General features: G+C 30.0%; 7 protein-coding genes across 7 annotated transcripts; 6 read left to right on the top strand and 1 right to left on the bottom strand.

Moving 5' to 3' along the window:
* Window positions 1-16,065: 16,065 nt before the first annotated feature.
* LOC147814880 (uncharacterized) lies at window positions 16,066-21,747 on the top strand. The gene is made up of 2 exons (XM_016056036.5): window positions 16,066-17,785; window positions 21,603-21,747. Exon 1 carries the CDS (start codon window positions 16,067-16,069, stop codon window positions 17,738-17,740), a length of 1,674 nt encoding a protein of 557 aa, XP_015911522.3. The 5' UTR covers window position 16,066; the 3' UTR covers window positions 17,741-17,785; window positions 21,603-21,747.
* Window positions 21,748-26,126: 4,379 nt separating this feature from the next.
* Window positions 26,127-29,795, top strand: LOC107442463 (uncharacterized). The gene is made up of 2 exons (XM_087157078.1): window positions 26,127-27,832; window positions 29,505-29,795. Exon 1 carries the CDS (start codon window positions 26,213-26,215, stop codon window positions 27,785-27,787), a length of 1,575 nt encoding a protein of 524 aa, XP_087013204.1. The 5' UTR covers window positions 26,127-26,212; the 3' UTR covers window positions 27,788-27,832; window positions 29,505-29,795.
* A 4,907-nt stretch (window positions 29,796-34,702) lies between these two features.
* On the top strand, window positions 34,703-37,544 carry LOC139424966 (uncharacterized). Its single transcript, XM_071177320.2, has one exon. It carries the CDS (start codon window positions 34,905-34,907, stop codon window positions 36,564-36,566), a length of 1,662 nt encoding a protein of 553 aa, XP_071033421.1. The 5' UTR covers window positions 34,703-34,904; the 3' UTR covers window positions 36,567-37,544.
* A 3,948-nt stretch (window positions 37,545-41,492) lies between these two features.
* On the top strand, window positions 41,493-43,578 carry LOC139425077 (uncharacterized). Its single transcript, XM_071178113.2, has one exon. The coding sequence runs from the start codon at window positions 41,681-41,683 to the stop codon at window positions 43,181-43,183; it is 1,503 nt and encodes a 500-aa protein (XP_071034214.2). The 5' UTR covers window positions 41,493-41,680; the 3' UTR covers window positions 43,184-43,578.
* A 797-nt stretch (window positions 43,579-44,375) lies between these two features.
* On the top strand, window positions 44,376-49,272 carry LOC147814879 (uncharacterized). The gene is made up of 2 exons (XM_087156525.1): window positions 44,376-44,429; window positions 48,634-49,272. Exons 1-2 carry the CDS (start codon window positions 44,376-44,378, stop codon window positions 49,270-49,272), a joined length of 693 nt encoding a protein of 230 aa, XP_087012651.1.
* Window positions 49,273-53,005: 3,733 nt separating this feature from the next.
* On the top strand, window positions 53,006-65,364 carry LOC147814878 (uncharacterized). The gene is made up of 2 exons (XM_087157076.1): window positions 53,006-54,721; window positions 65,007-65,364. The coding sequence occupies exon 1, from the start codon at window positions 53,225-53,227 to the stop codon at window positions 54,698-54,700; it is 1,476 nt and encodes a 491-aa protein (XP_087013202.1). The 5' UTR covers window positions 53,006-53,224; the 3' UTR covers window positions 54,701-54,721; window positions 65,007-65,364.
* A 2,713-nt stretch (window positions 65,365-68,077) lies between these two features.
* LOC147814877 (uncharacterized) lies at window positions 68,078-69,601 on the bottom strand. Its single transcript, XM_087156524.1, has 2 exons — window positions 69,207-69,601; window positions 68,078-69,161 (listed from the first exon to the last, which is right to left on the bottom strand). Exons 1-2 carry the CDS (start codon window positions 69,599-69,601, stop codon window positions 68,078-68,080), a joined length of 1,479 nt encoding a protein of 492 aa, XP_087012650.1.
* Between the last annotated feature and the right edge of the window lie 2,488 nt (window positions 69,602-72,089).

The following is a 72,089-nucleotide window of genomic DNA, read 5'->3' as shown; positions in this document are numbered from 1 at the left end:
CAGATGAACAGCGACAAATATATCAAGGCGAAGCGTTCTATTTACGTATCGAATATGTTGCCACATTTTTAATACAAAAGTTAAACTTTTCTCCCCTTTGATAAATATAAACTAATGCGAACCTTACAATTAAATTATTAATTCCTTCGTATATTATTAGTTTAAGCTATCGAAAATTAATATTTCTATTGTAAGGTTCGCATTAGCATACATTTATGAGAGATATGCATTTTTTAATAGTTTTTTTAATATGGCTCTTTGAAGACGAAAAAGCATAGATTTTCTTACAAAATGACTGATAACTAAAAAACTAATTCAAATTTTTGAAAAAGAAGAAAAATACTTCTTTATTATGTCAAAACACAATTATGTGCCGAGTTTTGTGCCTGGGCGAGGTTTCTGGGGCGATATATTGTGATTACAGACAGACACACGCACAGCCGCGTTTATTATTATGTATAGATTAGGATGAAGTTAAGCCACAAGCGATGAAGTTGATTGAGTCGAAAAGTGTTTGGACATGGAATATTTACAACACTCATTTTCTCTGAGGGTGGAAAAAAAATCATGGGTTTTTCTTCCCTATTCCTCAAGACTAATTTTACATTTGTGCCTGGCATTTGAATAACATTTCTATCCTCAACTATCAAAAAGGTCAAATTTGGCCTTACTTTGTTCTTTCAGAAGCAAATACTTTTTTTTAATTTTGAATATTACGTGTTTTGAGTAAAATAACTTCTGCAACAGTTGCAACGCAATCAGTTCTACGAAAGATAAGAATAGAGCGAGTTATCCCCTGTTTATATCTTCATGGACATTCTCAAGTAAAATGTGAAAAAAAATATTTTCTTTTAGGATGGTATTTCTACATTTTGCACTGAATAATAATGGTAATGGTAATGATGGTAATTGAATAATAGCAATTTGCCGTACTGCAGTTATTAGTTTTTTTTTTAAAAAATTCAATCCAATTTGTCAATTTAATAACATGCCTTTCTATGATTTACTGAAAGAAGAAAACTTTTTCAGATATTTTTAGTACTAAGACGTGCAGATGCAGGGAAAATTTTTACGTCAGTATTTAACATTCTAAAATGGAAATGATAATTCTGAAATGGAAACGGGATCGAAACGGTGGGGCCAAGGACTGTCCAATCAACATTTTGGTACCTATGAGCCCAAAAATTTCATAATAGAAGTATATATATATTTTAAAAATCTAAAGCGAAACTAATGGCAATCTAAACAATATTCGTTTGATTCACAGTAGAATTTTATAAACGAATTATGGAATTTGCGAAAGGGTTGGCGTAACTGAAATTCGCCAAGGCGCCAACTGTGGAGTGCCCATGATTTAGGATTGCGTCAATTCATTAAAGAGAAAAAAAACGAATCAGAAAAGAGGTGATAAAATATGACGTAACGAAAAGTATAATCATAACAATTCTTAAATGCTATCAGAACTACCTTGAAGGTAGGTAAATATTAGGCAACATAAATATAAAAATAATATCTTCTTAGGGCAAATAAACGAAAGTTATTTTTGTATGTCATTTTATCTGACGTGTTTGTTTTTACTTTTCCATGGTTGAATTGATAAGATAGTATTTACTATATCAGCCATTTAATCTTGGATAGATAAAAACGAAGTTCAAGAATAATTGATAAAACAAGAGGAGGTATTTCCCAAACGTCTGTTGTTTATAAACAAACGGAGTTGCTCACAGACTTAAAGTTTATATTTTTATCTAATCAGACATACAAACAATAATCATAATATAACAGACATGGCATGACCATTATCTTCTGATATCTCTTGAATTACTAAAAATATAATTCATCTTATGACTTATCTTTTCTATTGGGAAGTTTAAGCTGCAATCTGTGATAAAAATTTCTTTTTACCTTTTTTTATTTTTTAAAAATATCTTCTCTATATTAATAAAATGGGAAGTCTGCCCATATTTGTCAAGAAGGATCAATGAGCATTTTCTCACGTATTGTTTCAATATCACCGAGTATTTACAATATTTTTTATTTGTGAGAATTTAATTTGACGCATGGCATATTGAAAGAAAAAACGTGTTTATTAGAGCAAAAAGTACGAAAGCTGAAAAAAAAAAGTTTAAACAAAAATGCAATTTTTAGAGTAAAAAGTATGATGCAACCAATATGTGGCTAAGAACTAGCCAATAATTATCCTAAATCCAGGCTAATTCTTAGAAAGTGCAAAATCAGTCCAATAATATGGGTTATAAATTTTAACTCTTTAATAACGCCTTATAAATTTTTATTTAATTTCAATTAAATTTTAATTTGATAATATAAACTTATAAATAATATAATAAATTTTTTGCGTTATAAATTTTTTGAAAGAGTCGACTGAATCCTAAATTCACAACTTGCAATGACGTAGCCTTATAATTTTGAACCCTACCTAGAAGACTAGGAACTCTGAGCAAAATGGTTATGAATAAGTAATTTTCTAAAATTGTTATATTAAAATTGACATTTTATTAAAATTTTGATTAAAATAATTTAGTCTTACACTGCAAGTTTAAACCACTTCTTACTTAAAAATCAAATTATAAATTGAACTACAGCTGCCATAAAAAAGCGAGAATCTCCATTTTCACGTTATAAACTCATTACTGAATTAAACCTCTGAGCGTTAGTCCCGGTTTATTTTCAAACTTTCTGATATAGGCTTTCCTGCATCAATGAAACCGGTTTTCCTTATGTAATTTACAGTGAAACTGGTGTATGAAAGGTAAATCTCTGTACAATTTTACTCTAGGACACAACTCAAAGTTCCAAAAATATCTTTTTGCTTCTGTTATCAATTGAAGAGTGCGGCTAATTTCTCATAATACGAATAATTATCTTTTCTTTTAGGAGAAATTGATAACAGAAACCAAATTTTTAACTCATCTTTAGCTTACAGAAGTAAAAAAAAAAAAAGCTGTGACCAATATATATATCTCAGAAATGACCAGCAATTAGTCCAAAGGCAGTTTTATTCTTGGTCCTCATTTGAATTAAATTAAACAAATATCAGTTGGGTTACAGCAAAGCGTATGTTTTACTAAATTATATAAATATACGAGCAAAATTAAAGATCTTGGATTAACATATTTATGGAATTTTGGGGAGTTTCTTTTATACATTAATAAAAAATAAACCCATGTGTTACTTTCTTCTTTATTCATTTATTTAACTTTAAATTTTTTTTCACTCCAAATATAGCTAATTCTGGTTTGTGTGAAACAATTTAAATTAAATAAATAAAAAGTTGATTTAAAGATTAAATGAATGTTTTACTAAGTTTTATTTTCGTCCATGCAAAGTTCTTTTAAAGTTTTTTTTTTTTTATCTCGAAGTATTTTTGAAGATATTGAAAGGTTTTTGTATTTTTATCATCATTAATCAGTAGTTTTTCTCATCTCCCTTAAATCTTTTATTCTTAATTTTTTTTTACTTACAAAATAGCAGCATTCTTGCTTTTAAAAGTCATAATTTATTTTTTCATTTCTACATAAAGTAATGATAGCTTAAAGTAAATTATTTTATTATGTATGATGTCTATTATGTATACTGTTGCAACAAAAGAAAAAGAAAATTGACGTTGTTAAATTTGTTTTTTAAGGACAAGTTTGAATATTTTTTCGGGGTTCCCACTTTTATATTTTTAATATGAAATGCTAGCATATTAAAAGCTAATCAATCATCAACTTCAAGTAAAATCCATAATTTTTGATAGTAGATTAAAAATAGAATCCTGTTTTTGTGTCGTGTAATTTGTGAGTAAAATATAAAAAGAAACCATCCTAAAAAATCACGTACTAACGATATTATTTTCTCATTTTCAATTAAGAGCAAATTTGAAGGGGAATTTTTGAAACGTTATCAATTTATTCCCCCCTCTGTTAAGGGGGATCGTTCTTTTTTGTTTATTATACCGATTTTCATTCCTTATAACTTTTTTTTAATGTTTTTGTTTATTGTTCATGTATTTTATTTTGAATACATGATCTTATAGCTATTTTCTTTTTACGCAGCGATTTGTTTCTGTTGATATATTTGAAACTGTAGATTAAACTTCGAGTGACATATTTTGGAAGGAGCGAAATAACACTGTTCTACTTATGTGTATTTTCACACCCATATGAATTTTTTTTCGTCTTAAAAAACTTAATGTTGTTTACTTATGCCACTTGCCAATTACTAAGCCTAATTGAAATCAAGCGAATTTTTAAGGCAGAGGGTGCATTCTTGTTTTTTTCAGTAGCGTCATCTATGGCCAAGAATACTACTTACTAAATTCCTTCATTCACAGATTGCAATTTAGACCTGAGGCAGTGAACGATCATTCGATGATTCAGTACCCTCAGAGGCATTTATTTGTTGTGGGAACTTGGAGAGCTTTGTGACCCCGACAGGTTTGATGTACACCAGTCGCTATTATGTACATAAAAATGTGCTTTTATGTAAATATACTTCTTTTGAGGGATTCAGATTCATGGCCGTCAAAATATGCGACAGTAAACACATGGAGAACATGGTATAGGTAGGTGGACAATCGAAAGTTGGAACCTTTTATTGTTAATTTTACTTTTTGTGTCCTTCGCTATAATTCGAATTTTTTTTAAAAAGATCTAGAAATTTTAATGATTTTTAAAGGTCTGACAGTTTATATTTAACTTAATTTAATGTTATTTTATTTTAATCTGGTTATTCTCTGACTGTAACATTATCCTTATTTATATTTCTGACATGTAGAAATATCCTTATTAGTATTTTCTCAGTTTACATTTGACATATGATTTTTTGTGTATCACTAAATTTTCATATTTGATTTTTCATTGCATTTTCTTGCTTAGTTTATCCATTATGGGGACTCGGGGCACAGCCAGTTTTGGGTTAAAACACTAACTAAATAAAAACTCCACTGTGCAAGCAAGCAAACAGTATGTCCCCTGATGAAGTGTTGTTTAATAATTTTTTTTATAATCCAGATTTTATAAAACGAACCAAAAGATTTTTGCTCAACAATAAAAATTGTATTAAAATTATAATTTTTTTTTTGTGTTTAACATGAGTAGTAACCATGCAAGGTCTAAGATATGCGAATTTAAACTGTTAACAAAAATTGATATCTTAGAAAAAATTGATAACAAATAAAGCATATTGCTATCATAAAATAAGAAACTAACAGTCGCGAGCTCGACTGTAGATTCATGGATAACCGTAGTTTGATTTAAAAAAATGGAGTTTCATTTTGTGTATACTGTATTTTAAAATTAGTGCATATGCATTGAAACTTGTCCTTCAGTTATCATGCTTTTTAACTATGCAATGAAAGAATAAAAATCAATAATTTTGAACTTAAAACAGGACCTTCTTTAACGACATATAAATCTCTGAAAAATTAAAGACAGGTTATTAAGCATATGTTTCAATTCTATTAACATAAATTTTATCAAAACCACAGCAAAGTAATTGTTATTATCAGATATGGAACCAGAAATCGTTATCGTATACGTATAGGTCATGGTTTTTAACTTTTCCATTTTAAAACGAGGAAAAAAAAAGTAAGAGTAAATGAAAAATTATCTAGAATGCCAAGATTTTTTATAAGTATATTCTAGTTTTCAATGTAAATTATAAATTTTTTCTCATGAATCAATTCGGAAAAAAGGGGAAAAGAAAAAATAAAAGAAAAGTACATTCAGAATATTTCTTCAAAACGATTATAGATGGCGCTGCATAATCAGTTTTAAAAACTTATTCCAGAATTTAAGAAATTTGTTGCGATTTTCAGCAAAAATAAGTCTAGAAATATTTAAGAAAGTGAATAACTTTTTAAGGCAATAATAAATAAATAAATGGTCAAATGATTTTCTAAACTTAATAAATGAAAAAAAAAGATACAAAATGCTTGCTTATTTTCTTTGCTGATAAAGTAAAAAAGGCTGACTGCAAAAACTGCCTAATTTGTCGTTAAATTGTAAATGTCCATTATAATAACTAGAGATAAGTAAATTAAATTATATTGCTCTTATTTAATGCATTGATATGTGCTTTAAACATTATTTTTTTGTCAATTATGTTTATAAATATTTTTTATATGCAGTGAAATTCTCAAAACTTTAAAAAAAAAAAAAAAAAAAAAATTACTTATGAATACTTATGGCTACAAGAAGGCATCATACAACACTAATATTTAATGAAATACTAAACTAGTTTAAGCAAAAGTATGATATTATATTAGTTATGTCTTTCCTTTAATGTTCATCCTGCACATATGATAAACGCGTATATTCATCGGCAGATCTCATATTTTTCTTAAGAGTAAAAATGTACATATTTTTTCTTGAATAACATATTTCCTTTATGTAAATCATGGTTTTCTATCAAAAAAGATGCATAAGGCTCTCAGAAAAGATAAACTTTTAAAAAATAAGTAAATGAAAAGTGATACGATGCTAAGGAAGGGTTTTTCAATAGGTAAAGTACTGAAGAAAATTAACCCCTGAATAACTTTTGATCTAACAATTGGATTTTAACGTAGTCGAAAGTTCAATTTTAATAGCTCATGGGCTTAGCCTTAAATTTGTTAATTAATTTGCCCTGGCACTGTATATAGTATTTTGTACATTATATCATGCGCTATTTATGGACCATTCTAGATAGTACATAATTTTCAAATGGATATTTATAAAATCTACATAAATTTCTGCAATAATATGCATTAAATTTTGATCACATATAACTTTGAAACACACTTTTTGCCAACTTTACATCATATGCTTTATTCATTTGAAATACTTTAGTGGCTATATTTCCCTGAATATTTCGGAGGATTGATATAATATGGCAAAGAGTCGTACTTTTCACAAATGTCACATTTATATAGCAAAAAGGGATACAAATGGTACCTTACTTTATGCAGTAATTGATCTGAAATACCCATACCGTACATGACATTTTATGTAAGGTAAAAAAGGGGAAGAGAAAATGTTTATGAGAAAACAAAAGTCCTAGAAGAAAAAAGTGTATGGCAAAAACTACCAAAATATGGTAAAAATTATCATGTTTTTGCAACCAGGAGAACGCCAAAACAATCGGTAATTTAGTAGTGACTTTAGTTAAATTAACAATAAATTGTGATTTTATAATATATGATCAAATTCGGTAAATGCGGTAAAATTAGGTAATTTTATCGTGGTACCTCGTAGCATGGTATAAAAACCATTTTTTCGGTCAAATTTATTGTTCAGTTTTATATTTTTTTACTAAATGTGTGGTAATAAGAATTACGACTTTAAAAATTGGAATTTTTAATATACTATATGAATGGAAAAATTATCCAAATGAATGGTTTAAAACTCGCATATATTGGTTTTTATTAAAACAGTTACGATTTTTTTTCAATGAAATGTCTTTACTATACAATATGGTAATTTTACCAGAACTTTTTCCTCCGTGTATTTTGAATGTAAATAATGTACCCTTCTTATGCGCGTAACATTTATGTTTAGAAGATTTGTTTCTATGCTAACTGTTTTTAAATCTATGACAAAGTGAGAAAAAGCTTGTACATTAGGGGCGATAAATATTGACACCTGAAAAAAAAAATCGTTATCAAAACCTAACAAATACAAAGAAAGGTAAAGCTAAAAATATCGAAACCTATTTTATTGTTAAAAGAAACAAACAAAAGTTGAAAATTGATTGCTGGAAACACCATCATGTATCATCCAATTAAACTGGTTTTAATATTTTTTTCATCTCGCCTTTCCCTCCAGTGATTCAACAAATATTGATGTTTTTGTTCCTGCTTTACATAAATATTGATTTGTTTTTTATAACAAATACGCTTTTCTCACTTTAACTTGTTGTTTTAATTATTGTACTGATATACATTTTAAAAGGAACCATAATATTTACAACTGAACCATAATATTTACTGCAACCTTATGATGGTACTAAATTAAATCATAATTTAGCTTAAACGAAAACATGTTGAAATTTGCTTCAAAACCAATTCGAATTTTTATCCAAACAAAGAAATACTATTGTTTTTAGGAACAACTACTTTTCTTACATTTTTTAGAAACAGAACCATTACAAAAGGATTAATATTATTATCTACTCATTACTATCTTTGAATAAAATTTTCTAATATTATATATTACTAAGTCAACTTTTGAACGATCTAAAAACATTGTATTCAGTTCAGAAATAAAATTATTTTCTTTAAAATTGTTTATTTACTTTATAATTGTTTTCCTACTTAAAATATCATTATTAATGCTATTTTAAATTCTTATCCAAAAGAAGAAATACTATTATCTTTAGGAACAACTACTTTAATTATATTTTTTAGAAACAGAACTATTACTAAAAGGATTAATATTATTATCTACTCATTACTATCCTTGAATAAAATTTTCTAATATTATATATTATTATATCAACTTTTGGAAGATATAAAAAGCATTTTATTCTGTTTAGAAATGAAATTATTTTCTTTGAAATTGTTCATTTACGTCATAATTGTTTCCTTATTTAAAATATCCTTATTAATGATATTTAAAATTTTTGTCCAAGAGAAGAAATACTATTACCTTTAGGAACAACTATTGTACTTTAATTATCGTTTTTAAAAAGAGAACTGTTATTAAAAGGATTAATATCCTTTTCTACTCATTACTATCTTTGAATAAAATTATCTAACATTAAAAAAAATTCTGAAGAGCATAATTTTTTTAATACAAGTTGTTTTTGACGACATTGGTTTATTCACAGGGAAATTCATACTTTCACAGGGGAATTTTCCGATGAATCAAGTTACAAAAAATACACAAAATTAGTTTAATTTCACTACAAAAACATCTCTCGAATGTGTTATTTCGATTTGTGACGGTCAAAATAATAACATATATAAAATTAAGTTGCTCTGAATTTCTAGAATGTTTACCATTTCTAACAACCTACTAATGTAATAAAATTACAAATGTAGTAAACTGTTATTGTATGCCAAGAATTGACAGTATCTTATTTAAAAAATCCTGATTAATTCTTAATTCCAGGCTTCAATTTAAACCTTGCTGTAGGATTTCCAAAACTCATTAAGGAGAAAATTCAGTTCAAAATCCCCCGTTATAATTTCCCCTTGTTTAGTTTCACAATGAAAACGTTTCTGAGAAGAGTTATTTTAGTTTACCGAACAAAATAGTAACTCATCTATAAAATTACGTTACTTTGGATTTCTAGAAAATATCACACTTCTATTTCTTTTTCTCTTCTTTCTAGAAAATTTCACTAACAACCATAAAAAATAAAACTACTAATGTAATAAACTGTAGTGTACACCAAGATTTGACAGCATCTTATTTAAGAAATAGAGATTTCTTAACTCCAGACTTCAATTGCCAGTTCTACCTTCAAACTTCAGCCTTCCTGTAGGATTTTAAAAACTCATTAAGGAGAAAATGAAGTTAAAAATCCCCTCTTTTGAATACAGAGAAGGGACAAGCTGTCTTCCAAATCCCAAAATCATCTATCCAACCCCCTTCTTCTTTGACGGATGTATAAAAATATATTCCGTCATTTCATCTCGCTCATATCTATCCGTCAAAAATATGGCAGGTAATATCAGCACGAATTTGCATGAGAGAGTTGCAGTGATAGAAGATTTCGTGTGGGGGATTCTTATAGGGGTTCATTATGCTTGAGGGACTCAGAAGGGGGAGGGGTTAAAGATGGATGAGAAGGGGAAAGCTTAATTTTGATCTTTTGTCTCTGGAGTAAGGGGTTCTTGAGAGGGAGGAATGATAAAGTGAAGTTGAAGAATTTTAGAATAGGCTAAAAATTAGATATTCTCCCTTGGAAGTGCTGAAATATATTAGCTTCATATATCTTCGAATGTTCACAGTCTTTTTCTTTTTCTAATGCTATGTAGAATGCCTGAATTGAACAAAGATGAATTTGGTTTCTTTTATACTTGGTGACTATATTAATTTAAGACAAAATGAAGTGTGATATTAAAACTTCAAAAAAAATCCTGATTGTATTTTTCTTGTAAAAATATAAAGATAAATTTCATATGCATATAAATATGCATATAAATTTCAAAATTAAATTTATATCTTGAACAAACTTTAAGTTTGATTGCTTTATTATTAAACGAATTGAAGAAATGTAGTTGTATTTTACTCATTGAAATTTTATTAAATTAGAATATTAAAAAAATGTTATTGAAGTAATATTAAGTTTATAATTTTATTTAATTAAAACAAAAATTTTTTTAAAAAAGAAAATAAACTCTTTTATAACAAGTGTGCTAAAAGGAATATAATACATATTTTTAAACAAAATTTTGTATTTATAAAAAGGAATCTGTAGGGAGCTAGTCATTCAAAATTTTTTGCTAGGATATTTTAGAACATAGTATGTGAAGAAAAAATTTCTGAATTTAGAAACTGAATGAGTATACATAATAACCATACATAATATTTATACTTAAGTAACTTATATTTATACTCAAGTTACGGAATTCAGATGACATGGTGATTTTGGGTGAAGTTAACAAATTGATATAAAGGATAATTCATGGTCACCACATATATTTTTAGACTCCTTATAATAGAATTAAAGATATCATGAATCAATCGCACCTCAATATTTATCAATATTTAAATCAGGAAAAAAAAACCAAACCGTTATCGAATTACTGCTTTGAAAGGTAAGAATAAAAGAAACAAAACTAGCTTAGTTGAATGCAAAACAAATTAGAATTTAAAGGTCTTTGTTATAAACATCTCCGAGACTCACCAAACAATCGAACTGCCTTTGATCTTTAGAAACCAATCTTACTTTTTAGTGATTCTTTAGATTTCGATAGCGTTTTGTCTCTTTCTCACTCCAATAATAACTTGCGTTTTTTAATATATATATTTTTTATATTTCATATTATATAAGGATTCCACCAATACACATTAAGAGCGGTGTTTCAGGAACATCCTAAAGTTCATTTAACCTAGTGTAAGACCTAGCACAGTTTCAGGTATAGTGAAACACCAAGAATGTTCTTTTGCACTACTCGGTGTCAAGTAACTGACACCATTTTTAATTTTCCGTAACAATGATATTTGAAATAAAACTAAGATTAAGTTACAGATAAAAATCCGTAAAGTTATTTTAACGAGATATAATAAAATAATAATAAATAATTTAGAACGTATGCACACAGTAAAAAAATTGCCTGCATCCCGACCTTCAAAACACAGTTTTCAATTTAACTGGATAGTATTAAGCCCCACCTTCATTTATGGTCTTCAGGTTTTTATATTTAAACACGATACACACAGTAAAAAATATTTGTGCATCTAAACACCAAAACTGGTGGCAACTACTTTATTAAGTGGTGTAGAATCAATAATTAAAAGAATTTTAGCTTATTTTAACACCAAAAATGGTGGCAACTACTTTATTAAGTGGTGTAGAACCAATAATTTAAAGAATTTTAGCTTATTTTAACACCAAAAATGGTGGCAACTACTTCATTAAGTAGTGTAAAACCAATAGTTTAAGGAATTTTAGCTTATCTTAACACCAAAAATGGTGGCAACTACTTTATTAAGTGGTGTAGAACCAATAGTTTAAAGAATTTTAGCTTATCTTAACACCAAAAATGGTGGCAACTACTTTATTAAGTGGTGTAGAACCAATAATTTAAAGAATTTTAGCTTATTTTAACACCAAAAATGGTGGCAACTACTTCATTAAGTAGTATAAAACCAATAGTTTAAAGAATTTTAGCTTATCTTAACACCAAAAATGGTGGCAACTACTTTATTAAGTGGTGTAGAACCAATAATTTAAAGAATTTTTGCTTATTTTAACACCAAAAATGGTGGCAACTACTTCATTAAGTAGTGTAAAACCAATAGTTTAAAGAACTTTAGCTTATTTTAACACCAAAAATGGTGGCAACTACATTATTAAGTGGTGTAGAACCAATAATTTAAAGAATTTCAGCTTATTTTAACACCAAAAATGGTGGCAACTACTTCATTAAGTGGTGTAGAACCAATAGTTTAAAGAATTTTAGCTTATCATAACACCAAAACTGGTGGCAACTACGTTATTAAGTGGTGTAGAACCAATAATTCAAGGAATTTTAGTTTATCTTAACACCAAAAATGGGGGCAACTACTTTATTAAGTGGTGTAGAACCAATAGTTTAAAGAATTTTAGCTTATCTTAACACCAAAACTGGTGGCAACTACTTTATTATTGGTGTAGAACCAATAGTTTAGAGAATTTTAGCTTATCTTAACACCAAAAATGGTGGCAACTACTTTATTAAGTGGTGTAGAACCAATAATTTAAAGAATTTTAGCTTATTTTAACACCAAAAATGGTGGCAACTACTTCATTAAGTAGTGTGAAACCAATAGTTTAAAGAATTTTAGCTTATCTTAACACCAAAAATGGTGGCAACTACTTTATTAAGTGGTGTATAACCAATAGTTTAAAGAATTTTAGCTTATCTTAACACCAAAAATGGTGGCAACTACTTTATTAAGTGGTGTAGAACCAATAATTTAATGAATTTTAGCTTATTTTAACACCAAAAATGGTGGCAACTACTTCATTAAGTAGTGTAAAACCAATAGTTTAAAGAATTTTAGCTTATCTTAACACCAAAAATGGTGGCAACTACTTTATTAAGTGGTGTAGAACCAATAATTTAAAGAATTTTAGCTTATTTTAACACCAAAAATGGTGGCAACTACTTCATTAAGTAGTATAAAACCAATAGTTTAAAGAATTTTAGCTTATCTTAACACCAAAAATGGTGGCAACTACTTTATTAAGTGGTGTAGAACCAATAATTTAAAGAATTTTTGCTTATTTTAACACCAAAAATGGTGGCAACTACTTCATTAAGTAGTGTAAAACCAATAGTTTAAAGAATTTTAGCTTATTTTAACACCAAAAATGGTGGCAACTACATTATTAAGTGGTGTAGAACCAATAATTTAAAGAATTTCAGCTTATTTTAACACCAAAAATGGTGGCAACTACTTCATTAAGTGGTGTAGAACCAATAGTTTAAAGAATTTTAGCTTATCATAACACCAAAACTGGTGGCAACTACGTTATTAAGTGGTGTAGAACCAATAATTCAAGGAATTTTAGTTTATCTTAACACCAAAAATGGGGGCAACTACTTTATTAAGTGGTGTAGAACCAATAGTTTAAAGAATTTTAGCTTATCTTAACACCAAAACTGGTGGCAACTACTTTATTATTGGTGTAGAACCAATAGTTTAGAGAATTTTAGCTTATCTTAACACCAAAAATGGTGGCAACTACTTTATTAAGTGGTGTAGAACCAATAATTTAAAGAATTTTAGCTTATTTTAACACCAAAAATGGTGGCAACTACTTCATTAAGTAGTGTGAAACCAATAGTTTAAAGAATTTTAGCTTATCTTAACACCAAAAATGGTGGCAACTACTTTATTAAGTGGTGTAGAACCAATAGTTTAAAGAATTTTAGCTTATCTTAACACCAAAAATGGTGGCAACTACTTTATTAAGTGGTGTAGAACCAATAATTTAATGAATTTTAGCTTATTTTAACACCAAAAATGGTGGCAACTACTTCATTAAGTAGTGTAAAACCAATAGTTTAAAGAATTTTAGCTTATCTTAACACCAAAAATGGTGGCAACTACTTTATTAAGTGGTGTAGAACCAATAATTTAAAGAATTTTTGCTTATTTTAACACCAAAAATGGTGGCAACTACTTCATTAAGTAGTGTAAAACCAATAGTTTAAAGAATTTTAGCTTATTTTAACACCAAAAATGGTGGCAACTACATTATTAAGTGGTGTAGAACCAATAATTTAAAGAATTTCAGCTTATTTTAACACCAAAAATGGTGGCAACTACTTCATTAAGTGGTGTAGAACCAATAGTTTAAAGAATTTTAGCTTATCATAACACCAAAACTGGTGGCAACTACGTTATTAAGTGGTGTAGAACCAATAATTCAAGGAATTTTAGTTTATCTTAACACCAAAAATGGGGGAAACTACTTTATTAAGTGGTGTAGAACCAATAATTTAAAGAATTTTTAGCTTATTTTAACACCAAAAATGGTGGCAACTACTTCATTAAGTGGTGTAGAACCAATAGTTTAAAGAATTTTAGCTTATCATAACAACAAAACTGGTGGCAACTACGTTATTAAGTGGTGTAGAACCAATAATTCAAGGAATTTTAGTTTATCTTAACACCAGAAATGGTGGCAACTATTTTATCACAAATTTGTGTAAAACCAAGCACAGTTACCGGGGTAAGGAAATACAAAGAGTGTTATTTTACACTACTGCAGACCGGCTTGTGTAGGGGGCAGGGAACTGTCCTTGCATTAGAAAGGTTCTGGGTTCGAATCCCGGGCAAGGCATGGATGTTTCTTTCTCTCTATTTGTGTTCTATGTCCTTTCTCCTTTGTGTGTGAATGTGACCCGCCCTATAAACGGGTTGTGGTAGTGTGACGTGGGCGACGCTGCTCCACCGCCGTGGCTTCGCCACCGGTGCCCACTGGGTAACGAAAAGAGAGTTAGCAGTTCTGGCACTTTCTGTGGCCAATGGACAATAGTTCCAAGTGCCCGCCATTAAAAAAAATTTACACTACTCGGTGTGAAGTATCTGCTACCATTTTTGGTATTCTGTAACACCAATATTTGCTTCAACGGTAATATAATATACACATAAGAATCAATGAAATTATTTTCAAGAGACATTATGAAGTAAGAATGATTCGTTTGAAATGCTTATGTATAATGCTCCAAAAAATGGACCATTCTAAATAACTTTTAATCTAATGATCGGATCTTCACGTTCTAGGACTCAATTTTAATGGTTTGAGGGGGTGACCTCTACTATGCTACTTGATTAGTGCAGACGATATTTCAAATTACGAAATTAGACACAAAAATGTACTTTCTCTGAATAAACATAATTTTTTTTCAGCGGAATCACATTTTTGGTCTCCAAAATATAAGGGGTAGCCGAAATACAGGAAATATAGTCCCCATATTTTAATTGCGTAAACATAATACATTTTTACATTATTAAATACACAATTGTGAACTTCTGTTTATGTTGGTGCATAGTAACATTGTAAAAAGTAAACAACAAACTCAATCCAACTCGTAATAGACTGCTAATATTCTGCAGACGATATAAAAAGTATGGTAATATTAGTGTTTTCAGAAACTTTAATGTTTGGTGTGAATGCGCATGAGCTTGGCGTAAACTTCTACGTTTTTTAGATTTAAATTACACTCTTCAAATAATGCATGAAGGCTCTAAGTGGCGTTAACTTGAAAAAAAGTGTTCCTTCTTACATTTTTTTAGTCATTCAGAATCAATTTCGGAGAGATAGTCTTTCTAGCCGGATAGAATCAGTTACATACAGAAATATGTATTTTGCTAGGGTTAAATTTTCCATTAAATGCCCCTATGAAGTGAAGTATTACTAATTAATAGAAAAAACAAAGCAAAAATTAATAAAAAAGAAAACAAGGAAACAGGAAAAAGATTATAAATAAATAGGAAATGTATGGATTTATAAAAATCTAAATACGTGTTTTAGAATAAATTATTTCTAAAAGAGTATTATTAAATATTTTCTAAATCTAACAATATTTGAAATTTCAATGAATCCATTTTTTATTGAATCGTAGTTTATTCTTCATATATATTATTCGCATATTTTTATATAGTTTATTCTACATATAATATTTTGCTTGAGTCAAATGTTTATCTGTTGAAAAATGTAATTTTCGTAAGAAAAATATTTATTGAATTAAAATCTTAGATTCCACAGCAGTCATATGGATGCATTCTTTCGCTTGATACTTGCAACCGTTCCCTACCTCTCTGCACAACGCTAGATAGAATCGATTGTTTCCAGGAATTTTAATAATCACAAACATAGATAAAAGAGCAACGTATCATTACTAAGTGTAGTGGTAATGCACTCTTTATCGTCGCAGATGATAATTTGCTTTTTAAAAGCAGAGGTAGCGATTAAATATTTTTTAAGCTACACTCCAAGGAAAATGAACAGTGAAAAGAGAGAGTTTGTTTTTACGTGGAAAATAGAAAATTTTTCTTTTCGAGGAGAAAGACACAAAGAGGAATATATAAAAAGTCCGGAATTCCAAGCGGAATGTCTAGGCCAAACACGGTGGACAATATATTTTTGGCCCAAAGAAAATTCAAACGTGTCTTATTGTAGACTATGTTGCTTAAATACCAAAAGTGAAACATCTAATACTTTAAAGCTATATAATATATCGAAAAACAAAAATGTTGGAAAAGATGTTATAGGTTACCGATTTGAATTGCTTTACAACAATGGTGTGCTTTTTCGTTCCTCTAGAATTAAGACTTTTGAAGATGGAATGAATGAATTTATATATTTCAAAGATTTAGGCGTAGACAGTGATATGGAAGATTTACCAGAAGATATTATAATACTTCGTTGCGTTTTAATGAGAATGAAAGTCGATAGCTCCAGTGAGAACTTCAACAGTTTTCTTGAAAATCAAAGAGCTGACGAAGCGAAGTCTGATTGCGAATGCAACTCTATTTGTGGAGTCGATACTTTTACTTTCATGCTTAAAGATCTACACTTTTTGGAAGGAGAAAAGGTTATACAGTCGTCTCCATGGTTCGGTGGTTATTTCTCGGTGAATAGCGATGGAAGAGTGTATGTTTCATTCTACACAAAAAATGGTCAGGATGTAATTCATGTATCTTGCAAAATATCATTCATTCGTCCAGATGGTGCAGTAGCCTTCGTTTCGAAAGAGATTCCCCGATTAATTTACGTCACATCGAGTAGATATGAAAGGTTCTGTATAGAAAGAGTGGGTGACGGATATTATTTAAAATGTGAGATAAAATCTTCGAATTTTATTCGACTCGATAAACTAAGCTATTCACCTGCTTGCATATCAAATGCAACTGAGAGATCGGCTCATTCCAGCGAAAATAATGAAATTCTAGCCAATGCAGCTGAAGCCCTTATTCCAAAAGGAATTTCAACTTTAACGCAAACTGAAGAAAGCAATGTAGACTTCAAATCGCCAGAATTAATGAAAGCTGTTCATTCGCCGTTGCAAGATGACTTATGCAAAATATTAAAGAATGAAAAATTTACGGATGTGACGTTGAAGTCAGAAAATGTAATTATGCCAGCCCATAAAGTTCTTCTGGCAGCACGATCACCGGTATTTTCCGCCATGTTTGATCAAGATATGCTGGAGAGTCAATCAGGTACTATTTATTTATCAGATGTTGATGTAGAGACACTTAAATTGTTTTTAAATTACATTTACACAGACACCGTTGAAATGAAGGGCCATGAAAATGTCATCAAACTGATGATAATTGCTGACAAGTATCAAGTTATACCGCTTAAAGAAGATTGTTCTGCTTACTTGAAGACCATCTTCTCTGATGAAAACGTATGCGATGTAATTGCCATTGCCGATATGGTTAATCAAGAAGATTTAAAGTTGCGCGCTATGGCGTATATCAAAGCTAATGCTTCGAAAATCCTATCTACTTCAAAGTGGAAAAAATGGTTGAGGCAGAATTTAGAATTGGCTGCTGATATTGTAGCAGAAGTGTCTTCCTGATTAGTAAATACAGATCGTAAAGAGTATATCCAGCTAATCTATTTGGTAAGTTTTGAGTGTTTCTATTTCTCGTTTTTATTTGAAAATGTCGGTGGTAAAAAGTAATGACCCATATCTTTTAAAAATTGTACTTTCGTGTTGTCAACAATTAACAACCAACAATATCTTTTTTTCTGCTCAAATTAGATTAATCATTTTCAAAACAACACTTGTGTACTAATACGTTTAAAATGTCACCAAGCCGATGCAGTTTCTTTTTCGAGCTGCCAACAAAAAAATTAAGTTGTAAATATAAAATCTAGTGAATTGTCATTACCAGGTGAAAGATTATAAGCAGCTAAACAGTATAGGCGAATACATCGTTCAACACTGGTTTAAAAATTGTCTGCCAATCGTCAATTTTTCCACCGAAATCTGATTTTTTTAAAATTTCCTGCTTGTTTTGAAATTTTTAGACATAAACAGAAGACTATTACAGCCATTAAAATTTTTCAATGTGTTTTCCTTCCATGTTGAAAATATATTTTTATATAATTTTAAATTAATGATTTTATTGTCTTTTTTTTCTTTAGAATGTTTTAGTTTCATGGATTTATTCGATTTCTTTTCTGTTTCATGTCAAGTTGCTTTTTACTCATTTTTAATTTTCAACATAATTCTTTTGTTGTTGATGGAATTATAATTTACTTAATTTTACTCTGGTTCAAAATTTCACGAGGAATAAATTGGGTTATCGAAGAATTAATTTGAGTTGGGCTAAATTTCTAGCACTTAGTTAATTTCATTGGGAGTATTTATATTTTACATATTCGACATGCATATATTGTACAGATGTACACACATACATTTGACATGCATAACGTATGTACATACACACATTTGAGATGCATATATTGTACAGATGGTTGTACGTATAGTGTACAGATGTAGATTCATATAACGTACATACGATGTAATAAACATATAATGTACATATGTGTGTGCATATACTGTACATATGTGCTTAAATATATTGGACATAATTCTTTTGTACAAATTTTACAAGTGTACATACATACTACCCCAATCAATACGTATGTGCAATGTATATATGCCCAATGAATGTATCCACACCTGTACAATGCACGTATGTTCCATGTATGCATATCCATATGTACTATAGATGCATGTACAATGCATGAATGTATGTACATACATTGCGCGTATACATGTGTACATTACATTTATGTCTAAATATGTGTACAATGCAATAAATAAAATGCATGTGAGTTAACTTATAATGACTCAAGCTAGTTAAATGACAAAATCAAGCGATATTTAAATTTAGTTTTCAGCTTTGAATGTTCTATATCATTTTAAAATTTTTTGAATAATTATTTTCAGGTATTTTCATGAAATGTTTGACAATACAGATTTTTTTTTGTAACATAATGCATGGTCGATAGAAATTTCTTAAATGGCAAAGGAAAAAACGGTAAATTTTATATGTGGAAATAATATTTAGAAATTTGAAATAAGATTATCGTTTGCTTTCTATAAAATATGAGGTCGAGTTTCATATGTCTTAAAATAAATTTTAAAACAAACTTTGATAACTTTACTTATATAAATTTTTTTCATGCATGCACAATGCATGCGTATATTGTAATTATATATATTTAAATGTACGCATGTATTTATACATTACTTGTAATTATGTACCTGTATACGTTGTATGTACATACGTACATTGTGCATATAACTATTTTTTTGTACATCCATACATTACATGTGCATAAGTATTAACAAAGTATGTAGTTATACAAGTACATACGTAAGTTGTACATAAGTACATACGTTGCGTGTACATACCATATATCTATGTACATATAAATGTACATGCATACATGTATGCATTTTATTTACGCAACTATGTACACGTATTATAACTTTTACCAACATTCTTACATATTAATCGTAATTACTAGTATTTACGATTACATGTAATCATGATTACATGTAATCATGATTACATGCAATCATATATTTTGATTAATTGTAATCATATTTACCCGTAATCGTTTTTTTCATGATTACTTGTAATCGCAATTATTTGGAATCATGATTACAGTTGTAATCAAAATTTTGATTACAGCTGTAATCAAGATCACAAGTAATTGATTAATGTAATCCATATTGTACTCGCGCTGTAATCAAAATTTATGAAGGTTGTAATCACGATTACAATAATCGATTACTGTAATCGACTATGTAATCATGATTACGGCTGTAATCAAAGTTGTAATATCGATTACAAGTAATTGATTATTATAATTGTTTGTTGTAATCACGATTACAGCTGTAATCAAAATTTTGTTAAATTGTAATCATGATTACAAGTAATTGATTACTGTAATCGAAAAATGTAATCGATTACTTTTTTGGCCAACTCTGCAGTCTAGGCAAAAACATCGTTCAACGCTGGTTTAAAAATTGTCTGCCAATCGTCAATTTTTTCACCGAAATTTTATTTTTTTTATTTCTAACTTGTTTTGATATTTTTAGACACAAACAATAGACTATTACAACCATTAAAACGTTTTTAATTTTTCTCCTTTCTATGTTGAAAATAGATTTTTACACAATTTTAAATTAATGATTTTCTAATGATCTATCTTTTTTCCCCTTTGTAACTTTTAAATATATTATTTTCTTTGATTTTTTAAATTTTTTTCTGTTTCATGTCAATTTGCGTTTTAGGCATTTTCAATTTTCACCATAATTCTTTTGTTGTTGATAGATTTGTAATTTACTTGATTTTATTCTGGTTCAAAATTTCACGAGGAATAAATTGGGCTAACAAAGAATTTATTTGAGTCCGTTTAAATTTCTAGCACTAAGTTCACTAAGTTAAATTTGTGGTCTATAATATTTAAAAGCAATCCAATTAATGTGATTTCACTCTAACGATCGCATTGGAAGAACTTAATGGAAGAGGAAAGTGACTTTGAGTAAATGAGCTTTAATGTTTATACGTTACTCGTTTTCTTTACTGTACTCTATCTTTATGTTTTTGGTAAATTTGTGAAGAAGTAACTCATATATTTGGGGGCATATTAATTTGACTTCAGCTCTCTTATGAAGGAGGATTATTAACAATTTTTGTGTGTTGCAACTGCTTATTTTTATGGATGATTTTAATGCTTTTCAAGGAATATAATTTTTGTGTTAAAAACTAAAATAAATGTGTCGATACGTATTTGGGCAATATATATAGTGACAAAATAAACTTAAAAAACTCAATTTGAGAAAAACGTGAATTTGGCATCAAATTTTAATCTTTCGCTTAGGACTGGTAAAACATGGTGTACCGTAAGCAAAGGGTTAACTAGCCTTGTTAATCGGGAAAACCGTCAAAAAATGGTTAAGAGGCAACGTGAGCTTGATATTCGAGGAAGTTATTCGATAAGCTCGATATTCGAGTTTTAACATAATTTATCGCTGATATTGACGACAATTCGGTGATTATTGATTTAAAAAAGTTGCTATTTTGAGTGTCAAATGATGCAGTGTATATGTAAAAAAAAAAAAAAAAAAAAAAAAAAAAAAAAAAAAAAGAAAAAAAGAAGGGGAGAAGAGAGAAAAAGAGGGAATGAGAAAAGGAAAAGAAAAATAATAACTATATAACTGTTGACTTTGTGACTAAATAACTTTGTTTTAAATAGATTATGACACACAAATTTTAAATTTTTTCGTAATTTTAACCCTTTTCCAGTTTAAAGTGTCTTTAATTTTGCTCAAAAAAAAACTTTTTTAAGTTGTAAATTGTGCTAATGTACAACAATTATGCTTTTGAATTTTTATTTTTAATAATTTATTTTAGGTATGAAGAAATAAAACGAGGAAATTTTGCTCCAGCTGATGTGAAAATATGAATGAAGAATTTGTTAGAAATTATGTTTCGCAGAAATTTGTATCCAGTTTCCAAATATAAATTACGTTAAAATTTCATTAAAATATATTAAATGTATTCAAATTTTATTTAAGTCATCACATTTTTAAGTTTCCGGTTTTCAGATCAAGGAAAATATTTTTTATTTTTTATTTTTCAGTATTGATTTAATATTTTTGGTGAAATTGCAACATTGTAACAAATGAGCAACAAACTCAATCTCACTCGTAATAGACTGTAAATATTCTACAGATGATATAAAAAGTATGGTAATATTAGTGTTTTCAGAAGCTTTAATGTTTGGAGTGAATGGCGCAACCTTCTACGTTTTTCAGATTTAAATTACACTCTTTAAGTAATGCATGAAGGCTCTAAGTGGTGTTAACTTGAAAAAAAGTGTTCCTTCGTACATTTTTTTTTAGTCATTCAACATCAATTTCGGAGAGATAGTCTTTCTAGCCGGATAGAATCAGTTACATACAGAAATATGTATTTTTCTAGGTTAAATTTTCTACTAAATGCCCCTATGAAGTAAAGTATTACTAATTAATAGAAAGAGCAATGAAAAGAAATAAAAAAAGAAGCAGAAAAAAGTTTATAATTAAATAGATTTATAAAAATTTAAATACGTGTCTTAGAATAAATTATTTTCAAAAGAGTATTTTTAAATATTTTTCAAATCTAAAAATATAAATTTTAATGAATCCATTTGTTATTGAATCATAATTTATTCTTCGTATTATATTTTGCTGTCATATTATCATATAGTTTATTCTAGTTATAATATTTTGCATGATCCAAGTATTTATCCATTGAAAAATTTAATTTTCATAAAGAAATTATTGAATTAAAATTTTAGATTCCACAGCAGTCATATGGATGCGTTCTTTAGCTTGATACTTGCAACCGTTCTCTACCCCTCTGCACACCCCCAGATAGAATAGATTGTTTCCAGGAGTTTTTATCATCCCAAGCATAGATAAAAGAGCAGCATATCATTACTAAGTGTAGTGGTAATGCATTATTAATTTGCTTTATAAAGCAGAGGTAGAGATTAAATATTTTTTAAGCTATACTCCAAAAAAGAAAAAAAAATGAATAGTGAAAAGAGAGAATTTGTTTTTACGTGGAGAATCGAAAATGTTTCGTTTGGAGAGAGAAGATACATAAGAAGTCCAGAATTCCAGGCAGAATGTCTTGGCCAAACACGGTGGACAGTAGGGTTTTGCCCCTTAGGATATCAGAACGAGTCTTCTTGTAGACTATGTTGCTTAAATGGCAATAGTGAAACATCTAATACTTTGGAGTTATATGGTATATCGAAAAGCAAAAGTGTTGAAAAAGATGTTATAGGTTACCGATTTGAATTACATGATATCAATGGTGTGCTTTTTCGTTCCTCTAGCATTCAGACTTTTATAGATGAATGGTATCATAATGAATATATATGTCTCAAAGATATAGGTTTAGACAGGGATATGGAAGATTTACCAGAAGATATTATAATAGTTCGTTGCGTTTTAATGAGAATGAAAGTCGATAGCTCCAGTGAGAACTTCAACAGTTTTCTTGAAAATCAAAGAGCTGACGAAGCGAAGTCTGATTGCGAATGCAACACTATTTACGGAGTCGATACTTTTACTTGCACCTATAAAGATTTACGCAATTTGGATGGAGAAAAGGTTGTACCGACGCCTACAAGATTCGGTGTTAATTTCTCGGTGAATAAGGATGGAGGAGTGTATGTTTCATTCTACACAAAAAAAGCCCAGGATGTAATTTATGTATCTTTCAAAATATCATTAATTTGTCCGGATGGTACATTAGCAAAAGTTTTACTGGATACTCCCGCACAATATCTCGAATCAGTTGGATTACTCGAATCAGTTGACGGCAAGGGAGCAATAACCCATGATCCGTCTACCACTGAGGATATTTCACGTCAGAACTGTGGTCGGTGCAGGCTGGTTGCGGAATTCGTTTCGAACAGTCATCGCCGGGGTCGAAACCCGGTTCACTTCATTGGATGGCGAACGCTCTATCCCTAGAGGCATCGCGGCTCCCTCAGAGGTATTGATTTGTTATGGGAATTTGAAGAATTTTGTGACCCGTCAGGTTTGATGCGCATCAGTCGCTATTATATGCACGGAGATTCTTCTGTCGGCGAGATTCAAACTCCCGTTCTCACAAACATGAGCCCAACACCCTACCAACCGTGCTATTCTGATACTGAAAAAAACCTTTTTAACAACCTATTATTATTTTACTTCATTCATACATTGGTTGTACTTTTTCTTTAAAAAAAGTGCCACTATACTTTTTAGCTTATTGATTTAAAAATGATATTTTTTTCATAGAACTGTTTGGATAAGCTTCATTCATTATTTCGCATTATAGTAACAAACAAAAATAGAGCAGATGATTTTAAATTTTTCATTACGCTTTTTACAAGCAGCAAGTTCGAGTTAAGAAAAGCACAATGGTACAACTTGTAGTTTTTAAAAGATTGTTGATACTTGGAAATTACTGTTTCTTAAAACATCACATTTTATCCGTAAATTGGCATTATGTTTTAAAAAAATCCTTCCTTCTATTTTCATTGTATTTTTAAAATATTTTCTTTTATAGTATGTTCAATGCGAGGAAAAAAATGAATAAAGAAAGGAATAACCTTTAATCTAATGATTGGATTTTCTACTTGAACTCTATTTTAATGATTTAACCTTAAATATGTTAATTATTTTGAACAGATGATATTTTAAGTTACAAAATCAGGCATAAAGATGTGCTGCGATACTTTTTTGAGGGGTTCAGATTCATGGCCGTCAAAACATGCGGCTGTAAGCGCTGTTTGGAGAACATGGTATAGGCAGGTGGACAGTCAAAAGTTGGGACCTTTTATTGCTAATTTTACTTTTTTACTTTTTTCGAAAAATTTATTAAAAATCTAGCAATTTAATTTAATTTAATTTAATTTAATTTAATTTAATTTAATTTAATTTAATTTAATTTAATTTAATTTAATTTAATTTAATTTAATTTAATTTAATTTAATTTAATTTAATTTTAATTTGGTTATTCTAACTAACTTTATCTTTATTTATATTTCTTATGTGTAGACGAGTCATTATCAGTATTTTCTCAGTGTACATTTGACATGTGCTTTTTGTGTATCATTAAATTTTCATATTTAAATTTTTGATTCCATTTTCTTACTTAGTTTATCCATTATGGGGCCTCGGGGCACGGTCAGTCTTAGATTTAAACACTAACTACAGAAAAGCTCCAGTGTGTTAGCACACAGTGTGTCCCGTGATGAAGTGCTCTTTAATAATTTTTTTCATAATTCAAATTTTAACAAAATCAACCATAAAAATTTTGCACTACATTAGAAATTTTATAAAAATTATATATATATATTTTCTTTTTGTGTTTAAAATGAGTAGTAATCATGCAAAATTTAGGATATGCGAATTAAACTTTTATCAAAAATTGATATCTTAGAAAAAATTGATAACAAACAAAGCATATTGTTATCATAAAATAAGAAACTAACAGTCGTGAGCTCGACTGTAGATTCATGGATAACCATAGATTGATAAAGAAAAGGGAGTTTCATTTTGTGTATATTGTATTTTTAAATTAGTGCATATGTATTTAAACTTGTCCTTCAGTTGCCATGCTTGCTAACTATGCAATAAAAGAATAAAAATCAATAATTTTGAACTTAAAAAGGACCTTCTTCAATGACAAATAAATCTTTGAAGAATTGAAGAGAGGTTATTAAGTATATGTTTCAATTCTATAAAAATCAATTTTATTAAAACCAGTGGAAAATAATCGTTTCTATCAAATATAGAAACAAAAATCGTTATCGTATACGTATAGGTCATTGTTTTTTACTTTCTATTTTAAAATGAGGAACGAAACATTAGCAGTAAATAAAAAATATCTAGAATGTCAATGTTTTTTATAAGTATATTCTATTTTTCAATGTCAATTGTAAATTTTTTCTCGGGAATCAATTCGGAGAAAAAAAAAGGGGTGGGGGAGGTACATTCAGAATATTTCTTCAAGGCGATTATAGATGCATAATCAGTTTTGAAAACTCATTTTAGAATTTAATCGAGAATTTGTAAGAAATTTGTGATTTTCAGTATTCTTATATGAATTCTTTGATGATACAGTAAAAAAAGAGGACTGCTAAACTGCCTAATTTGTCATTAAATTGTAATTGTCCATTATAATCACTAGAGATAATTAAATAAAATTAGATTGCTTTGATTATTTAAATTTTAGAGTCTACAGCAGTCATCTGGATCCCCTCTTTTGCTTGATATCTGCAACCGTTCCCTACCCCTCTGCACACTGCTAGATAGAACCGATTGTTTCCAGTTTTCATCATCGCAAATATAGATAAAGGAGCAGCATATCATTACTAAGTGTAGTGGTAATGCACTCTTTATCATCGCAGATCATAACTAGCTTTTTAAAAGCAAAAGTAGAGATTAAATATTTTTTTAAGCTACACTCCAAAGAAAATGAGCAGTAAAAAGAGAGAGTTTGTTTTTACTTGGAGAATCGAAAATGTTTCGTTTGGAGAACAAAGATATATAAAAAGTCCAGAATTCCAGGTGGAATGTCTAGGCCAAACACGGTGGACAGTAGATTTTTGCACCATAGGATATCTGAACGAGTCTTATTGTAGACTAAGTTGCTTAAATGCCAAAAGTGAAACATCAAATACTTTGGAGCTACATGATATATTGAAAAAAAGTGTTGGGAAACATGTTCTGGGTTACCGATTTGAATTACTTGACATCAATGGTGTGCTTTGTATTTCCTCTAGCATTCAGACTTTTGACGATGGAAAGAATGATTGTATATATTTCAAAGATTTAGGTTTAGACAGGGATATGGAAGATTTACCAGAAGATATTGTAATAATTCGTTGCGTTTTAATGAGAATGAAAGTCGATAGCTCCAGTGAGAATTTCAGCAGTTGTCTTGAAAATCAAAGAGCTGACGAAGCGAAGTCTGATTGCGAATGCAACACTATTTACGGAGTCGATACTTTTACTTTCATGTATAAAGATCTACGCACTTTGAATAGAGAAAAGGTTGTAACGACGCCGTCTACAAGATTCGGCGTCAATTTCTCGGTGAATAGGGATAGAGAAGTGTATCTTTCATTCTGCATAAAAAATGACCAAGATGTTATTCTTGTATCTTGCACAATATCATTTATTAATCCAGATGGTACAGTAGCATTAGTTTTGGAGGAGATTCCCCGATTATATTATGTCAAATCGGGTATAAGGGAAAGGTTCTATATAGGAAGAATGGATGACAAATGTTATTTAAAATGTGAGACAAGATCTTCGAATTCAATTAGATTCGATAACCTAATCTATTCACCTTCTTGCATATCAAATGCAGCTGAGATTTCTGCTCCCACCAACGAAGATAATGAAATTCCAGCCAATGCAGCTGAAGCCCTTAATTCAGAAGGAATTTCAATCTCAACGCAAACTGAAGAAAGCAATGTAGACTTCAAATCGCAAGAATTAATGAAATCTGTTCATTTGCCATTGCAAGATGACTTATGCAAATTGTTAAAGAATGAAACATTTACTGATGTGACATTGAAGTCAGAAAATGTAATTATGCCAGCCCATAAAGCTCTTCTGGCAGCACGATCACCCGTTTTTTCAGCCATGCTTCATATAGATATGCTGGAGAGTCAATCAGGTACTATTTATTTATCAGATGTTGATGTAGAGACACTCAAATTGTTTTTAGAATACATTTACACAGACACCGTTGAAATGAATGGCCATGAAAATGTCATCAAACTGATGATAATTGCTGATAAGTATCAAGTTATACCGCTTAAAGAGGGATGTTCTGCTTACTTGAAGACCATCTTGTCTGATGAAAATGTGTGCGATGTAATTGCTGTTGCCGATATGGTTAATCAAGAAGATTTAAAGTTGTGCGCTATGGCGTATATCAAAGCTAATGTTTCGAAAATCCTATCTACTTCAAAGTGGAAAAAATGGTTGAGGCAGAATTTAGAATTGGCTGCTGATATTGTAGCAGAAGTGTCTTCCTGATTAGTAAATACAGATCGTAAAGAGTATATCCAGCTAATCTATTTGGTAAGTTTTGAGTGTTTCTATTTCTCGTTTTTATTTGAAAATGTCGGTGGTAAAAAGTAATGACCCATATCTTTTAAAAATTGTACTTTCGTGTTGTCAACAATTAACAACCAACAATATCTTTTTTTCTGCTCAAATTAGATTAATCATTTTCAAAACAACACTTGTGTACTAATACGTTTAAAATGTCACCAAGCCGATGCAGTTTCTTTTTCGAGCTGCCAACAAAAAAATTAAGTTGTAAATATAAAATCTAGTGAATTGTCATTACCAGGTGAAAGATTATAAGCAGCTAAACAGTATAGGCGAATACATCGTTCAACACTGGTTTAAAAATTGTCTGCCAATCGTCAATTTTTCCACCGAAATCTGATTTTTTTAAAATTTCCTGCTTGATTTGAAATTTTTAGACATAAACAGAAGACTATTACAGCCATTAAAATTTTTCAATGTGTTTTCCTTCCATGTTGAAAATATATTTTTATATAATTTTAAATTAATGATTTTATTGTCTTTTTTTTCTTTAGAATGTTTTAGTTTCATGGATTTATTCGATTTCTTTTCTGTTTCATGTCAAGTTGCTTTTTACTCATTTTTAATTTTCAACATAATTCTTTTGTTGTTGATGGAATTATAATTTACTTAATTTTACTCTGGTTCAAAATTTCACGAGGAATAAATTGGGTTATCGAAGAATTAATTTGAGTTGGGCTAAATTTCTAGCACTTAGTTAATTTCATGCTTTATAATATTTAAAAGTAATCCAATTAATATGATTTCACTTTCATTGATGAACTTACGGAATTATTGAAGAAATTCTAATTGAAGAACTATGGACTCAATTGAAGAACTCAATGGAAGAGGAAAGTGACTTTGAGTAAATGAGCTTAAAAGTTTATTCGTTACTCGTTTTTATTACTGTGATCTTTATATTTTTGGTAAATTTGTGAAGAAATGACACATAAAATATATTTATGGGTATGTGGTTATATTTATTTGATTTCACTCTTTTATAAAAGAGGATTTTTATAGATTTTCGTATGTGGCAACTGATTATTTTCATGGAGGATTTTTCAAGGAATAAAATTTTTGCTTTAAAAACTTAAATAAATATATCGATACATATTTGGGTGATATATACTGACAAAATAAAACTTAAAAGACTCAATTTGGGAAAAAACATTAATTTGGCATCAAGTTTTAACCTTTTGTTTATGACTGGTACAACATGGTACATTGTAAGCGAAAGGTTAACTAGCCTTGTTAATCCGATAACCGTCAAAAAATGGTTCAGAGGCAGCGTGAGCTTGATATTCGAGAAATAGAAGTTTTAACAGTATTTATCGCTGATATTGACAACAATTCGGTAATTAATGATTTGAAAAAGTTGTTATTTTGAGTGACAAACGTAAAGCACGTGTAGCGTACGTAAAATAAAAAATAAAAAGAGAGAGAGAGAGAAAAGGAAAAAAATAGTAACTAAACAACTATTGACTTTTGCGACTAAATAACTCTGTTTTAAATAGATTATGAAACTTTAAATTTTTTCTTAATTTTAACCCTTTTCCAGCGTAAATGTTCTTTAAAATTGCTCATAAAAAACTTTTTTAAGTTGTAAATTGTGCTAATATACAATATGTATGCTTTTGAATTTATATTTTTAATAATTTAGTTTTAGGTATGAAGAAATAAAACGAGGAAGTTTTGTTCCAGCAGATGTGAAAATATGAATGAAGAATTTGTTAAAAATTATGTTTCGCAGAAATTTGTATCCTCATTTCAAATATAAATTACTTTAAAATTTCATTAAAATGTATTAAATGTATTAAAATTTTACTTAAATCATCAAATTTTTATGTTTCCGTTTTTAAGATCAAGGAAAATATTTTTTTATTTTTCAGTACTATTGTATTAAATGTATAAAATGTATTAAATGTATTAAAATTTTATTTAAGTCATCACATTTTTATGTTTCCGTTTTTAAGATCAAGAAAAATATTTTTTATTTTTCAGTACTATTGATTTAATATCTTTGGTAAAATATTAAAAATACTTTTATAAAATAATGAAATGTTTAACCACTTCTTTCTAAATTTTTTGGAGAAAAAGTTAAAAACTAGGCTTTTTTGAACCATTATAAATAAAAAAAAAAGTCTTTAAGAAGCAAATTTAGAAGTGGGTATAATTAAATTTTGTTAATTAAATTTTATTCTGAAATTTATGAACTAAAAGATAAATTTCATGCTGTGTACTTTTGATGTTGCAACGGATTGCATCAAATCACTCCCGACACCTTTGAGCACATCCGGGAATCGTTTTTGCATCGTTGTAGACTGTAAGCGCAACGTCTGTTCAAGCAATTACTGTAATTATTAATCATATAAATTTCAATGGTTTATCACAAATAATAACAAAATAATATAAAATAGAAAACTATTAATGGGAAAAAGCAAAAGTCTACCTCAAGACACATCTTTTGCCATATTTTAATGCAATCTTTCTGAATAAAGAATAATTATCCTAAGATAAAACTATTCTTTATAATGTGTCGATATCGCTAAAACAATCAGTTTAAAAAGAGTGTGAAATAAAATAAAGCAGAAACCAAACTTACCGGCCTGTAGCAAAATAAAATAAGGTTAAAAATAAAATAATAATTTAACAGTTAACAAATTTCGCGAAGAGGAAAATTTTATATAGTTGCCCTTATAGCTTGAATCGTACAAAATAAAATAAAAATAAATAAAAATATATGCATATATCTATAGATGTATACAGTTTCCTTTGCCCCCTGTCTTTCTCTACCATGTTACTATGTTCATGGTAACTTTATTTAATGACTACTTTTGATTTAGTATTTAACTGCATATTAAGTTTATTAAAAGAAATATAGGAAGGTATTTTCAAGATTCAAGTTTAGTAATTTGCAACGCAAGATCATTTAAAATATGTTTTTCATTCTGTTACATTTTCACACCGTTAAGCGTTACATTTTTAAATAATTTAACAAAAAAAATTTAGTTATATACAGTGTAAATTAGACTAGAGTGTGAGTTATGCAAAAAACAATTTTAAGTAATAACTTGAAATATAAGATAAGTAATATTTCAGGGTATTGCTATTGTTATAAATTTAAATATAAGATTAGATAACTTGAAATATAAGATAATAAAAGTTCTATTTGTTTCGTAAACAATAACAGAAAGGAAACATTTTTATCTTTTATATTGTTAAAAAACAACAATGAAGGTGTTAAAATTGAGATATTTTTTGTTTTTAGTAACTTGCTAAACCTTATCGAACAATTGTAGAGATAAAAATGCTAATTCACGTTAATGGCAACAGCTAATAAAAAGCAATTTTAGTGATTTACAGTATAAATTTGTCTGGAGTTTAAATTATGCAAAAAATTTTAAGTATTAACTTGAAATACGGAATTCCTCGATTAAATAGAGCATTATTTCCGTAAATAGTAACAAACTGGAATTTTTTTTCTTTCATAATAATAATAAAAATAATTATATAAAAAAAATTGATTCTACATGTATGTAACAATAATAAAGGTGCCAAACCATGATATTTACTTGTTTCTGATGAGTTATTTTTTCTTATTTAAACATTTTTGAACATAGGCAATAAAACAAGATTCAGATTCAGTTAATGTTTAACTTTTTATTAATTTTTTACATATTAAAATCATTCAAAGAAATATAGGTAGGTATCAATATTTATATGGCTAAAGTTCAGTAATTTGCAACGCAACATCATTTAAAATATAGATCTACTATCAGCTTTTTATTGTGTAACCTATTTCTATTCTGTTATCTACCACTTATTATGCTTTACATCTCTATATAATATAACAATAAAGCACTTTTAGGGATTTACAATGTGTGTAAATTTGACTAGCGAGTAAGCTGTGTGAAAACTTTTTAATATACAAATTCAAATACAAATGCGCAATTTAAAAGTTTAAATTGTTTCGTAAATAGTAACAGAAGGGAAATATTTTTATCTTTTATGTTGATAAAAATAATAATATAGAAAATACAATTCATTCTATACATGGTTTTAATTACAATGTAAGTACTGAAACTGAGATGTTTTCTGTTTCTGATTACTTGTTTTTTTATTTGAACTTTTTTGAGTACAGGTAATAGAAGGAAAAATAATCCAGATTCAAGTTTTTTATTTACTTAATGATCTAAATCAAACGTGCGTTGTTGTTTTGAGTTTTATGTACACGAAACATTACAATTGCAGCTGAAAGTTTCACGATTATTAATTACAATATTTTTAAATTTTTAAAAATATTTTTTAAGTGTCTCCCCAATTTGAAAATGACCCCTATTCACATGTTGCCTACTGATCAGAATGAGTCCGAAAGTTTTGAAAAGCGTTGCAGTTATGTTTTCACTGTAGCAAAAGTAAGTATTGGCTCATATGCGTCATTGGACAATTTGGGTAAAGATTCAAGAAGTGTAAAAGTTTAATGAATAAGCGCAAACTTGAATAAAGTTTTAAGTGCACAATTAAAATTTTTTAAACATTAAAAGGTGGGAGCCCCTATAGTTTGTATTTCTGGTTATTCGCCCCTTCTGTCTTCACGATAATCAGGCCTTGTCTAAAACTAACAAACTTTTTTTATTTTATAATTTCACACCGAAGAACTAAAATGGCTGGGCAATAATAGAACTCCACTAGGATTTCGGAAATTATAAAAAAAAGGACAAAACAGGCTTGACAAAGTCAAGCCTTTCAATCAATTCCTTTGTCAAGGAATCGGTGAGTAGGATACTTACCAGCTGGCCTATAATTTCTCTTCTATTCTTTTCGAAATAAACATTCTCATAGCGCAATAAACATTCTCATATTTCGAAATAAACATTCTCATATTTGTTCAAATGAAACTGTATGACTCTAGCTTTGATGCAAGAGGGGAAAAATGGGTAAAATTGCTCAAGTTAATACCTTTTCAAAACTCAGAAACTTTACTAATAAAAAAGTAATATTAAGATTAACAGAAAATAATAGAAATTTCTCGAGGTCAAAACTGAGACATACTTTGAAAGATTGTGAACAAAACTTTCTGCTAATACAATTTGTATCAGAAGATCTTTATAACGTTAATCAATCTGAAATAACAATAATCGTTTAAATAATGATTTCATTCTAGAAATAGCAGTATTACCTAGCACTGTTAGGGTAAAAAAGGTACTTTATTAAGTGATCTGAAAGAGCAAAATGAAATTTCCGTAAATTAGTACTTGTTTTATTGCTATTTTATAATTATTTTTGGTGAACAATACCTCTTCTTTATTTATGATGGAAATATTCTTGCTGAATAAATAGCTTAATTATTTAATTTTTGTTTCATGTCACAAAATTATGAGAGTCGAAAAGATGTGGCACATTCATAATTATGATTCTCGAAAATAATTACTAATGGCATCATTGTAATGGCACATAATGACCAACATTTTTTAAATCATTTTAGGTCATTTAATATCACGATACTGCATTTAAGTGCTATTCCAAATTATCTTTCTAAATTTGCATTTAGTACATAGAATTAATTTTTTATTACTTTCAGATTCCTTATTGGTAAAAGATTAATTTTAATACAGTCATATTTGTAATTTTTGAAAATTATTACTAATATTATTGATAACAGTAATATTTTTATAATCATTTTTAGAGGCGGTACATAAGGTGTCTTAAGGCCCTGTTACATATTCTCTCGCTAAATATGCATTTAGTTTACAATTCTTTTATTATTCGTTACCATTTTACTACAAAATAAATTTTGCATTTAGTAACAAGTGTTTTTAAAAAGTAGTTTCATATTTGATGACTCAAAGAAAAAATTCATTTAAATTACAAATTATTCTATTACCATCTATTTAAAGTACTATAATTTTTAAGTATTCAAGTTTTAAGTTTTTAAACATAATGTTCGGAAATTTATAAAGCAAACTTTAATCAGACATTAACGCGTACTGCGGCAGCAGTTATTTATTTTAATTTAAAAGGAAAGTATTCGCCTCTTAAAAATATTGGTACATTTTATTGCTTTAATTTTAAATGATTCGTCAGAAAGAGTTTCAAAAAACGCACCATAAATAGGAGAAGAAAAAAAAACTAATGATGCTGCATCATTTTATGAAAATTAAAATATGACACATTTATTCAGTAAAAACAGACATGATTGAAATAAGAATAAAATCAGATTTAAATTTAAAACTTTAGAAGATTTTCAAGACTAAATATAAAATTGAAATACTATATATAAAGTTTTATTATGAAAGAATATTTGTGATTAAAATTGAACTGAGGAAATTTGAATTTTTTATTATATCTAGTTAATTTAAGTCATTCGAATTTGCAATTTATGTATTTTGGTTCTGATTAAATTGAATAAACCAATGAAAGAATAAACAAAAAAAAAATAATAACCTTTACATATTTAGTTAATTAAATAAAAGAAAACTAAATTTAATTGTGAAAAGCAATAAATAAAAATGATTTTAATTTTAAATTTAAACCATATTTCCGTAACATTTTGACAATCTAATTTTAGTTGCTTAAAAAATAATAAAATTAAAAAAAATAAGAAAAATCAAACGCGTAAAAATTATGAAATTGATTCATTTAAATATGTATGATAACGTATACAAAACCTAAAATTTGCTGCTATACCTCTAATAATTAATCTGTATAATATAATAAAAAAAAGATTTTAGGATTGTTTAAAGTAGATTGTTTAACTTCGTCAAAACTTAATTTTTAAAAATTATTTTTTTAAAAACACTTAAAATAAATTATTCTGCTTAATTTAATTCGTTTTAAATCAAAATCATAGTTCATTTTAAATTAAGATAGCCTTAAAATTAAGTTCGCTTTTTTTTTCTCTTCAGGACGTAAAACATTACACGTCATCATATTAAACGCATACAAAAATGATTTGAACATAGATTACGAAGTCCTTTCCTTCTCTTTCCCTGTTAAAACAAGTTTTGCGCATGCGTGATTATCTCGATAACGGGTAGAAAATGATTCTTCCTTCTGTTTCATGTTTTGGAAGAAAGAGCTGAAATTTATTATTTCTGGAGAGCTACAAAGCAAGGTTTCATTACCAAATATTCCTTATTTAGTATTGAAATATAAAATGGCGACAGGTGAAAATAAAAACTTTTTATGCACATGGAAAATAGAAAATTATTCTTTTGCTTATCAAAGATGTGGACAGTGCATTCGAAGTCCTTTATTTAAAGTCGGAAATTTAGGGGGAAGTGAATGGACAATTTTACTTTATCCTAGAGGTTATGGTCGATACATGTCCTTCAGTGTTGCATGTGTATTGTATCGATATCAATACAACGAAGGCGATGAAAGTGAAGAGAAAATTACTATCGATTTACGATTCGAGTTGGCGAGCTTAAATGGCAATACGGTGAAAATTTGTGATTTTCAGAATCAAGAAATTCTTAGAGGTGCCAAATCAACAGAGTTTGAGTTAGTCAAAATCGATGAACTCCAAGAGGAAATGGAACTATGGCCTGTAGACACTTTAGTACTCCGCTGCTATTTGATAAAAACTCACGATGTGTTGCCATTTGTTCCAAGAGGAAATCAATATTCCAGTTGCGAAGCCTTTACTGAAATTTGTGTGGATAACTTTAAGCATAATTGGATTATCAGGATTCCGGAATCTTCCGAATGGTCAAGGAGAAAAGAAATAATCTTTCCTGATATGCTCCCAGTTGTGCTCATCTACAAAGTTGTTGGCGATCAAATTTACGTCCAAGTTTGCTCAACAGTTAAGTACAAATACTCACGCTTTATTTCTTGCATCGTAACTTTCTTAGATTCAAAAGGAAGAGAACTTTTAAGTAAAACTTCTTCCCGTCTTTTTTCGAACGAAACTTGGGAATTACCAGGTGTTATTCATAAATCAGTTCTTGATCTTACAACATGTCAACCTCATAATGATATTAAACTAAAGATTGAAGTATCCTCTACTAATGATTCCATTTTTTCAAGAATTAACTACTGCAACGAACATTTAAATACTGATAACGGTAATAAACTTCAAAACTCTAATGTGCCGTGTGCCGCGGTTATATTAAACCCAAAACGAACTTCGGCTACACGAACTGACAGCATCTTACGTTTGCAGAACCACCTAAAGAATATGTTTGCAGATTCTAAATTTACTGATGTAAATTTAAAAGCAGATGGTGAAGTAATTCCGGCCCACAAGGCACTTCTAGCAGCTAGATCCCCTGTTTTCTGTGCCATGCTTGAACAAGACATGCTTGAAAGCAAGACCGGTATTGTTGAAATTCCCGACGTGGAACCCACAACTCTAAAATTGTTTCTGGAGTACTTATATTCTGGAACAGTTAACGAAATGGATGACGAAAATGCTATAAATCTTATGGTTATTGCTGATAAATATGAAGTTCTTTCTCTGAAGGATATGTGTTCCGGGTACCTGGGATCTGTCATGTCACTGAATAATGTGTGTAATGTGCTATATGTGGCTGACCTGGTGAATGACGCCACCTTAAAATCGGCTGCCACTGATTACATTGTAAGACACTCTCTTAAAGTTTTACCTTCGCCAGAATGGTCCACATGGGTCGAGAATAATGTAAAACTTGCCACTGAACTGTTTTTTAAATTGTCTCAAAAGCTTAATTGTGAGTCAAAGAGTTTATCGGGCAGATAAACAATAATTTTCCTTGAAAGAATTTTAGAACATTTTGTGCGATTCCTTTTTCTTTTTTTTTTTGTATAGGTGATGATTACCCTAAGTATATTTTTTAGAAACAAATTCTGCCCGAAAGTGTATTATATATAGCGTCAAGCAAGTATTTAGTTAATGATCGTACATTGATGCTTAAGTGATGAAAAAATAAAAATTATCACATTCTTATAAGTCTTCAACGAGTAGGTGAGATTAAAAGCATCAAAAACTGTTTCTTTGCTGGAGGACTCAGGGGTGACAAAGTTATTTTAAGGAATCCTTTTGAGTTTCATAATGCAATTAAATTGGCTTATATAATTATTTAGTCTTTTCCAGTTAAGGTTCGTCATATTTCGATGACTTACTTTTCTTGAGTATTAACCCCTAATCTGTTTTAATGCTAACTTGCTTTTTGTCTCCCCCTGTTGTAATTTTGGAGATATTTAATTGACTGAAAGTAAATTTTCAGAAAGTCTAGTTTATCCTACTTGAAAAACAAAATGAAATAGAAGCACTAAACCGGAACGCTAGATTATGTCAAAAACGGGTGCACAAATACCATAGCTCGTTATCAAAAACAATAAAAACAGATAACGGGTTAATTTGTGAACTTGTGAATTTGTGAATCTTTTATTTATTTTTTGACTATCATTCTAATAATATATGTTCAAGGCAATGTATGTATATCTCATGATTTTTTTATTGTTATCTTTATTTTTATTCAAAGAACTAAAGAGTATGAATTAGTTTTATAATATTTCGAGCCTCCGCTAAAAACTGGAAAAATCATAAGAAAAAACATTTTAAGATCTAACTGTGAATAATATCTTTAAAATGTTTGTTATTATATGCATTTTGCTATTGTTATATTGTCTGTATTTTTTATAATGTTGTTTTTAGCTTTCTGTTTAAATATTACCTATAACATTGAAAATAAAAATAATAAATGTTTCTTCAAAATTAAAATTTTAGCAATTGTTAAATAATTATAAATTTAGTTTCTAAAAGAGAAAATTATTACTCGAAGAAAATATTTGAGACTTAAAATAACTTCTTTTGTTTGATGTGTATTATATGGAAAATGGTTGAATTAATTTGTTGAGTGCTGATAGAAATTCAAAAGAACTCTACAACCAGGGGAGCATTTTTATGCAATTAGAGATGACAGAGAGAACCCACGCATAAATATTATAAATAAATAATTTCAATAATTTATTTATAATATTTATAAGTATATTAGCGATAGACGCTAGTTATTTTAATGGCTAGCAATCGTAAAGCTCTTTACTTTTAACCATCAAAATAGATAAATCAATAAGCAATTGATAAATATATTAATCTATACAGGGTGTCTCAGTTAAGCGTTTCAGAACTTCTAAGAGGGGTAGGGGGCATCCTGTCGACTCGAAATCATATAGCAATGTGGGGTCGGAAATGATTTCCTGAAGAGGTGACGTACACAGAAGCACCATAAAGAAAAGAGACCGCAAGTGAAAAATCGTTTTAATAATACATTGAAAAAAGCATAAGGCACATGGGTCAAAGTAAGTGTTCGAAGTTTCTGCCACCGGCTACAATGCACACTTCACATCTCCGGTGCATGGACATCCGAACATTCTGCAATACTAAAGGCATATCTCGAATTTCTCCGGCAGCTACTGTGATTCTTGCAACCAGCTTCTCAGCATTGTCAACAGGGGTGTCATAAGCCAGTGTTTTCATAAGACCCCAGAAATAAAAATCAAGACATGATAGGTCGGGTGACTGAGGAGGCCAAAGCACTGGAAAGCTCGGTCGGAACTTTTGAACAACGCCATCTACCGCGTCAGGAAAGCATTTCCGACCCCGCATTGCTGTATGATTTCGAGTCGTCAGGATGCCCCCTACCCCTCTCAGAAGTTCTGAAACGCTTAACTGAGACACCCTGTAGATTTGTAAATACTTTGGTGCAATAGAAAATGCATTGGAAGAGTTCGTTCAACTTTATTTAATTTTAATTTTCTTTCTATAATTTCATGCTTTGCCTAACTGAACAAACTTAGCGCATTTCAGAATGTTTTGTTAAAGGATTTTCAGAAATATTTTTTCATTTAATATTTATTTAATATTTAATTTTATTTAATACTTAATTTTATTTAATATTTATTTTATATTAAATTTTATTTAATATTTAAATTTATTTAATATTTATTTAATATTTTATTTTATTTAATATTTTATTTTATTTAATATTTTTAACAAATATATAATATTTAATTTTACTTAATATTTAATATTACTTAAATTCACTGTACTGTATTTCCCTATCGTATATTATAATTCCGTATTGTCGATGAGTTTTAAAATCTGGAATATGTGTACGAAAATGGACATAGCTCAAAATATATATGTTTAAGAAAACGGATACAGATTGAAATGTATATTTAAAAAAAATGGACATAGCTATTTAGGAAAATTAGCATAAAATTCGATTCCATTTTTTCAAATTTTCTTTTATGAGTAAAGAATCAGAGTTGGCCGTCGACTACAGTTGTAATCACGATTACAAGTAATTGATTACTGTAATCAACTATGTAATCATGATTGCAGCTGTAATCAAAGTTGTAATCATGATTACAAGTAATTGATTACTGTAATTCTTTGTTGTAATCACGATTACAGCTGTAATCAAAATTATGTTATCTTGTAATCATGATTACAAGTAATTGATTACTGTAATCGGAAAATGTAACCGATTACACTTCTGGCCAACTCTGTAAAGAATAAACTAATGAATCCAAAAAAATTCGTAACGTGGTATCACCTATTTCCAAAAATCACTTATCACTTGGTACATTTTATTAAATTATTATTCGTTTGAAAAGATATTAAAAGTCAACTGTTTCTCTTTCACCAGGGATATTACGGGTTCTATAAATGTATAACAGTGGCAATAAATTTACGTTGTAGAAATTTAAAACTCACTTTATTGTTTAGAGTTCTGAATATGAAGATATAGTCTGAAAAGTTGCATCCGTAATATCCTTGACTTTCTGTCCCCCGAAATTAGGGACTCAGCACAGTAATTATTATGCTTAACCCTTTCGCGCCGACTGTCACAAATACGTGACAGCAAAAAACCGTATCAATCAGGGTAAGAAGATAAAACTGGTAATCAAAGTATTTCTTTAGCAGTTTATTTGTGGGCGGAGTTATAATTTTTTGATTTATTTAATTCACCATTACTTTGTTCAAAATAAAACTATTTAGTTATACTTTGAATTAACATTGATTATATATATGATTAAACTAACAATAATTAAAATAAAAGCAAAGTAAGTCTGTCAAATTAGTAACGACTACATTTAAGTTACCGTTTTTTATTTAATTGCAACTTGATTCTGATTTTGTACGAATGCTTTTCTGAATCACCCGTCCCCAAGGGGTTAAGGAAGGGTATTAAGTAAGGAAAAATAAGAACATAATTCTTCATTTAATTGCTAAATTTGGGGGAAAAACTGATCAGGCGCAATTTTTTCATGTGTCCATTTTTGTATATACACGCTTTTCAAACTGTGTTCATTTTCGAAGATGAGCATTTTGAACTGCGTCCATTTCATGAACATGCATTTTAACTATGTCCATTTTTGTAAGCACACATTTCGAGCTGTGTTCATTTTCTTATACACGTATTTTCAGTTTTGTTTGTTTTCTTAAATACGCATGTTCAGCTGTGACCATTTTCGTAAACACGAATTTCTAGCTGTGTTCATATTTAAAAATTCACCAGCGATTTGATGTCTAAAATGAAACGCATTTTAGTATGTCCTACTGTAATATATGCTGAAAGGCTTTCTTTTATTTAATATAGTTTTATTTAACACTTAATGTTTGTCATTTCTTTTAACCATATTAAAAATTTGCAAATAAGTTTTTTGAAACACGAGAAAATCTTCGTATTATAAATGACCAGTAAGCCAAATAAGAAACTGACTTTCCTGAATAACTTTTGATCTAATAATCGGATCTTCACATTTTAGGACTCAATCTTAATGGTTGGAGATGACCGTAAATATGAGAATTAATTAGTACAGAAGATATTTTAAGTAACGAAATCAGACTCAAAAATAACTTAAAATATAGTCTTCATTAATTAATTAACATGTTAGCATGTTTGAGATCACCAAATATGGTGCTCAAAATGTCCCTCGATATTGATTTCTAGTGCACGTAACATCAATCGATGTCTTCTTGAAATGAAACAAATAAAAAATTAGAGGTTAAATTTACGTGTTAATAATAAAAAATTTACATAAGAATAAATCTGTTGAATAAATTTTATCTTGATATTTTCGTTGTTTTTACACATAATTTAAACTTTGATTATTTTAAATAATATAGTATAATTAAAAAAACAACAATTTCTTTGCACATATTTCTTGTAATATTTTAATCAATAATGCTGACGCATTTTTTAAATTTACAGTTTTTAATCAAAATATATATATGTAAATTTTTTTCTAATGATTCATTTTATTTTTAATAAAACGAACGAAGCAAAGTTCAAAATATTTTTCAATTGAGTAAAAGAAAAATTAAACAAAGGAAATGCTATAGTAGTCCGGGCAAAAAAAGAGCGTTAAGAATTTAATAAACCGAAAAACAAACTACTTGATTTTTACGTTAAAAATCATATAAATTATTTGAATATTTTATTCACATGATCAAGAATTTGAAAGAATGGGAAAAGCTCTTCTGATAAATTATTCTTGTTACGTGGACCGATTTGATAAAAGAGTTTTAATTTCTTTTATTTCTTCTCTTACAAAATAACGTGTTCAAATAAGATATTAACATCTATGCATATATTAATATCTTATTCGCACTCGTTATTTTAAAGTCAAAACAGTATTAGATAAACGTATGTATGTAAGATATCAACAGATTGTGAATTCTGTTCTGTTAGTTCACCTCATGCGTTATTACACAAAAAAGAACAATGAATATTCTTAGATAAAAAATGTTTCTAGTTTAGGAGGAAGTAATCACACTTTAGTTTAATAAAAGCTTCAGAATAGTTGTTGATTTTCAAAATACTTCGTACTTGTAATCATAAAATGGCGTCATTTGAAAATAAGGAATTTTTATGCTCATGGAAAATAGAAAATTATTCATTTGCGTTTCAAAGATATGGCCAATACATTATGAGTCCTTTATTTAGAGTCAACAGTTTAGGTGGAAGTGAATGGTCAATATTTCTTTATCCAAGGGGCTGTTCTGAAACCTCGGTCGACAGTGTTGCATGTAAATTGTATCGCTATAAATATAACAAAGATGATGAAAGTGAAGATAAAATCACAATCGATTTACGATTCGAGTTGTGCAACTCTAATGATATTATTGTGAAAGTTTGTGAAATTCAAAACCAAGAAATTCATAGAGGAGACAAGTCCAAAGAGTTAGAGTTAATTAAAATCAGAGAACTACAGGAGGAAATGGAACTTTGGCCTACTGGCACTTTAATACTTCGCTGCTATTTAATAAAAACTCACGATGTGCTGCCATTAATGCCAAACGAATTTTCTTACTCTAGATGTGAAGCTTTGACTGAGTTTTGCTTGGATAATTTCAAACATACTTCGATTATCATTATTCCGAAATCTCGTGAATGGTTAAGCAAAAAGAAAATCATTTTTCCTGATATGTCTTCAGTTGAAATAAACTGCAAAGTTGTGGGCGATGAAATTCGAGTGGAAATATGGTCAAGAATTGAGAAGTTTAAATCTCGGTTTATTTCTTGCATCGTAACTTTCCTAGATTCAAAAGGAGTTCAAATTCTTTCAAAAAAATTTGCTTTGCTGATTTCAGATGCAAGTCGAAATCTTGCAGGTATTGTTCATGGGCCCGCAAGGAGTGTTCCCAATAATGATATCAAAATGAATATTGAAATATCCTCAACGAATAATGAGGTTTTCTCTACAATTGAGTACTTCAAAGAAGATTTAGGTGTGATTGACCATAACAAACTACAAAGTACTCAGCTAAGTTCCGAGTCTCATTCAAATGAATGCCAAGCTTCAACATCGAACAGTGTCAGTTTGTTTCGCCTTCAAAGTCATCTAAAGAACATGCTTACAGATTCAAAATTTACTGATGTTGTCTTAAAAGCAGATAACGAAGTAATTCCATCGCACAAGGCATTGCTAGCTGTCAGATCGCCTGTTTTCAGTGCCATGTTTGAGCGAGACATGCTCGAGAGCAAGAATGGTGTGGTTGAAATTCATGATGTGGAATCCAAAACACTCAAATTGTTTCTGGAATACTTGTATTCCGGTACAGTTGACAAACTGGATGTGGAAAGTGCGAAGAATCTTTTAGTTGTCGCTGACAAATATGAAGTTCTTTCTTTGAAAGAGATGTGCTCAGGGTACCTGGAATCTGTTCTGTCGTTGAATAATGTGTGTGACGTTCTTTCGTTGTCTGACATGGTGAACGATATCTCTTTAAAATCAGCTGCAATTGATTACGTTGTAAAAAACTCTCTTAAGGTATTACCTTCCACCGAGTGGTCAACGTGGGTCGAACATAATGTGAAATTGGCAAGTGAAATAGTTTTCTAATTATCCCAAAAGTTTAATAACGAAGCGAAAAATTAGTCTGGTAGATGAGATAAGGTTTAAGAAACGTTGTGCAGCTATATTTGAATAACTGGGAGACGTTCAATGTTTAGATACTAGTGCTTTTGATGGGAAAGAACAACGCATCTATGTTCCTGTGGTGTGCAAGATCGGCAATGGTCCCGGACATCTAGTTAAAAAGAGGCACCCATTTGATTACAAAAGATATTAAACTTGAAATCTATTTTTTATTATTTTATTATGAAATTAATTTAATTAATTATTAATTATGATAAATATTTGGTTCAGGTAAAATGTTTTATGAAGAATAAAATATGAAATTTAACGATGAAGTTTCAGATTATTAAAATTTTAATATTCTTTGCATTTAAGAAAAATCAAAGCACTTTGTTTAAATAAGAATTTTTTTACCATATAATTATTTTTATTTATTTAATTATTTTTAATTAAAATGAATTTAAAATATAGTTTTCATTTTTAAAAGTATATATTTTTAATTAAAATTATTAATTAATTGAAATTTAATTAAAGTATTTTAATTATAATTATTAAAAATTGCATTAAAATTTTATTTTATAAATTTTTATATTCCTCACATTTAAGAAAAATCAAAGCTCTTTGTTTAAATAATACATTTTTTACCATATAATTATTTTTATTTAATTAAAATTATTAAAAAATTTATTAATATTTATTTTAATAATTTTAATATTCTTTATTCCTGACTTAATATTAATTTGACCCCTACCTTGCGCATACTTTTTCTTCATTTTCGATGAAAATTTTGAAAATAAGTAAAAACATGGACCTAACCAATTTGAATATTGATGATGATTCTTCAGATATCGAAACGCTTCTTTTTTATTTTAATGTATTTAGAAAAATAATTTATATAATGTGTAGGTAAGTTATATAATGCGATAAAAAAGGCATATATGTAGAAGTGGGCTCATTACTGAAAATCTTAATTTTTTTAATCATTAACAATTTCGTTCTTAAATGTAGGTACTTTCACTTAAATATTTAATTTTATATATGAAATTTGAAATAAAATGATCTTTTAATGAACTAATTTTTAGCAGAGATGTAGCATTTATTTTTTCTTGGAAGTATTAAGTTAGCTAAAAGTTTAATTGATTTATTTTATGCTTATTTTTATATATTGCTGTTTAAAATGCCACTTGGGAATAGCCAGCAAGCCGGCTTTGGGAAACCAAGCGAATTTAAGGTATAGGGTGCTTCTCTTGCTTTTCAGTGGCTCCATCTATTGCTAATAATACGATTTCAGCCACACACACTAATGTTGCAGTTCGTTTTACACGGTGGACCCATTCACACATCCATTCATTCATCCACAAATCATTATTTTGACCAGAACTAGAGAACGATCAAGCTTTTATTCAGTACCACCAGCGGTATTGATTTGTTACGGGAACTTGGAGGCTCCGGCAGATTCAGCGTGCACCAGTCACCTTTTTATACACGGGTTTTCTTTGCCAGCGTTGTTCAAACTCCCGTTCTGACGAACACGAGCCCAACGTCCTACAACCAGTCTATCCTGGTCCTTGAATTTTATATAAAAAATACTTAACAATTAATAAAAAACTGAAATTCGAACTAAATTATAAATATGTTTTAAAGGACAGTGGACAAGAAATCAAACACTATATTAACTTTTGATCTAACTCTTGTTTTAACGTACTTGGATTTCATAATAATGTTATGGGGATATAATCCTGAATATGATCTTGTTTCAAAAGTTGCGAATATAAGTTACGAAATCAATTGCAAAATAACACTTTTTTAAAAAAAATAAATGTACATATATTTTTAACAAATTAAAAAACTTGACCCTCCAAATATGAAGTAAAATCGTATTATGAAAAATTATGTTCAAGAAATCACATTATTAACTTTTAATTTCTCAAGTCGATTCCCCCAAGTCCTTACAGATGTTGTATTATTTAGCAAATTAAAAAATAAAAATTAATAAACAATCATAAAAATAAAACTTTACATAGAATTTTGAAAGTTCTATAAATCTGAGCAAAAAGGTTTTGATTAACTTTCTTTTACTTTGAAAGTACGGCAAAAAATTATTTGAGAAAGTACATTTTTGTGTTTTATTTCTTAAATTAAAATGTTGCCCTTATTAATTAATTAGCACATTTAAGGTTGTGTTCCCGACTTCAGAACTGTGCTCTAATAATTAAAAATCCGATTATAAAATCTGAGGCTATTAAAGTGTTCGCTTTTATAATACATAATCTTACTTTAGATAATTTCATGATTTAATTAGAATTTTCCTTCCTTCCCTTAGGAAAATTTGCCATAGGTTTGCCATAAAAAAATGCCATAGGATATTCCTATGGGGTTTTGCCTATGGCAAAAATTTTGCCATACACTTTTGCCATATACGTATGGCAGAATTTTGCCATACATGTATGGAAAATTTTTGCCATAGGCAAAACCCCATAGGAATATTCTATGGCATTTTTTGAATGGCAAAATTTTGCCATAGGCAAAACCCCATAAGAATATCCTATGGCATTTTTTTATATGACAAATTTTTGCCATAAAACTAAGATGTGCTACAGTTTATGAAGAAATATTTTTCCATAGGTTATGGTACACCTTTGCCATACAGCTATGGCAACATTTCTCGTTGATATTTTACCGTACGTCAAAAAATAATTATCTACAAGAATCTTTCGCAATGGATAATATTAAAAATGCAAAACTTAATAATTGTGGAATAAATATATATCCAGAAAGCTTTTTTTTAAATTTCTTTGATAAGCTTCTCCTGTTTTACTTGCAGAATCCTTTTTGTATGCGGTTATTATTCAAATAAATTTTAAACAGTTAGTACTAACCGCTAGAAAATGGGTCCGGTGGTCGGAGCGAGTGGGGAAAATAATGGTTATGTTGATTAGGAACAAAATATATTGAGTACAGGCAACTAATATTTGTTAAAGCTGCAAAAACAAGAAAATAGAAAGTGGGTCCGGAGGTCGGAGCGAGTACAAAAAACATTAATTTGATTGATTGGTATCATAATTAGTTAGATAAGCGTCAGATATTAGAGGAACCTAAAAGAACACGAAGCAAAATAACGGTCCGATGGTCGGAGCGAGTATGAAAATTCTTTAAATTTCGATATGTGATACTAAACTAAAAATTAAGCAGACTACTAAAACAATAAAATACTATTAAAACTCAAAAGATAAAGAGTGGGGCCGGTGGTCGAAGCGAAATTAGTTTAAAATAGATCAAACGGGACAAAAGCTGAATATGCAACGGTGCAACCAGTGGTGGCACGTGAACAAAATTTTATCTATAAAAAAGATGGTATTAGACGATGAAAAGCTAAGAATAGAAAACAGGCTAAATTAATTGATCCCCTACTAATGAGGGATAAAAAAACTCAGAAAATTTATGTTCAGTTGTGATAAGCACATTTAGGAAAGAGAACACAATATAGAAACATTGGTAAATACAAAACATGTTTAAGACATGATTAAAATTGGTAAAATTAATAATTGTTATTGACAAATTTACACTTGGTCAGGGATAGTAAATAAAAATTAATTGGATATAAGAAATCACTATGACGAAAAAGTTGTAAACTTAAGGAAAGATTAAATTGTTAAAAGCATTTTTGGTTACAGCAGCAGATGACATGGCCAGAGACTGTCCAGCTGATGATATTGAAGCAAAACAATTGTCAACCAGTAATCCAGCAAATCTAGTTAAGTGATGACCCTAAGCTATGTATAAACATGTAACAGAACATTGTACAAATATATGTGGATACTTAAGAAATATTAGTTGTAAAATAGTAAAACACAAAGACATGATAAAAAACAATTTAATGGCAAGCAAAAATTAAACACAAAATATAAATATAAAGCCCTAACATATGTAAGATAATGTAAAAAAACATTGCAAGAACCTAAGTGGAATTAAAATAAAAAACTAATGAGAATGTAAACACTGATAAAAGTACCAGACAGCCGGAAATTAAAAAACTTAATAAATTCAGATAGATAATTGCATAGGCGTTTGCAATAAAATGTTTTTGACCAAGAATGAGATCGAAAAAATATTAAAATAAGTAGCCAAAGTTAGCGAATGATTCCACTTGTAGTGGATGACACGTTAATATGGCGGTCTGATACACTAAGCCTAAATCAATGGAACACCGGATTTTAAACACTCAAAAATGGAAAAATTGGCCACCCGGAGGCCGGAAAAGACTCACCAGGAATGCCTTGTGGGTTTACATGTTGAATTTAATTAACTTCGGGGTGAAATAATGGATATTTATTTCTTTTAAAAGATGTTTTTGAGGACTCCATAGAAGTTGTTGTTTCGTTGGTGGAGATCTAGATCAGCTTTTCTCTATGGCAGTGTTTCCCAAACTTATGACTTTGGTGTACCCTTTCTAAATTTTTCGTAACGCTGTGTACCCCCTAACAAAGAAATGAATGCATTTTTTCTATAAATAAATTGCACAAAAGTTAAAATTCACTACTGGCTGTTGACACCACTAATTATTAACTATTATTCTGCAAAAAATTACTAATAGAAAAATACGTATTCGTAAATTTTCATGTTTTTAAATAAATTTGTTCGAAATTTTCGTTTGTTGCAAGCTATTTCGCATAAGAACGCGTACCCCCGCTAAACTGTTCCCGTACCCCTGGGGGTACGCGTACCACACTTTGGGAAACACTGCTCTATGGTATACTGCCATACAAATCTTTAAGGTTACCATTGGCCTATGGTATACTGCCATACAAATTTCTGTGGTTGCCATAGGCCAATGGTGACGTGCTATACAAATCCTTATGGTTACCATTAGTCTATGGTATACTGACATACAAATCTTTATGGTAGCCATAGGCTTTTGGGGTTTTGCCATACAAATCTCTATGGTAACCATAGGCGTGTGGTATCTTGCCATATAAATTTCTATGGTAGCCATAGGCTTATGGAGTTCTGCCATACAAATCTCTATGGTAGCCATAGGCTTATGGTGTTGTGCCATACAAATCTCTATGGTAACCATAGGCGTATGGTATCTTGCCATACAAATTTCTATGGTAGCCATAGGCTGCCATAGATTACCATAGGCTTCTCTATGGCAAATTTTCTTAAGGGAATTGTCTTAAGGAAAAAACAATTAATAATAAAATTTCATAGTTTTTTTAATTTAAAAAAAAGAATTATTTCAGTAAAAAGATAGTTTTTTGATGAATCTGTGGCATTATTTTGTAGAAAACGATTTCCAATCTTTTGCTTGGAAAATTAAATAGGTAGAAATTGTTAAATTTTATACGGAATGAAAAATTGATCAACACTCATTGGTCAACTTTCATTCGTTACATAATCTTTTTTATTGAAAACTATTCTATTCTATTGGTGAGGTTGAGGCAATCAAAGTAGCTTTAACTAATTTAAATGCTCGTCCTTCTCTTTACGACCAAGCTGTCATCTTCTCGGATTCCCAAGCTGCGATTCTGGCCATTTCCAACTACTCTCAAGCCCCTAGCTCTTTGTCCATTGTGAAATGTAGAACTTTAATGACAGAGATAGGTGAAAAACATAAAACGATTGCCTTACAATGGATCCCATCCCACTGTGGTATCCTTGGCAACGAAAAAGCTGATGCACTGGCCAAAAAAGGTTGCTTTGTTAATCAAGCCCCAAATAACTTGGTTAGCTATAAGTCCACTTCATTAATGATTAATCATGCAATTAAGACAACACATATATCATTGCTAAAAGAACGAACAAAAGAAAAATCGTGGGGAAATGACATCTTTAATCTCCCCGATTGCCCAAGAAGCAGTGCTGTAGCTGCCTTTCGTCTTGCTACCAAGCACGATTGCTTATACGACCATCTTTTCCGTCTTAAAATAGTGGATAATCCTGCCTGCCCCCTCTGCCGCAGTGGTGCGACGATGAATGCTGGACATCTTCTCAACTGTTCAGTTCTCACAAAGAACTGCATTTACTCCCGATACTGGGAGGCCAGAGAACTTTTGTTCAATTTAAGTTCTTGAATTAATTTTTGTGTTTGATGTTTTGCTTTTGTTTTTGTATTTTGTATATTTCATCTCCTTCTGTATTTGTATTTTTGTTTTGTTTTGATCTCTGTACGGCGTTAGGATAATGTCCGTATCGCCTGCTGCATTGGAAATAAAAAAAAAAAATTCTATTCTATTCTATTGAAAACTATGCTTTTCAAGCTTTATTTTCTATAAGTTCCTTGTATGCACATGTAACAACAAGATAATAAAACATAATCATCAGGATCACAATGCGATGTGAAAATGGAACATTCATTTAATGGAACAATTTGTGAATAATTGTTGTTTGAGTGAGTCTGGATACCACATTGCGAGTAAACGGTAGAGAGCAACAAGAGGATAAATGAGTACAATTTTTAACTAATTACGAAGCCCAATTTTTGATTTTTAGTTAGATTTTAAAATTCAAAGATATTTAAGAGATGGACTTTTCTTATTGGCTTAGCGAAAGCCATTGTTTCAAAATTGGATACAGATGATTCAGTTTTGCTACATATTTTAAAGATGACGGTGATATTTGATAGCTTATAGCTCTAATCACAAAAACATGTCTGTTGCACATACTGTATTGCGAAATTAATTTTTTGTACTTAATGCCAGGTGATCTGAATAATTAACGTGATCGTGATAGCGAAAGCGGACAACTTCACTCGATAAACATATCTGAGGTTATCTTAAACCACGAGTTTATTTTGTTTATAGTTATGCTTTTAAAACGCATTTTCAGTAAACTGAATAATTTAAAATTAAGGATAATTGAACCGAAAAAAAATGTTTTGAACTTAAAAGTAAAATTTAGGGGAAAAAGGAACTAGTTCACTGAGGAGAAACGTAAAAAAGACACCCATATTATTATTAATGTCAATGATATTTAATTTCAGAAATAGTTACGAATTAAAGTAAATTGAAAAATGTACTAAAAGACGAAAATAATACAGAAATGGTACTTATTCATTTAAGAAAAGTTAGAAATCAACATATTATTACTGACATCGTCAATGCTCATTAATTGAGCAGCAATGGTTCAAGGGACAGAGCGCTCACTTCCCAACGAGGTGAATCGGGTTCGAATCCCAGCATTGACAGGACGAAACAAACTCTCACCCGGCTCGCTCCGACCACAGTCCTGATGTAAATTATCCTCAGTGGTAGACGGATCATGGGTTTGAGTCCCCTTGCCGTTAGGCTAACCGTGGTTTTTCTCCCCATGTAACGCAAACGCGGATTAGTTTCATCAAAAAGGCAAATTTTCCCAATACTTGATCCAAGAGTTCCCTTGTCTTTTGGCTTGAATTCACAAGGCTACGGAGTATTGGTAGTCGTAAACTCAAAATCCACCTGTTCAATGTCAGTTATAAAATAAAACAAAATGACGATTAATTAATTTTGGTAATAAGTAATAACTGAAATGAAATAAGCTGTAAAGAAAGCAAAATTAATCGAGAAAATGTACTTATTCGTTAAGGCGGCATACCGCAAAATGTCGCAATAATATTCCAGACAACAATTCTTAATTTTGAAAATAAGTAGTACTATGAGGTTTTTAGTTGAGGAAACATTTAGAGAGTTCTTGTTCCCTCAGAAATCACGTGATTTCGAGACGAAATAATTCTCAGAATTAACACAAAAGGACTATAGCTCAAGGACTTCCGAATTGATCAAAATTGATAATTTTTTTTCGGAGAATATGAACTGACGAATATCATCATTTTCTTAATCTGAATAAAAAAGAGTTTCATAGAAGGATACTGCTTCTTGTATCGCATGTCTTTTAACACGTGATGATAAGAGGAAGCAAAATTTGTGAATGAGATGAATGAAAAAAAAAGTGTACAGTTTTCTTTTACTAATTCGATAACAAAGGTATCTCGGAAATTATATAAATAACAAGAATCAGGTAGAAAAATCTATGAAAGCAAGAATATCTATTATACTAAAGTTTAGGACCTCATTGAAAAACAATCTTTCATGTTTACATTTAACCCTTTGCTGTCGTAAGTCTATTCTTAGCCACCAACGGTTTTTTACCGTTCCAGTCATATGTCAGCTTCCAGCCACCACAACAAAGATGTTGGCCACAGCTTAATAGCAAGCTACACATATTGCGGCACTGTGAAGATGTAAAGAGTTAAGATTGCTCTGTACATTCAAACAGAAAAACTAAAGGCGGAAGAAGCCAAGCTAATTATTTTTTGCGGCACATGTTCTAGAAAACCAGGGCTTCATATTAGAGACTGCTTTGAAAGATACCACACGATGGAGAGCTATGAAATATTATTTTTACATAAAATTAAAACATATTATTGTGCTACATATATCTAAGTTTAAAAAGAATTAATGAATTTTATTTTTTCTTCATAATCTTACATATTATTACTATGCCTCTAATGAAAATTAATTCCGACCAGCATGACACCCATGTATAAACTTAATACGATCACCAAGGGTTAATTTTATCATTGTCTAAAATCACAGGAAAAAGCCAAACGCCACCATCAACTTATCAGAAAGTATTTTATTTTCAATGGGTAGAATTTCAAAAAAAAGAGAAAAATACAGAGTATGTATGGTTGGATTGCTTTCTTTGATTAAAGTCTTTCACTACCACTGTTAATCAGCCTCTTCCAAATTCAGGTTATTTCTGGATCTTTATGGTCATGAAAAGATAAACCTTGACTAATTCACCCCCGTTTTCTTTGTGAAAATCGTTATTTTACTTCAATTGGTTTCATAGAATTAATTGAATGAAATGCACAAAATATTATTCATTGAATCACATGAAATCTAAAATTCTAAAGACCACAATCTTTCAAGAATGGAAAAAATTTAATTTTAAATTATTATTTTATCTTAAAAATACAATTTCGAATTTGATGTCTGACCGAGGGTTATAGTATTTTTAAAAAAAAACTCGTAAGTGTAACAGTAGTCTTAGAAAAGTAACATTTTGGGAAAATTATATTATAAGGGGGAGAATAATTAACAACGTTTACAAAAATTTAAAGTGTTTTTGAGGTTTGTGTGAGGTTGTTCTGAGGAGTTAAGGTTGATTTCAAATTTACTTCAAAATCAAATTAAAAAAAACAAAACAATTTTTCGTGGATTATAATCAAGGTGCATGAAGTTTTTTTATTCACTCGGTAGGATGTTTTGAGGTTTATAGATATCTACCTAAGAGCAACTAGCTTAGAGAGGCTGCTTTTAAGGTGTACACGTCGTTTTTTTGCACTTAAAGCGCATAAATACGATTGAGGGGTGAATAATTTCCACTGATTTCAACTAAAAGTAGAACTGAGCTGTAAATGAGGATAATTTCATGAGGTTTGAATAAGGTTGAAATTTAGGTTCATTGATCAGGTTATTATTGGTGTAAAACATAACTTTATTTTGCACCTCTGATTTATTTCTTTACACCTTGTCAACCTCAAAAACTCTTTATTTATTTTTTTGTAAGGGAAAGCATATTAAATTTCTAAAATTCATAAAAATAAAATAATTATTAAAATTAAATTATTATAAAATCAAATAATTATGAAAATAAACATTCACGGAGTAACCCTTTTATGAATATGCTGTATATTTGATAGCAAGCTCAAGTTATCTGTTGTTTATTTTCAGAGCTGGAGAACTAATCTTCATTTTTTCACTTCCTCGCCAACATTATTTGATGGCTGATAAGTTTTTTTTTTTTAATGTCAAACTAAAAGGCGAAATGATTGAAACCCATCGATATTATCTTTTATTCATCTATATTGATAAGACATAATATATGATCGGTTCTAACGAAATTAAAATAAACTTAGAAAGATGGATAACTCGAATTGTTTATCAGTTGAAAATCATAAAATTCAGTGACCTGACGGGACAAAAAAGCTGCATATATATTTTTTAAGACTATTTTATTCTCACATAAAAGTTTGTAGAAATGAGTGTTGCAAAAAACGGCCAATTTTCATGGAGTTGGAGATTTCAACAGTTGTCCTCGTGGCTTATACCGAGGGAAAGTATACCTGCTACGAATATTGAAGTTGAGGCTAAAACTTTAGGAGACAGCAAATGGAAGTTAGAACTTAATTTTAGTTCCAATTCTTATGAAAATAAACAGTATTTAGTGTTAAAGTTGCACCTGATCGATTACGATGAAAACTCAATAAAAGAAAAACTAGCTCTCAGTTTCCAGTACAAACTGCTCAGTTCCGATGGTGAGATTTTTGTGACTTCTGAAATATTAAACGAAACATTCGACAAAGGAACTGATTCAGCACTATATCAATTAATTGAAATAGAAGATTTAAAGAATCATTCACTTAACTGGTCGGATGATTTTTGTACTCTTATTTGTTACATGGCACATAGTGGATTGTCTCTGATATTAAGTAATACTCAGTGTATTGATTGTGACATCGAAACTATTCGTTATTCCCAAATCAGTTTATTTGAATGGCGTTTTAAGTTCGCAAACAGCAAAGATTGGTCAGTCCGTCGAAGAATATATGGACTAAGTATACCTCTTGAAATTATCCTCAGGTATGTTGGTGACAAAATTGAAATTGAAATTTCATCAAACATTGAAGATGATTGGGAATACGAAATAGGTAAAAGAATATGCCTCTTCAATGACATTGGTACTAAAATAGTTTCAGAAGATGGAGTCAATTCGTTTAGTAAAACAAATAAAATCTGGATACAGCCCAGTACTATTACTAAACATAACTTGAAGAAGGCGAAATGTTTTAGAAATGAGGAAATGAGAATAAAATGCGATTTTTTTCAAACGTCGTCCACCCTGATTAGTTATTCCAAAAATGAGAAGAAGAAAAGTGTCAGACTTGAGTCCTCCAATGCCGATTGTTTTATGTATCTGCAACATCTGCAACAAGACCTTCATAGTTTGCTTGAGGATGAGCACTTTGCAGACGTGCAATTCCGCGCTGATAATAAGATTTTCTTTGCACACAAAGCTATCCTGGCAGCCCGATCACCAGTGTTCTCTGCCATGTTTCAACAAGAGATGGTAGAAAGCAATTCTAGCATTGTTAACATTCTCGATGTTAAGTCTGAAAGCTTGAAGCTATTTCTGGAGTTTATATACACCGGAGATATTGGAGACATAGACGAAGAAATGGCCTTAATTATGCTAGTTATGTCCGATAAATATCAAGTAAGATCACTGAAAGAGAAGAGTTTGAAATTTCTGATGTCAGTGATATCTGTAAATAATGCTTGCAAATTTCTGACAACTGCTGACAAGGTACATTGTGATGATTTGAAATCAACTGTGATGGAATATATTCTCGAACATTCCAAAGATATTTTATCTTTGTTGGAGTGGCCAGAGTGGACGAAAAATAACATTTATTTGGCATCAGAAGTAATTTCGAAAATATTGAATAAATTTTAAAATAAGCCCTGAAGTAAATGGGTAAGTAATAATTCTTTTAAATTTTCTAATCAAAAATGGTGTCAAAGAAAGAGATAACAACATAAATTTCAATATTTTCATGTCTTTTTTTTAAAAAAAAAAAATTCCTTTTTATTTGTTTATCGTTACACATACATACGTAAATTGGGTCTTCCTGGTCAAGCAGTGTCACAGTTTTGCCAAACGAACGCTCTGTAGTATTACGGTTGCTGGTTCGAATCAAGCTGCAACCGTGGGTTTATCCTAGTGATGTGTGCTATTTGTTTTTCTACTTGATAAGGGATTTCTTTTTTTACCTATGACACCTATGTAATATTACAGGACTGTATTACAGGATACAACAATTAAATATAAGGAGTTCCATCTTAAGATTTCTTATTGTAAATGTTGAATTTAATCTTTAAAAACTAGTTTAGATTAATGTAAGTTTGATTTGAATTAGTAGAATTTGATTAATCGTTATTGAATTAGCTGATGGATAAATTCGATATTTGGCCTGAACTACAAAGAATAATAATTAAAAAAACTTTTGTTTGAAAAGAAACAACAACCTTAAACTGGTATTTTAAGACCAAAAATTAAAGTTTTACTTCATTTTAATAAATTTTTATTTATTTTATTTAATTTGTTTGTAAATATTTCGTGAAATAAATATGTAGAGGGAAAAAATATTGTTCACAGTTTCAAATAATTCAGGCTAGAGTGGAAAGAAGACTGCGGGGAGAATAAAACTTCGTCGATAAATTTTTTTGAAATTTTAGGTAACATTTGAAAACTTTTTATTAACATATTCGTGAAGAGAGCTTTAAGTCCTAAATAGTTTACTGATTTACTTTTTACTGAATTTCATGAAACATGTTCTTGAAAAAAGATTGTACATCAAATACATGCTTGAAAACTACTTATTTGATAGATTTTTTAATGTATACCACATTTGATGATTTATAATGCCAAAAAATATTTTTCAAAGCTTAAATTTATTTTTTAAAAAAATGCGATCAATTATATTAGAAGAAGGACTGCATAATATGGTGTTATGGTACTATTATCAATGAAGAGTAATAATTTCTCCTTTTTATTCTGTATACTGTTACCATACATGGCAACGTTACTTTTAAAAAGTAACGAGTAAAAGTACAAGTATTTTTAAAAAAAGTAACGAGTAAAAAGTTCTTATTTTAAAAAGGAACGAGTAAAAAGTACAAGTAAAAGTACAAGTACTAAACAAAAAAAGTAATGATTTAAAAGTACATTTCTAGGAAATCGAAAATTCAAAGTAACCTAAAATTTTACTGAATAATATTCTTACGTTCTTTAATGTTTTTGCAAAATTGTTGTTATTTATTTAATTATTTTTAATTTTGAAAGCTATGAACATTAATTTATTTTTAAATTCGGATGAATATTATAATATAATTTTATAATATAATCGTATAATATAATTTTAAAATCAAATATAATTTTAATATCAAACGTCTTATGGATTTGCACGAAAAAGAAATTCTATCTATTGATTTTAATTTTTAGTTTATTATTTTTATTTATTTAAAATACCATTGATTTGAAATTGTTTTACTCTATAGAAGCGCGTTTTAAAAGCACAAACTTAAACAAAGCAAACACGGTGTTTCATATAGCTTTGTGATCTTGAGCTAGTAAAATATAATTGCATGTGCAGTATAAGTTGAAACAGAGCAGTCTACAATTTTATTTGTAACAATGGCTAATGCTGAAGTCATGCGAGAAAATTATTTTCCGAACATTTCTGCCTAACGGAATAATTAAAATTTGTAAACGAATTTTAGTATCAGCGGCTAAATTAATACCTTCGAGATTTCAAGAGTTTAAATATTAATTATAATAATTTTCAATAGCCCAAATAGTTCTGAAGTTCTTAGAGATTTGACTGGGCTTTGTTTGACAAGGTCGGGTATAAACATAATTTTAGTAAAAAATGTACTAGGTAATAATGTATTTAGTAAAAAATGTATTAAGACAAAAATGTATTATTAGTGAGTTCAAAAAGAAAATTAAAAAACGTAATAACAAAATCCAACATTTTTTCATAAGCGCTCCACGGGAGCACTAGCAGGTACTGCAGTATTATATTTCACATATAATTCTTTTACGTTTAGATATCGATTCAAAATTGATATGCTTTCCGTTTCGACATTTGAGTAAAAAGTAAAAAGTTCTTATTTTAAAAAGGACTGTGTAAAAAGTACAAGTAAAAGTACAAGTACTAAACAAAATAAGTAATGATTTAAAAGTACATTTCTAGGAAATCGAAAATTCAAAGTAACCTATAATTTTATTGAATATTATTCTTATGCTCTTTAATGTTTTTGCAAAATTGTTGTTATTTATTTAATTATTTTTAATTTTGAAAGTTGTGGACATTAATTTATTCTTAAATTCGGATGAATATTATAATATAATTTTATAATATAATCGTATAGTGTAATTTTAAAATCAAATATAATTTTAATATCAAATTTTTTTGGATTTGCACGAAAAAGAAATTTTAACTATTGATTTTAATTTTTAGTTTATTATTTTTATTTATTCAAATTACCATTGATTTGAAATTGTTTCACTTTATAGAAACGCGATTTAAAAGCACAAACATAAACAAAGCAAACACGGTGTTTCATATAGCTCTGTGATCTTGAGCTAGTAAAAAATAATTGCATGTGCCGTATAAGTTGAGACAGAACAGTCTACAATTTTATTTGTAACAATGGCTAATGCTGAAGTCATGCGAGAAAATCATTTTCCGAACATTTCTGCCTAACGGAATAATTAAAATTTGTAAACGAATTTTAGTATCAGCGGCTAAATTAATACCTTCGAGTTTTCAAGAGTTAAAATAGTAATTATAATAGTTCTCAATAGCACAAATAGTTCTGAAGTTCTTAGAGATTTGACTGGGCTGTGTTTGGCAAGGTCGGGCATAAACATAATTTTAGTAAAAAATGTACTAGGTAAAAACGTATTTAGTAAGAAATGCATTAAGACAAAAATGTATTATTAGTGAGTTCAAACGAAAATTGAAAAACGTAATAACAAAATCCAACGTTTTTTATTTAAAATGTATTAAATAAATGCATAAAACTCGAAAATGAATGAAAATGACTTGCTAATTAATATTTTTATTCATTTTGCAAAATAATTGCATTTCGAAAGTGGTGTCACTGAGTCTGCTGCGAGAATTTCTCAGAACGTGTTTAGCCACGCTGAATAAGCGCTCCACGGGAGCACTAGAAGGTCCTGTAGTATTATATTTCACATATAATTTTTTTGCGATTGGATATCGATTCAAAATTGATATGCTTTCCGTTTCGACATTTGAGCTCATGTATGCTATAAATTCTACTGTCGCTGGTGATTGGCATGATGTTTTCAGCTTTAGAAAATTTAAATTCCCTGGGGTTTTTTTTCTGTTACGTTATTAGTTATAGCAGGGTGTTCAGCTTGGACAATTCTTTCCAATTTTTTTCGTAGCCTCCTCCCTAGCTTATTCTTCCGACCAATTAAATTTAATGCAAGGTACCAGACCTGCAGCAAACAATAAATCGTACTGCGATTTCACATCGCGAAACCTTTCGCAGTTCAAAAGAGCCGTCTTTTCCCTTTCAGGAGTGACAATTTTCAAAGGTCAATGTATTTAAACACGAAGTTAACAGTGAATACATATATATTGCACATTAATTTTATAAATTAAAAAAAACATAAGCATTTATTTTTAATTTAATCTTTTTTTTTTTAGAAAGCTTACCGAGTTTTAGAAAAAAGTAACGATTTCATTCGACATTTCCGTTGCATATACTTGTACTTTTTCCCTAAAAAAGTACCGAAAGTACAAGTAAAAGTACTAAATTTAAAAAGTAACGAAGTACAAGTAAAAGTACGTACTTTTTACTTGTACCGGCGGTACAAGTAACGAAAGTAAAAGTACTGCCATATATGACTGTTACTTAAGGAAAGCATTTTTTTTTAAAAAAAACCTAAATGCTTCTTATTAACAAAATTTGACAAGTCTTTCATTTTAACGGCATACATCATTTCAAATTTTTAGCAGCACTAGAAAATACTTTTATCAACCATAGTCCTTGATGAGAGCTTGAAATCCTCAAATCGTTAACTTTTAAGCTTTACTAAAACGTGTTCATGCAAAAACTTGTCCAAAACCTACCAAATACATGCTTGAGAACTACTTATTAGGTATATTCCTTAATGTATGTACTGTTTTGGTGATTTGTGAACCCAAAAAATATTTTTCAAAGTTTAAATTAATTTTTAAAAAAAATTGAAATTAACTATGTTAGAAGAAGAACTGCATAATTTGGTATTATGGTACTATTATGAACGAAGAGTAAGAACATCTCTTTCTTTTGTTTCTGTCTTGGTGATTTAAAGTAATTGTTTTTTAAGAAAAAATAAGTAAATAAGTGATTATTTTTTCTAAACTTTGCTAGGGTCTTTATTTTATCGTCATGCATTATTTTATTAGTTTTGAAGGCGTGTAGAAAATACAAAGTAAAATATATACATTTTGTTTATCTTCATCGCAATTTTCGACCTATATTCTTTAGATTTACATATTTATGAACAATGTATAAATTACTTTGTAAAACGAGTTAAATTTCTTACTTGTCCCTTTTTTTATTTTATATTTTATAACCGTCGTTGAACAGCCGACCTAATTTTATGAATTTACGACTACTAATCTTCAACTACGTTGCCTTGTAATTTTGAACCCAATCCAGAAGTAAGGGATCTCCTGGATTGAGTATTGGGATAAATGTTCGCCTTCGTGGAAGACTTCTTTGAAGGAGTTAACCCGTGTTTGCGTTATATGGAGAGGAAGACCACGAGAACCTCCCACGGTTAGCCTGACGGCAAGGGGACTCTATCCCATGATCCACCTACCACAGAAGATATTTCACGTCAGCACTGTGGTCGGTGCAAGTTGGATGCGGAATTCGCATCGACTGGGATTCGAACACGGTTCGCCTCATTGGAAGGCGAACGCGTTATCCCCTGAGCCATCGCGCCTCTACTTGTCCCTTTTTGGTGAAGGCAGAAATGACCTTGCAAGTTCTATGGAATTCAGTTACTTGCAAATTTAAGGTCGATTTCAAGGTCCGCCAAATCTATGCACATGTTGACTTGTCTTAAGTACTACTTATATAGTGTTTATTCACAGAAATATATACATTTATGGTTCACTGTTTCTACAAGTAGAATTTGTCGGTCAAACACTAAAACAATATCCTTCATTCAAAGAAATATGCTTGTCCTTTGACTTTCTATGCAAAGGTCTATAGAAAGTATTTATGTTCTAAAAGCTAGTGTGGAAGTAGTAGAATGCAAAATAATGGTCAATGCAGTGGTATGGTCAGTGCAGTCCCTTCACAAAAAGTATTGCCGCTTGCAAATGGATATGTTTTTCACAAAATTCCAGAGGATTTTCCGTTTAAAAAAACTTTGTTTTTCCAAAATACCATAACACATGTTTAAGAGTTCAAGATGAGGAACACATAGCGAAAATTTCAACGAAAGGAAAAATGTTAAATGTTAATGTTAAATGTTAATGTTAAATGTTAATGTTAAATGTTAATGTTAAATGTTAATGTTAAATGTTAAATGTTAAATGTTAATGTTAAATGTTAATGTTAAATGTTAATGTTAAATGTTAATGTTAAATGTTAAATGTTAATGTTAAATGTTAATGTTAAATGTTAATGTTAAATGTTAATGTTAAATGTTAATGTTAAATGTTAATGTTAAATGTTAATGTTAAATGTTAATGTTAAATGTTAATGTTAAATGTTAAAATTAACTGGGTCATAAAATCTCGTAATCGGGTAAGAACTCGAACAATCGACTCTTTTCCTGACTAAACTATTGGGCTGACTAAACTGTTGGGAGTAAGATTGTGGCTAATCCCTTTATATGTAAAAATTTAAATATGTTGATAAAAAGTGAAATGGAAAATGCGTTTTTCTATTCAGAGGAAGCACATTTTGAGTCTGTTTTCATAATATTCAATCGTCTTCTCCAATTAATTAAAATATTTAAGGTTAAGCTTTCAAATCATTAAAATAGAGTTTAAGTGGTTCAAAATTTAACCACTTTATCAAACGAGTATTCTTTTTTTACTTTTTTTATTTTTACATTTTCTTTATTTATTTGTAATTTGCTCTGTGGTCAGAAAATGTTCCCCTTTTTCCAGATTTGGATAAAGAAAATAGTTTCAATATTTTGAAAGTGCTGCCATTTTTCCACATTTGATAAAAGAAAAACGTTTCAACATTTTAGCTACCAAAGTGTTAAAGTAAAATTTTTTTTGTATGCTTTTGTGAATCGATACTTTTTTTTTAGCTTATTTTATAATGCTATATATGGTGTAAAATATACCAAAAACCGTATACAGTGAAACCTCCAGGAAAGACCACTTCTATGCAGCGAACCTCTCCATTACGACCACTTTTGAGAGACACGGAATTTTCTTGCATAGAATTTGTGTGGAAGAAAACCTTTAGGAGAAACCAATGAAACCTCTGCACCAAATAAGGAAAAGGTTAAATAAGGAAACTCAAAAAGTTACCGAAACAAAAATATTAACAGAGCAAATAAGTAGGTTAAACTGCATTCTAAATATTTGTGTGTGGCTCTTATTTAGAGAGCTTTTTTTGACAATCTCTGAAACAGATCTATAACCTCATGCTACAGTCAAATTGCACTTAGAGACTAATTTATTTATTTTTAGAGATTATTTTTGATTTTTTTGATTTTGAGATTATTTAATGATTTATTTTTGATTTATGAATTATTTTTATTGGATTATTTTAGATTATTTTTGGAATTTATTATTTAATTGATTATTTAATGGATAATTGAATGGATTTTATTTAGAACTAAAAGTTAAATCTAAAAAACGTTATTTTAGAAAAGACTAAGCATCTCAATTAAGAACACCTCTTCTGGTCTCTTAAAGCTGACTAATTTTTATGATATTAAATTAAATGTAAATTCAAAAACAAAATTGTTTATTTATTTAAAAAAGTTCAATCATTCATAATTGGTAAACTTTGTTTTTACACATAATTATATGAGTATAGGGATCAGTTCTATTAACGCTACACTTTATTCATCCGTCTGGTTCTTAAGACGTCAGCCTAAGTGGCATTTCCACACCAAGAAAATTACATCCACTAATGTTAAAATCGTTTGAGAAAAATCATGTACCTTAGATAACATTTTGAAGTAAATGGAGGTTACCTCTAAAAGCAACTAACTTCCAATTACGATCAATTTACTGTGGAACAGAGGTTGGTCGCTCCAATGAGATTTCACAGCATTTTTAATGTAAAAATCAGACGAAATTCCATATTGTTTTATGATTCATTGTTCAATATCTTCCCTCTGGGTATTGTGCAATAAAATCGGTGCTTTGGGTTTTGAGAAATATGCTAGTTTTTGATGTGTCCCAAGTTTATACACTTTTGTCTCCGAAAATCATTTCTCAACGGCTAAACTTTAAAATTTTTTAGAAAAAAATTCCGCAAAATATTGTACAAAGGTTGTTATTTTATTTTATATGCTAAAAGTTTAAATTGAACAATGCTTTATTACAACGTAAATAATTTATGACAACTTTTTTGCATTCCAAATAGTTGTAGTAAAAGTCACAGATCTAGGTCACAATCTAGGTCAAATCCTAAAGGTCACAAATCTAGGTGGGAGGAAAGAAATCTTTATTACAAATTATTAACCCTAGGCATTGTTTTTTCTGATAATCGTATGTCCAATTTTAGTGTGCAGATTTGTTATCTAGTGGAACTCTAGATTTAAATATTATATACTTGTTTATAGCCATTTCCATATTGATATAATTATATGTTGTCGCAATATTATTATTTTTTGCCTCAGTCGTTGAAATAAAAAATAATTTTATTTTCGGGAAGAATTAAAAAATATCCATGTTGCAGGTAAAGTATGAAATCCCGGCAATCTATAGAATCACTAGGCATTGTATACAATGCAGGACGTTTTTAGGCAAAGTATGAATAAAGGGTAATAATAGGTATAGATGGGAAAATGGGTAATAAATTATTACCCATTTTCCCTAGACATTGTATATCTGGAATGACAAATGTCATTTATACAAAGAATGAAAAAAGACTCTTGGGAATGCTATTATATAAAAAAAGAACATTTCTCAGAAATACCGTTGTTATTCTGAAAAAATAATGAGAGGGCCCTTAGTGAAAATTTATTCAAAATACGTAAGGGAAATTGAAAGTTGTTCACAATAAATTCATTTCGCATAAAAAATAAGAAATTAGGCTACTTGCTGCGACATGGTAAGCATAATTGATGTTTTGAGTTCCACGTCAATGCACTCGAAACGAATAACGAATAGTATATATATATATATATATATATATATATATATATATATATATATATATATATATATATATATATATATATATACACTGGTTATCATAAATTAAGGAAAATTCACAAAAATCGCGATAACTCAAGAAATTACACATGGAATTTTATGAAACTTACCCACAATATACAACACATAGTAAGGTATTAAACAACATAAAAAGAAATTATCAGACATTAATAGTAGTATAGAAATTAGCACATGTATAAAATAAACAAATTGGAAGTATCGGTTTGCAATAGAAAAAGTACCTTTAATATGGAATATGATTGCCTCTAGAAGCAATACAGCACAAACAGCGATTTGTGATGCTTTCAATTATGCGGTCTATCAGTTCAATAGGAAGTGAGAGCCATTGCTCTTGTAAAGCAGTTGCAAGCGTGGCAAGGGTCTGAGGGGGCGGATTGATGGCAGATACACGCCTCCCTAGAGCATCCCAAACGTGCTCGATAGGATTCAAGTCCGGGGATCGAGCTGGCCACTCCATGCGAGTAATTGTTTCCTGTTGAAGATAATCATCAACAATGCGAGCTCTGTGTGGTCTTGCATTATCGTCCTGTAACAGGAAGCAATCACCAATTGCCCCGGCATATGGGCGCACATAAGCATCAAGGATGTTGTCTCGATAAACCTGAGCATTCACGGTTCCCCTTGGAAAGACATGGAGGTATGTGCGCCCTCCTAAGGATATGCCTCCCCAAACACAGACACTGCCTCTTCCGTATGCATCTCTTTCACGGATGTTTGATGGATGATAACGGGTCCCAGGTTCTCTCCATATCAAATAACGTCTACTGTCACTTTCTAGACTAAACCTGGACTCATCCGTAAAGAGAACAGGCCTCCATTGATCTGACGTCCAGTGGACATGTTGTCGGGCCCACTGCAAACGGTCTCTCCTATGGCGTGATGTGAGCGGCACGCAAATGGCTGGTCGTCTCGCATACAGACCACCTTCGTGGAGCCTTCTGCGCACAGTTGACGTTGACACCAACCTTCCGGTGGCTGCAGCAAGAGAGGATCTAAGATGTGTCGGAGTAGCGGTTCTATTCTTGCGTGCACTTAATGTCAAATATCGGTCATCGGCACTGGTCGTAACAGTTGGCCGTCCTTGACTGAACCTCCTAGATGCCGAATCTGTGGTTTGAAATTGCCTCCAAAGTCTATGAACCACAGATGGACTCACATTTAGCCATCTGGCCACTTCTGATTGACTCTGCCCTGCCTCTAGTCTCCCGATGGCTCTCCATCGTAGTTCTTCAGGCAAATGATGCCTAGAGGTCATTATTACGAATTGGCTATCTCAGATTTTCAATGTCGCAATCACAGTAAAATTTGTGTGCTTTCTCTCAAACTTGGACTTTTATGCTCCAGGCAGATGACGTAAGCCGAGTGCAGCGCCACTAATTTGCATATTGCAATTTTACTCAGCTACTCTTAGTGGACAACATATGCAAATTTTGCACGGTTTGGCTTACTTTTGAAAGAGTTATCGCTATTTTTGTGATTTTTCCTTAATTTATGATAACCAGTGTATATGTAAAATTGTAGGAGGTGTCGTGGTTTCATCGACATGGTGTAATATCTCGGCAGATTATATAATTCTTCATCATGTAATGACCCAAGTTCTTCGGTTCATACCAAATCACAAAAGTGAAGAAGAATGATAGATACGTTGTGCTAAAAATCGGGAATCACGATGGATCTATTCACACTTCATCTTCAACTGATCACATGAAACCGTGGTCAGTAAATTAAAAAATTGTTTTTTTATTTTTTATATTTTGATTTTTCATTTTTTTTCTTCTTTTTTTTCAGGTAACTGTGTCTAGAAGCTGTTCTGATAGAAAATGCGGACATTTTGTTGTCAGGATCGCCGAGCTGTAGGAGTTGTAGTTTCAACGACATAATGTAATATCTCGTCAGATTACATCATTCTTCATCATGTAATACTTCAGAGTATTTCATCCTCCTCTTTGTCATTGAACGGCGCCAGCGAGTCTATGCGGGAAAAGTCCCGAATTTATAATTAACTCTTAACTTTCGTCCGCAGAACAATTTAATTTCTTATTCACTTGCGATTTGGCGACCACTGCGAGAAGGCAGCTCTAACCAATCATGTCATTCTTAAACTTATTTCTTTTATTTCTATTAAATGTTAAGTTTGATTATTAAATTATTGTTGTTATTTCATCTTATGCTGCACAAACTCCTACATATATATATATATATATATATATATATATATATTTCAATAACTCTTACAATGGACTGTACACAGAGCCGGATTATACCTTTCGTAGGCCCTAGGCACAGAGCCGGATTATACCTTTCGTGGGCCCTAGGGCATAACCGTTTTTGGACCCTCCCCTCCTTCCCCCACTCCTCCCCTCTTTTCAAAATATATGCTAAAATTTTCTTACTTATTTTTTTTACATTTTTATTAATATGGATTTTAATTTACAAATTTGTTTATCGAACTTTATCTGCAAATCGACATACTGCCGATATTGCAGTTGATATCGATAATACCATTATGATTAGTTCGATCGATAACTATGTTAAAGATAAACTTGTGAATACTTTTCCTAATGTTCACATTGCATTAAGAATATGTTTGTCGATTCTTGGATCAAATGCAGAAGGAGAAAGATCTTTCTCCAGATTAAAATTGATAAAAAATTATTTGCTTTCAACAATAAATCAAGATCGTTTGGCATCGCTCGCACTTATGTCTATTGAATACGACATTTTGCGTAGTTTGGAATTTGACAGCATAATGCAAGATTTCGTTGAATCCAAAAATCGCAAAAAAGTAATATATTAGATCATAAGATTCTGCAAAATAATTTATTACCGAAAAATATTATATTTTTATTTGTATCTTCATAATTTTGTGCAAAATGCACATGATGTTTTTAAAGCTAAATTATTTTTGTCAAAAAATTTTTTCTCCCAAGTTTTTCGTAGGCCCCTAAATTTCGTAGGCCCTAGGCACGTGCCTATAGGTTAATCCGGCTCTGACTGTAAACACTAATTATTTTATTTAACACTTTTAGTACACAAACATTTTCACTGTTGTATAGACGCATCCGCTTAATTGCGGAACTCAATAAACACTAATTGAAATATTTAAAACTCTAAGCATCATAAACATCTGGAAGTAGGCACGAACATCCCGCCCCACATTGACATGTTTACATTCAATTAACTCACTCTAATTTAATAAAATGCGATTAATGAAAATAAAACAAAAACACAATATAACAATAACATTGAGTCACACACAAAAACTATACATTAATAGGTAAAATACAAATTTTTGAAATGGGGCGTTTGAAAATTCCTGATTGAGTTTTCACTTTTACGACTCTTACATGTTTATCACTGCCAAAATAAAGCTCAATTACTCTACCTAATGCCAATTTTTGCGGGGGTGGATTTTCATCCCTTATCCTTTTTTACCATCCACTTGGATCTGTGTTGCAAATTGTTAAGGTATTGTATATGCCATTTCTTCCAAAAGATTTGAACTATTTTAGTTAATTTCTTCCAATTAGAAAGTTGATTGTCCTTATTGTGACTTAAATTTGGTTCTACAATAGTGTTTAAAGGTCTACCGATTAACAAATGAGCAGGAGTTAATGCATCATAAACATCAGAATCAGGTGACAGAGGTACAAGCGGTCGCGAATTTAGAATTCCTTCTATTTGCGTAGTAACAGTGAGGAATTCTTCGTAACTCAATCTGGAATTGCCCACAACTGTTTTAAAATGAAATTTAAAAGCTTTAACGCCACTTTCCCAGAGACCACCGAAATTGGGTGCTCTCGGTGGAAGAAAGTGCCATTCGATTCCCTCAGTTGTTAAATAGTTAGCCAAGCAATCGTCTGGTTTTACAACCAACTTATGTAATTTTGATAGTTCCTTGTTGGCTGCTGTGAAATTTGTGGCATTGTCCGAAAACAACTTAGAACATAAACCCCTACGAGCCACAAATCTCTTTAAACACGCGATAAAGGCATTTGAGGTTAGATCCGTTACTAATTCTAGATGTATTGCCTTAGTGACTAAACACACAAAAATGCAGACATAAATTATATGATAAATTTCCTTCCGTTGATGTTTGTACTTTATAAAAAATGGGCCACAGAAATCTGTGCCCGAGCAATTGAAAGGAAAATCAGGAGTTACTCTTTCGGGAGATTTCCCATTAACTGTTCAACTCCTAAAGGTTTTACTTTAAAGCAATCAATGCAATCGTGCACAATTTTCCTGCACGTTGCCTTACCCTGAACTGGCCAAAATTTTTGTCTAACATAATGTAGTAAAGCAGTAGGCCCTAAAAGAAAATATCGCTTGTGAAAGAACTCTAAAATTAGCCTAGTTAATTTATGACCTTTAGGCAGGATAATTTGAAATTTACTATTAAATTCTACATTAGCATGATTTATTCTGCCATTTACTCTTACCACTCCTTCTGCATCTAAAATAGGATTTAAATTTTTTATCTTACTTTTGTGTGGCACGTTTTGTTTAGCCCTTAAACACTTCAGATCTTCTGCAAACACTATACCTTGTACGTTTTTTATCAGAAAAATTTCACTCTTACTTCTTTCCTTCGTAGTAAGAGGCCCCAACATCCTATTTCCAGGATTCCCTACATTGTGGATAAATCTGAAAAGATAACTAATAACATGCAATACTTTAGAATAACTATTGGTAATATTAAGTAATTCAAGAATAAAAGGGTTCGACGTCATAGTAAGCACGGGTAAGTTAATTAGTTCTAAATGTCTAATCTCGCAGGTGAACTCATCATTTAGGATCGATGACGGAATTTCTCGATTGGGATACTCTCGCTCATTCAGAAAATCAGGTCCCTTGAACTACAGTTTATTTCCATTCAACTTCTCAGGATTCATCCCTCTGGAGATGAGATCTACCGGATTGTTCTCAGAAGATACGTGACGCCATTGTTGAACTTGTGTCAAGTCTTGAATTGATGCTACCCGGTTCGCAATGTATGTTTTAAGATGAAACGGCTCTTTCCGTATCCAGGAGAGGACAATCATCGAGTCACTCCACAGGAAAATGTCAGCTGATTCAAATTCTAAAGCACTTTTCACTTTTGTTAGGAGTCTTGACAAAAGGACTGCAGCACATAACTCCAATCTTGGAATGGTAACACGTTTAAGAGGCGATACCCTTGATTTACCACAAATCAAGTTCACTTCAAAGGTATCATCGTTCGAATATGATTTGCAATAAATGACGCATCCGTAGGCGGATTCGGAAGCGTCCGTAAATCCGTGAAGCTCAATATGCACTGGATTTTCTACTAAAATGCATATCTTAATACTGATGTTGTTAATTGATGGCAAAGCATTGCTGAAGCTTTCCCACTGTTGAGCCTCCATTTCAGGAAGCGGATCGTTCCAGTCAAGCTTAAGACACCACAATTGTTGTAAAAAGATTTTCGCTTTTGTGATCACCGGACCCAATATACCAAGAGGGTCGAAAATACGAGCTATTGTTGACAGCACTGATCTCTTTGTTGGTGGTACAGTACTTTCAATGGAGGTTTGGAACGAAAAATGATCGTCGGCAGGTTTCCAAATTACACCGAGTGTCTTTGTCTCATCTCGGAAATTACAGTTATTGTCAGACCCTGTTAATTCCGGGTTGTTGCAGTACCACTTGTGCAGGAGCATACCTCCACTATTTAGAGCCTTTGATAACTCTGACTGCAATTTTTTTGCTTTACTCAAGGAGTCAGCACCACTCAAAACATCATCGACATAAAAGTCTTCTTCTAACACTGGACAAGCTAGAGGATAGTTGTTAGACTCATCTCTTGCTAATTGCAATAAAACTCTTGTGGCTAGGTAAGGTGCACTAGTTGTGCCATAGGTGACAGTTTTGAGTTCGTACGTCTTAAATGGGTCATCTACTCCCTCCCTCCAAAGAATTCTTAAAAGTTTGGTTTGACTCTAATCTATTAAAATCATTCTATACATTTGTTTGATGTCTGCTACAAATGCATAAATATGTTTGCGAAATTTTGTTATTATTTTGAATAGATCTTCGTGAAAAACTCCACCATTATATTGTATAAAGTTGAGTGAATTACCTAAAGTTGTTGGTGAGGATGCATTAAACACGACACGAAGCCTTGCTGTCATTTTATCCGGGTGATAAATTCCTAAGTGTGGAATATAATAGGTTCCTGCTTCTTCCTCACATTCCGAAACTTCGGTCATATGACTTAATGTTTCATACTTGCGTAAAAAATCTCTATACAAAGCTAAATATTCAGGATCTTTTAAAAACCGATTCCACAGAGAATTTAATTTTTTAAGAGCGATATCTTTAGATTTTCCCAAACACCTCGGATCATCTTTTAATAGCATTTTTACAATATACCTCCCCGTTTTATCTCTTTTGACGTTTTCCTCAATGCGTGCGTGCGTGTGTGTGTGTGATTACTAAGCAATTATTTTAAATGTCCACACATCTAAAATAATTGCTTAGTAAAATTATAAAATTAAAAGGATCTTAAATCTTAAAACTAAACTTAAAAAGAATTATATTTTAATTGCAGACTATTCTTTCGAATTGATGAGAACTTTAAACAATCGCTTTCACATAATTAACTTAGCTCTTCTCTTATATATTTACTTTAATTGAATTGAAATGTGATCTTTATTTATAAAATGAGTCTATGTTGCGTAGTAATTAGCCTTTATGCAGCAGAAAATCAGTCAATGTAATAAATATTTTGAAATATTAATTAATCTTCATCCGGTCGTATGATTACATCTGGCTGTGACAATTCTAACAAAGAAGTCTGGATATCATAGATCACATGACTTGAAAGAATAACTATATGCTACATGTGAAAAAAACACTCACATGTCTCTTGGCAATGGTACAATGAAATTGTGTCCAGGAGTTCTGCTTCACGTAAATTTTGTAAATATATTTTATTTATTCTTTTCCTCAGTAAATGATTAGTAAAAATTATTATGGATATGTTCATTCAAAACACGACTGCAAATTAACAATCAGAGGGACAATTGTTAGAAAATAAACTTTTTCGTTATTATGATAAAATGCAAGACTCGGCTCGAAAGTACACACACACATCTATATATATATATATTTGAAATAACGGTGGATCCAGCCCGTTATTTTTTAGTTAATTAAGAGTCAAAGCAGCATGATTAACGAGTCCATGTTGTGCATAATCTTTTTTATTTAGTAGCGATGGTGAAAGCATACATCTTAGCCCCCTCCAAGCTGGAGACGGGATGACCCATATCCCGTCTAAACTGACGTACGTTAGCTAGGCAGTATAAACAACAAAAAAGCCACGCAAAAACATTGCTCCTGTGTTTTATAGGAAGATTAAAAGTTGTGAAGAGGCCAGTCAATATTGCCTTTTCTGTATTCTTACGCCTCATCAAAATTATTTATTACTCATAGCAAATCGTTTAATCTTTCTTTATATGGAAGTGAAAGATCTTAAAATAACTTCTCTTTTAAAATATAAATCTAATTATTATTCATTGGCATGTTTTTAGCCATGAAGTCCCAAAATAGAATTTCTACCCTTATCCTTTATCAAAGATATTTTATGAAAACGAATAAAGTTTTAATGCTTTTATTAATACAAAAGTATTTAATTTTTGTATTACATCCCCCCCCCAAAAAAATTTTTTTTTGGTAAGCCGAAAAAATAATAATTTTAAAATTTAGAATACTACGAATTTATAAAATTTATGTTGGTCTGACTGTCCTGTTTCCTACTATAAATACCATTTTTCCAATATGTGAAAAAAATTATTTACAGCAACAACAATAAAAACATAATAATACAATTTTACTGTTTAGTGAACTAAACAGAAAGAAAAATAATGAAAATTTTTTATATAACTATTCTAAAAAACTTTTCGAAAATTTTCACGCAAAAATATAAAATTTTTTTTATGCAAAACGACTTGGACAACAAGCGTCATTTAATCAGAATTTACGATTCTGTATGGTTAAAAAAAATATTCACAATTTTTATGTGAAAGAGGTGGACAACTAAGTGTCATTTAATCAGAATTTAAGATTCTGTGTGGTTAATGGGGTTTTTTACTTGATGAAATTCTGTATTCCCCTTTAAAATGGAGTAAAACAGAGTTTCATGAAGCACTGTGAAATTGAGAGATCCTGACTGGATAATACAAAAATAGTTTAGAAAATATTTTCTCACTGTGTTGAGAATTTTTTTTTTCAAGTTTCCTCGCCTAACATCTCCACACGCCATTCGAATCTGTCAAAAATATAGGGATTACTTCTTCCCTTGAAGAAAGTAAAAAAAAAAATTATTTTGGACATTATTCATGATTTAATTTTAACATTTGTGGGCTGTGATTTTTCCTAAGTTTTGATACGTGTACTATTTCGAAATTTTGCTTACTTACATATTTCTTTTTATTTAATTCATAATCAGTTTCTTGGTCATTCTTTCTTTTTCCTATTTTTTTCTTTTCGTTTTGTTACCCTTCACTTTTTTTCCCGATGTTTACTTTTATTGAAACATCTTCAACTTTTATTTTTTCTTAGTTTACTTTTGCTGAAGCATCTTTAACTTTTTCGATACTTACTTTTACTGAAGCATCAAACTTTTTTTTCCCACAATTTTTAGCCGTAACATTTTGAGAAGTTTGCTGTCTAATGTGCAAAGATAAGTTGTCATTGTTTGAATTAGCAGAGGCGATCAATCTCTTACCAAATTAAGTGACAACTGGTCTGACACAATTAATAAACAAACAAAAATCTTTGCAAGCTTACAACCCTACTAAAGCATATGGTAAATCAGAATCAAGTATAAAAACTTAACTGTGTTAA

This window comes from Parasteatoda tepidariorum, chromosome 2 (assembly GCF_982258835.1).
Source record: "Parasteatoda tepidariorum strain Cologne lab strain chromosome 2, Ptep-v5.0, whole genome shotgun sequence".
NCBI classification, from domain to species: Eukaryota; Metazoa; Arthropoda; class Arachnida; order Araneae; family Theridiidae; genus Parasteatoda; species Parasteatoda tepidariorum.
The sequence above is the reverse complement of the archived record's forward strand: the minus strand, read 5'-3'. Positions and strand labels throughout refer to the sequence as shown.

Bases quoted from the DNA above. Each gene is read 5' to 3' on its own strand.
- LOC147814880 (XM_016056036.5), top strand. From the start codon at position 16,067: ATGCACTCTTTATCGTCGCAGATGATAATTTGCTTTTTAAAAGCAGAG.
- LOC107442463 (XM_087157078.1), top strand. From the start codon at position 26,213: ATGAGCAGTAAAAAGAGAGAGTTTGTTTTTACTTGGAGAATCGAAAAT.
- LOC139424966 (XM_071177320.2), top strand. From the start codon at position 34,905: ATGTTTTGGAAGAAAGAGCTGAAATTTATTATTTCTGGAGAGCTACAA.
- LOC139425077 (XM_071178113.2), top strand. From the start codon at position 41,681: ATGGCGTCATTTGAAAATAAGGAATTTTTATGCTCATGGAAAATAGAA.
- LOC147814879 (XM_087156525.1), top strand. From the start codon at position 44,376: ATGCCACTTGGGAATAGCCAGCAAGCCGGCTTTGGGAAACCAAGCGAA. The intron at 44,430-48,633 runs GTATAGGGTGCT...TCTATTGGTGAG, and splicing joins GGAAACCAAGCGAATTTAAG to GTTGAGGCAATCAAAGTAGC.
- LOC147814878 (XM_087157076.1), top strand. From the start codon at position 53,225: ATGAGTGTTGCAAAAAACGGCCAATTTTCATGGAGTTGGAGATTTCAA.
- LOC147814877 (XM_087156524.1), bottom strand. From the start codon at position 69,601: ATGCTATTAAAAGATGATCCGAGGTGTTTGGGAAAATCTAAAGATATC. The intron at 69,162-69,206 runs GTATAGAATGAT...CAAACTTTTAAG, and splicing joins GTAGCAGACATCAAACAAAT to AATTCTTTGGAGGGAGGGAG.